This window comes from Callorhinchus milii, unplaced genomic scaffold, assembly GCF_018977255.1.
Source record: "Callorhinchus milii isolate IMCB2004 unplaced genomic scaffold, IMCB_Cmil_1.0 Scaffold15, whole genome shotgun sequence".
Lineage (NCBI taxonomy): Eukaryota > Metazoa > Chordata > Chondrichthyes > Chimaeriformes > Callorhinchidae > Callorhinchus > Callorhinchus milii.
Window position 1 is genome coordinate 4,428,012 of NW_024704756.1, and position 57,009 is coordinate 4,485,020.

At 44.0% G+C, this 57,009-nt stretch overlaps 3 protein-coding genes across 3 annotated transcripts in view; 1 reads left to right on the forward strand and 2 right to left on the reverse strand.

The window, feature by feature from the left end:
* si:ch211-153b23.5 (ES1 protein homolog, mitochondrial-like) overlaps positions 1–353 on the reverse strand; it is a 4,287-nt gene extending 3,934 nt beyond the window's left edge. Inside the window, 1 exon segment of the mRNA NM_001292959.1 lies at positions 185–353. Within this exon segment, the coding sequence (NP_001279888.1) occupies positions 185–295 (111 nt within the window). The 5' untranslated portion in view covers positions 296–353.
* Positions 354–5,985: 5,632 nt separating this feature from the next.
* On the forward strand, positions 5,986–14,462 carry si:ch211-153b23.4 (Grp1_Fun34_YaaH and SUA5 domain-containing protein). The gene is made up of 9 exons (XM_042340816.1): positions 5,986–6,113; positions 6,395–6,496; positions 8,599–10,284; positions 11,260–11,359; positions 11,840–11,988; positions 12,226–12,338; positions 13,079–13,168; positions 13,277–13,399; positions 13,754–14,462. The coding sequence occupies exons 1-9, from the start codon at positions 6,047–6,049 to the stop codon at positions 13,931–13,933; spliced, it is 2,610 nt and encodes an 869-aa protein (XP_042196750.1). The 5' UTR covers positions 5,986–6,046; the 3' UTR covers positions 13,934–14,462.
* A 1,976-nt stretch (positions 14,463–16,438) lies between these two features.
* srpx2 (sushi-repeat containing protein X-linked 2) lies at positions 16,439–48,048 on the reverse strand. The gene is made up of 11 exons (XM_007891611.2): positions 47,985–48,048; positions 47,523–47,688; positions 41,253–41,336; positions 39,889–40,080; positions 30,588–30,764; positions 28,605–28,731; positions 22,554–22,675; positions 22,010–22,189; positions 19,973–20,106; positions 18,695–18,816; positions 16,439–18,045 (listed from the first exon to the last, which is right to left on the reverse strand). The coding sequence occupies exons 2-11, from the start codon at positions 47,617–47,619 to the stop codon at positions 17,865–17,867; spliced, it is 1,416 nt and encodes a 471-aa protein (XP_007889802.2). The 5' UTR covers positions 47,620–47,688; positions 47,985–48,048; the 3' UTR covers positions 16,439–17,864.
* Between the last annotated feature and the right edge of the window lie 8,961 nt (positions 48,049–57,009).

Sequence of the window (57,009 nt, forward strand, 5' to 3'; positions counted from 1 at the left end):
TGGTGGTGTGGTGGTGGGGTGGTGGGGGTGGTGTGGAGGGGGTGGTGGTGGTGGTGGGGGTGGTGGTGGGGTGGAGGGGGTGGTGGTGGGGGGTGGTGGGGGGTGGTGGGGTGGTGGGGGGTGGGGGTGGTGGTGTGGGGGTGGGGGGGGGGTCCAAGGTTAAGCTCAGGCTGTGAAGGGTTACCTCTGCTCCAGCTCTGCTCAGATGGACCATCACCGCTGAGCACTCGTGTACTTCACTGCCATCGTACACCCCACAGCCGGACAGGATAACAGCCACTCGCTTCTTCACCATGACTCACACTGCCAGAGAGAGAGAGGGAGAGAGAGGACTACTGCTGTACACTGTCAAACCTGTGGGTGCTCACACCCTCGCGCCTTTGCTATTTATATGGTCAGGAAGAGGAGGGACAGGAGGAGGAGGAGGAGGGAGTAGCTACTGAAACTGACATCGCCTCCTCCCAAACCCCCCAAAGCAACCCTCCCCTGGACAGGCGCCAGGGACTTTCCAGCCTCTCAAGGTCACGTCTTACACTCAGGTGTTTACTGGCAATGAAGTGATAAATATTAATTCGTTTCATCTCCCCCCCCACTCCCAAACTCCTTCCCAACAAAATCCCCCCCCCCCCCACCCTTCGAAAACACTTGGCGGTATATTCCGTTGAAGCGCTTTGAGATGTCTCGACGACGTGATAAGGCGCGACATCAAACGCAAGGATTGTCGCTGTCAGATTTTTAGCGTTAGATAAAAAAGTCGTTTAATGGTCTGTCACTGAGAGGAAGTAGTAAAGAGCCCATGAGACAAATCCGTCTGTTTTTACTGCCTCTATGGCAACTCTGGTGCACATGTTCAGGAACAATGATTTGCTTTATTCGATGCTTTGCGTATTTGAAGAAATTGCTTAGTCATTATGAGTTTTGCTGCTGCTACATGTACATGAGTTATATGTTGGTCAGCCGGGTGCCTGACACGTGTAGAAATTCATCACATTTCCTATTATTAATAATAATCCTTACATTTTTGATATAGCGCCTTACCACATCGACAAGACATCTCAAATGTGCTTTTTAACGACTGTTTAAATGTATGTCCTGGTATGGTTTTTACATTAATTAGGGTGCCATACAACAGTTTCCAATGTCTCTGCTGTGAATTATTGAACATGTTTGCATCAATCATTTACTTGCATCAAAGGAACATTAACTTCTCAAGAAAATCCCTTGAGCATTTTTTTTGTCAAAATTGCACAATAATGAAACGTGTTAGAAGGCAGCTTTGTTCATTTGACTGCCCCTCCTAACAGAGGGTGGAAATTCAACTCAGGTTTCTATTTACTCTATAATTGCTGCGTTTCACAAGAACCAGAATTCATCAAATTCTTAAACCTGTTTTTAATTCTGAAGCTGATTTTCTTTAAGTGTATTTTCGAGGAAAAAAAGCACGACAAAAGAACTTGACTAATTGTGGCATCCAGAAGTTGCTACGTTCATAGAGTAGATTTAGATTGAAGCGCTCTGGGATGCTACCCTGTGTGAAGGGCATAATATAAGTGCAAGTTGTTGGTGGTGGTGGTGAAAATCCAGGTGGAATTGACAGATATGTTTTCCTCTGAACAGTTTTGGGTTGAAACATATCAAAGTTAAATAGCACCTACAGAGAGTATTTCAAGAACATCAATGTGGTGACAGCACTTTTTCCTATTGACGATGTTACATTCCAGTGTCATTGTGGTTTTTCCATCACCTGAAGACCATTAAACAGGTACAAAGATTGCTCAATCAAAATGTTTTGAAATACCACAATCCTCTCAACAAGGCAATCAGGGGTAAAACTTCAGTCTTTCCCTTTTATGGTTGTGGATTGAGTTACCAAATTATTATTATTTTAATTGAAGAATTGCCCGGAAAGCGATCCACCAATCAGCTAACTACCAGTTTCCTACTTATCTCTAGTAAACTGAGGCATGTGGAGTTAGGAAACTTGTTGAATAGTTCACCCTGCCCAGGAATTGAACCAAGGTCCTCTCGCTTGCGAGGCAGGACTCCACTCAAGGATCTCATCATCAAATCCAAACATTTCAGCGTTTGGACGAGCTGAGTTGTGGCTGCTCTTCATCTTTTCTTCAATTAAATAAAGGAAAAAGAAATGGTTAGAGTGACCAACAATGGCAAAATATCTCAAATGGTGGAAATTATTGTCTCACATAGTGGCTACTTTTAGAGGCAAACCAAGTGACCATTTTTCAGGCCCACAAAAGGGAAAGAACAATTTATCTGGAGGACCATTAACCAGAGCAGTAAGAGATACTCCCACCTTAAGATAAGTTGAATTTTCAACCGAAGGCATAGTTGAAGATGAAGGTCCTCAGATGGGACTTGAAGGAGGCAAGAGGTGAGGCGGAGGGATTGTGGGAGCAGAGATGCTGAATGCCCAACTGCCAATGGTGGTGCAGGAAGTGCGTGGGATCTGAAGAAAGCCAGTGTCCACCAAGGAAATGGAGAGGACACGCTGATATGGGATTATGAGGTTGGAGAGGTAGGGGGCAGCAAGACCGTGGAGAGCCTTGAAGGTGAGAATGAGGGTTTTGTACTCGATTCTCTGAGGAATGGGGAGCCAGTGAAGCCGGGCAAGAAAGGGGGTGATAGGTTCTCAGAGCCTGGTGCGGGAGAGTACATGAGCTGCAGAGTTCTAAATAATCTGCAACTTGTGGAGGGAAGAGTCGGGAAGTCCAGTGAGCAGGCATTTGGCGTAGTCAAGCAAGGATGTATTGAAAGCGTGGATCAGTGTCTCAGCGGCCTGCAGTGAGAGGCAGCAGTGATGGCGGGCAATGTTGTGGAGGTGTAGAAAGGCGGAACGGGTCACAACACGAATGTGGGGTTTGAAGGATAGCTGAGAGTCGAAAAGGACACAGGTTTCCGATTGGTGAGGTGAATAGTGCAGCCATGAACGGTTATTGCGTCAGCAGCTGAGGTGTGGAGGCGCTGCCGGGATGCAAGCAGAATGCGCTATGTCTTGCCAAAATTGAGCTGGAGGAAGTCGGCCCTTATCCCGGATTTGGTGTCAGTCCTGCATCACATCATGGAACAAAAAACAATGGACATGTGGTAATGTAATCAAATTACACCTTCTATCAGGACACATGCATGTCAGTGGGGCTGGGAAGGCTAACTGGAAGTGGTATAATAATAATAATCCTTGCATTTGATATAGCACGTCGGGAGGACGTCCCAAAGCGCTTCACAGAATATACTGTAAGGTGAATTGACTGTATATTTGTGGGCGAACGCGGCAGCCAATTGCGCACAGCAATGTCCCACAAACAGTCATGGATTGAAAATGACCAATTTATTGTTTTGTTTTTTTTGGAGGGATTATTATTAGGCGTGTGGACTAAGGAAACTTGCCCAAGGTTTCGCACTGCCTGCAATTGACCTCCGATTAATAATAATAATCCTTGCATTTGATATAGCGCTCTTCACGTCGGGAGGACGTCCCAAAGCGCTTCACAGAACACACTGTAAAGTGAATTGACTGTATATTTGTGGGATCCGAAACTGTAAAGCGCTCTGAGACGCCGTCCAGCGTGGAGGGCGCTATAAATCCAAGTTGTTGTTGTTGATACAGTCATACACAATAAAGATCAAACAACAAACAATTTGCCAGGCATAGAAAGTTGCACGTATAGCTTTAAACTATAGTTAAAATATTAAAGTACAAGTTATGTGGTACATTAAGTACCACTTAAGAATGTTAATTTTGTTGAGAAGTGCTTATGATCTGATAATAGTGTTATTCTGATAATTTGCTATTTCTTCATGTCGCCCACAAAATATAGTCAATTCACTTTACAGTATATTCTGTGAGGCACTTTGAAACGTTTAAAAAGATGTGACAAAACGCTATAACAAATGTAAGGATTATTATTATGTCCTGTTAGTGAGATTGACTGTTTCACCCTCTCCTGATGTATGTTATTTATATGTTATTGAGAGGCCAGTGGCGATCAGAAACAAAAGAAAAAACATAGAGGGATATAAGGCCAACTGATCACTCCGCCAGACAATACAAACAGAAACCCCCATCCAATCCTGCTTTCACCATCTCTTACCCACTCGATCCACCACCCTGTCCTGCCATTCACCTATCCACTCATTTCCCACTCCATCCTTTTGTTCCCTCACCCACTTTATCTACTCAAGGAAAGCTCTTCACTGATCTCCAAACATAATGGAGTATTGTATTGCCCCCTTCTCTGCCATATCAATTGAGCTTGTTTTTCTGGATATGGGACAAAGGCGGGTAATGGGAGTTGAGGTAGCCATGATCTTATAGAATGCCGAGACAGGCGCGAAGGGTTGAATTACAAGCGCCTGTTCGTATGTTCCTATGCACCAATTAAACTCTGCAGCAGTCAAATTATTCATATTAATAACAAAATGCAAGGAAATGTGAAATGCAAGGATTATTAAAAGTATGAATGCAGACAAGCCACCCAACAGGGAATGCTTAGACACTGAATGCATTCATTCATCTTTTATTATGGGATGAATTACGAATGAGTCACCCCGACAGTAAATGCCAAAGACTCTGCTCTTATTCCTGCAAAAGACACCACCGTGTGGATTCTACTGGGAAGCGACGCTACACTTCACTCCACTTGCTTACAGGCTGCTCTGTGCCTGTCTGGCTCTCCCCCGAGACCGGTGACAGATGAGGGGTTCCTTTTGTGTAAGCCCCCAAGACGAATGATGTGAAAGATGCTTCAGGCCCGTTTCTGGGGTATCAGTTTAATAACCTGTTCTGTCTGGTTGCAGCTTTGAGATACTGATCTTTTGGAGTCCAGTGCCTCTGAATAACATTACCCACTGGCTGGCACGTCGAGCCCATCCGTTTGTTATTTCATTTGCAGCCTGTAATGGGAGAAGTGAAATGTATCCTGTGTTTTTTGGTGTTGAGCCCGTGCAACGAAAATAGTATTACTTTCCACCCCTGGCTTCGCCGGGTTTGGAAAAGCTTTGTCTCTGCCAAAGAAAGCGTGTCTTAAGAGAAATAGCTGCACTGTCTGATCTGCCCAACTCAAATCTAATACAGCAGTAACTTTACCCTTCCGTCATCGCTGGTCCTCACAAGTAATCACTGTTACGCCAAATTTCCTGTCACTTAAACGATCTTTCTGCCCCGATAGCCTGGCCTAATTCGGGAACAAAAAAATTGTCTCCCGATTTCTCTAATGTTGGGGCTTTTGTTTTCGTTAATAACCGTTAATGAGAGGTTCCCAGGAAAACCGCAGCTCCAGGAATACCGCACCAGCCCAGCGGTCTCCAACAAACCCTCGTGTGTTATCTATCCTCTCGGGTTACAATCAATAGATTGTAACGCAGGATTTGTTTGGCGTTTATCAATCGTCAGATTGCCGGGGAGCTTCCGAACGCCTTGATACAAAAATATACAATAATAATAATAATAATAATATAACAGGTATATGACAATAAAGGTAATATGCTTTTAAACACTTTAAACGTTTGGAAAAAAAATGAAACACACAGCAACACGATGTGATCGCTGGTTACATCACGATTGGGGCGTAGAAAGCAAACTATTTACTGCTTTCTCAATCGATTCGGATTTGCATAGTTATGAGGAGGAAACGATTTCCTGATTGGGCGATCTTTAATATATATATACAGTGCAGTCAGGAGACGGACACTCTGAGCTGCTGTGAAGTTACAGTGGTGATACATTTCTGGTGGTGGGAACTCTCTCGTTTGCCCTAAAACTTCACTCCCAAAAAAAGTTTCTGCTTTGCGTTTGCAAAACTTTGGGAGGTGGTCTCCCTTTTTTTTTCTGAGAAGGTTTTTGTCTTCCTTTCCTTTCGAAAAAAAAAAGTTTAGGAAAAAGGAAGGAAAAGGGGGGGAAAAAAAAGGGATTTTTGTGGTTTAGAGGGGAAAAAAAAGTTCGTTCTTTTAAAGGGTGGGGGTTGGGTTGAGGGGGGGGGTGGGGGGTTGTTTTTAATAAAGGGGGGAAATAAATTTGTAAGACGCAGAGATGTTGGGGGGTCGCGAAGTGACTGAGACCTTACACTACTCAGTGGGGCTCCTTGGAATCTCTGCAGGTGAGAGGCATACGATCACCGATGGCTTATTTTAAGACGGAAAATTATTTTTATATCTGTGGAAAATATATATGCATATATATATATATGTATATATATATATGTATATATATATATATATATATATATATATATATGTATATATATATATATATATGTATATATATATATATGCATATATATTTTCCACAGATATAAAAATAATTTTCCGTGTATTTATATATATATATGTGTGTGTGTGTGTGTGTATGTATTTCAATCGTCACTTTGCTTTATTTCAGGGTCCCTGTTGTTGGCTGTGCAGCATTACAGCACTGCCCTGATCTCCAGCTCCAGTCTGGGCATTTTACTGCTCATCACAGCGGCTCTGTTGGCTTATGTCGGTCAGTACACCATCGGCTCAGAATGGGGAGACAGAGAGAGAGAGAGAGAGAGAAAGGGGGGAATTGTTTTAAATGCTTTTTCTTTTTTTTAAAATTTTTTTCAAATTTTTTTTAAAAAAAATTTTTTTAATTTTTTAAAATTTTTTTTTACAAATTTTTAAAAAAAAAAGAAATCTCAATAGTCCGCGGGATTGTGCTGTTGTGTCGCTGAGCAAAGCCGCACTGATCGACGTGGTTTTTTTTTTCTTTTTTTTGCTGCGTTTTTTTTTGTTTCCCTGCTCAGGACAGGGGTAAACACACCCCAGGACGAGCACAGTTTAACGTTGCAGATAAATAAACAAGTAATAATGATAATTATTAATTATTGTTGTGAACAAGTCCGCGTGAAACGCAACGCGCGATCGCGTTAAAGCGTGAAAACGTTTCGAAAACGGTGATAGAAAATGAGCGTTGAGCGCGTTTTACTTGTGTGGGTATTGAATAATAATAATGATAATAATAATAATCCTTGCATTTGATATAGCGCTTTTCACGTCGGGAGGACGTCCCGAAGCGCTTCACAGAACACACTGTAAAGTGAATTGCAGGAGTCCTGTAGCTCAGTGGTTAGAGCACTCGCTTTGCAAGCGAGAGACCTGAGTTCAATTCCAGGCAGAGGGCGAAACCTTGGGCAAGTTTCCTTACTCCACACAGAGCCTAATAATAATCCCTCCAAAACAAAACAATAATAAATTGGTCATTTTCAATCTACGATTGTGTGTGGGACATTGCTGTGCGCAATTGGCTGCCGCGTTCGCCCACAAATATAGTCAATTCACTTTACAGTATATTCTGTGAAGCGCTTTGGGACGTCCTCCCGACGTGAAAAGCGCTATATCAAATGCAAGGATTATTAATATTATTGACTGTATATTTGTGGGCGAACGCGGCAGCCAATTGCGCACAGCAATGAAGGCAGAGACAGACACAGACAGACAGGGTGTGTGTGTGTGACACGTTATGTGTTGCTGGGAAAGCTGGTGATAAGGTTGTTTGTACAGGTTTGGTACAAGTGAAAGTAACTGCACTCACCAGCAATTACCGACAGACAGACTGAACACAGCCCTATAATCTCCAATGTAAACAGGTGGCTGTGGTCTGTTGCCAAGTTTGTTGCCACACTTTTCCTGGATAGCTGGCGGGTTGACTGAAGTATGAAGCGCAGATATGATCAGTGTGTGTGTGTGAGTGCAATGTGGCCCGGATTTGTTTCTCTTTTGCTGCGCACCCGCGAAACATAGTCAAAACCACTTTGCGGTGTGGTTTACCGTGTGAAGCCCGTTGGGCTGACTTGGCGCTACGTCAAATGCGAGGATTATTACCGTTGTAGCAGATCCGTTTAAGGTTCAGTGGGCGATGTAATGAGACCTGTTTAATGCCCAGGCGGTGAAGTGCCCATCCGCAACCATTATTATTATTATTATTAAAACATGGTCAGAACCGTTTGGCCGTGTATCCCGTGAAGCGCTTTGAGACGTCTCGATGACGCGATGAGGCGCTCCCTTTATATATATATATAAAAACACAAGGATTACTATTAAATTTGCTGACAACACTGGTTGCGGGTGCGGTACGCGTCGGGCGTGAAACTCCTTCCCTCGTTTGTTGCCGCTATGGACGACAGTAAACAATAAATCCTTTCGTAAAGGGCGACACAGCGCCCCGTCGCGTCTTCCGAGGCGTCTCAAGAGCGCTTCGCCGAACCTTATAACGTGACGGATAGTAACCCTGGCATCCGCCGCGGCGCTTTTCACGTCTTCTCGACGTCTCAGAGTGCTTGGCGGAACAGACCGCAAAGCGGACCGATCGTCTATTTCTTTTTGGTGGGGGGGGGGTGCGAAACGCGGGAGCCGAGCCGATCGCGCGCCGGCGGCGTCCCGTCCCCCCCAACCCCCCCCACCCCCCGCGCAAAACCGTCGTGGATTGAAGCGGATTACTGCTGGGTCTTGGGGGGGGGGTTATTACTGTCAAAAGTGAGGTGTAGTGACTGTGTTTTGTGCTCTCTCTCTCTCCCTCCCTCCCTCCCTCCCTCCCTCCTCTCCCTCTCTCTCTCTCCTCTGCAGGCGTCAGGAAGAGCCGAGCCTCGCTCTTCGCCAACCTGTGCCTGACGCTGTCGGCGCTGTGGTGCGGCTCCGGCCTCGTCCACCTCCTGGTCGGGCAGCGGGTGGTGGCGGGCGAGGCCGCGGTCCGGGATGCGCTGGTGCCGGGCCTGCTGGCCAGCGCGCTCGGGCTGCTGCTGCTGGCGGCGGCCTCGCTGCTGGCGGGCCGGGCCGTGCTGTCCGGCCTGTGCCTGGCCCTGGCCCTGGCCCTGGCCCACCGCGTCGCCTCGCTCTACCGCCCGGCCTTCGGGGGCTCGGCGGCGGCCGCCTGCTACCTGATCGCCGCCTGCCTGGGCCTGTACGCCGCGCTGAGCCGGGGCCTCAAGCCGAGGCCGGGCGGCGGCGGGGGCGGCGGCGGGGTGAAGCCGGAGAGCGGCGAGTCCCCGGCGCTGGCCTCGGGCCACCTGCTGAACGTGCTGTCGGCCGCCGTGTTCGGCTGCCGGGTGCTGGGCATCACCTCGGCCCTGTCTGTCGGGCAGGTGCCGTGGCTGTGGACCGCGGCCGCCCTGCAGCTCGGCCTCTGCGTCATGGCGTTCCGGGCCGCCGACCCGCTGTGGGCCGCGGTGCTCGGGCTGACGGCGACCCTCAAGGCGGCGGAGGGCTACTCGCTGCTGCTGCCCGCGGTCTGGCCCGAGGCGGCGGCGGCGGCCTCGGCCTCGGGCACGGGGCTCCTCACCTCCCCGGCCTCCGCCCTCGCCCTCCTGGCCGCCCTCTTCCTGGCCCTGGCCCTGCTCACCGCCGCCCTCCGCGGCCCGCTCCAGGCCGCCGGCCCGCTCTCCTTCGTGGCCTACAGCCTGGCGGTGGCCGCGGCCCGGCCGGCCAGCGGCTTCCTGCACGGCGGGCCTCAGGGCACCAGCCTGGCCGTGCTGCTGGTGGCCGCCTGCCTGGCCCTCGTCCACCTGTGGCCCGGCGGCTTCCCCGCCCGCCTGACCGGGGCCCGGGCCTCGGGCCGGCTGGTGGCCGCCCTGAGCGGCCTGAAGCTCCGGCGGCCAGAGGACTCGCGCGCCCCGCGCCTGGGCTACGCCCGCTACTCGGAGGCCGAGAGCCTGGCCCACGCCTGCAGCGCCCTGGCCGCCTTTGCCCTGGTCTCGCCCGGCATCGTCGGCGTCTCGGCCGCGGGGCCCCTGACTCTGCCCTGGGTGGTCGTGCCCGGAGGTGCGGTCCAGCTCCTGTGCGGCTCCATCGCCTTCTCCCGGGGCAAGACCCTGGAGAGCTCGGCCTTCGTCCTGTACGGCGCCATGTGGGTCGTGTGGGGTCTGACCAGGTTCGGGGGTCTGTACGGCACGGCCCGAGGCTTCCGGGTCTCGCTGGGCATCGTCTGCTTCCTGCTGTCCAACTGCTTCGTGGTGGTGGGCGCCGTCTTCCTCAACAAGATGTGGTTGGCCTTCTCGCTCGCCTTCCAGTTGGTGCTGATCAGCTTCCTCCTGGACGCCGTGGGCGCCAACCCGTACGGGTACGACGTGGGCGTCGGGGTCGTCTTCGGGCTGGTCAGCTTCTACTGCTTCCTCGCCACGCTCTTCAACCAGAGCTTCGAGAGCCCCCGGATGCCGGTGGGCAGCCCCCTGGTCAAGCTGAGCGGCTACCGGCAGCCCGGCTCCGAGTGCCCCCACCTGCAGTCGAGAAAGGCCTCTTCGGTGGCACAAATCGCGGGTGAGACGACGATGATGACGATGATAGAAATAAGAATAATAATCCTTGCGTTCGATGTAGCGCCGTCTCACGTCTTTCTCGACGTCTCGAAGCGCCTTTCGCAGAACGCGCCGCGAAGCGAATCGACTGTACGTCTGCGGGCGAAACGCGGCAGCCAACTCGAAGGTAGGGAGTCGAAGAGGGGAAGAAGAAGAAAGAAAAAAGAGCGCGTGCGCTACCGTCAGCGCCCGCAAAATACACGCAGTCCGGGGCGGGCTGGCTGATTTGATGGGAAATTGGGAAATTTCCCGAGCAAGCGCACCCGCGATTCGCTCCAGAAGTTCTCTTTTTAAAGCCCCGACAAAAGTTTTTGAACACGCAGAGGTTTTATGCAGAATTGGCACCACACACGGACGACGGTGCCCTTATTTTAGCTGACAATCCTGAGCCCTTTTGGGATCACCGCTGCCTGACACCACTTTACAGTAAATCCTGTCAAAATCAAGCGGTGTGGGATGTCTGAAAAGTGTGCAAAGACACAATCTCGGATGCAAGGATTAGTATTATTTACCTTGGTAAATAAATAAACCTTGCATTTGATATTGCTTCTTAAGCCGTCGTCAAAATGCCTCAAAGCACTTGGCAGGATTGTACCATAAAGTAAGAGTGAGCTACCTTCTGTATGCATCGAATAATAATAACAATAATGCTTACATTTGATTTAACGCCGTTTTTGTCAGGAGGACGTCTCAAAGTGCTTTACGGGATATATTGTAAGGGTAGTGACTACTGTATATTTTTTTTGTGGCGGACATGACAGCCAATTTTGCACAAGCAAATACCTCACAAATAGCCGTAAAGCACATGACCAATTTTTGTTTATTTATCTCCTTTACTACACGCCCTTAAATTGGAAGTGGAGATTTATTATTCATCATGAAAACGTGGCCGTGACTTGTAACTCATTTTAATGTTACCATTGATGTTTCTTTGCAGAAATCATGAAGAACGGAGGTGCCTGTGGTATACCAACAGACACTGTGTACGTGCTGGTAGCAGCCTGCAACCGACCAGATGCTGTGGAAAAGGCTTACAAGTAGGTGCTGTTTTATTGTAACTTTATATTGTTATGACCAATCTATAGGTTTACCACCAGATTACTTTTTATTAGATTATTTCTTAGATATATACCACTGTTTTGGTAAACAAGAAAAGTCCTCCTTAACTAATCAGTTCTAAAACTACTCCTTACTACTTTAAAATAATAATATTCCTTGCATTTGATATAGCGCTTTATCACATCTTCAAGACGTCTCAAAGTGCTTCACAGTATATACTATAAAGTGTAGACTGTATATTTTTTGGGCAAAATGAAAGTGCAGATTCTCAATCACTCAGAGGATGGACCATTCTCATCAAACCCACTTCAACATCATGTTGCCACCTAGTGACAAGTGAAATGAAAGCCCTTATGCTAAGCTTTTCTATTTGGATGTTCTGATATTCCTTAAAAAAATCTGAATTGGCCAAAAGACTGCAGCAATTAAATAGTAACTTTTTTCTTCTATTTGTTCAGCACAAAGAAGCAAGCCAAAGAAAGACCAATGTCCTTATGGATCTCCAACTTATCACAGCTGGAACCAGCAAAACATCTGTTCAGCCCACTACTGTGGGACTTCATGCATACAGTCTGGCCGTCTTCAATCAGTTTGGTTATCCCAAGAGGTAAAGTGCCTTCAGTTTCTTTTTCATATCCCAACACTGTACATTGGTCTTTTTTTTATTTTAAAAAAAGTTACCAAATATCCTCTTCTCTTTCTATTACTATTATTTTATTATCATTTTAAAAAATTATCAATGAGTGGATAAGGCAAACAATACTCTGTTAAGAATTACAGTCATTGACAAGTTTTAATTCAATAAATCGATAGACAATTTAACAAATTCTCTTTTGTTTGAAAGGTCAATGGCTGGACTGCTTTGGACTGAAAAATGCTGCTAAATATATAGGAACGCCTCAAAGTATTGCCATTAGGATTCCGGACTGTGCTGTTACCACCCACCTCATTGACCAGGTCAGAGCTTCTCTCATTCTTTCCAAACACTGCTCCCATAAATGATGTCAGAAAATGCTTCAGAGAGAGCCTATTGTCAGTGACCTAAACCTCCACTTGATTCAGTGAGAAACTCCTGTTCTGCAATTTCAAGGTCAATTTGCGATCTCATTTTGTTGGCAATTTTTACAAATATTTTGCAGTCAGGTCTGATTGGATTTAAATAAGATTTAAACTGCAGTGATTCGGGTAATTATGTTACAAAAGAAATATTATTCAGAGGATGGGGCAAAGTATTAATTCAATATAAGACTTGTCTGTTAAATAACTAAAGGTTATTGAGTTGTAGAACATCTAATACTTCATTACGAAATGTCCCTGTGGGTCTGTTTCTACCTCTGTCTATATCCCATGTTATTTGTCATCGCTGGCCAAAAGCCAAGAGTGCTCCCATTGCTTCTACCATTGACAGAGAGGGAGCAACAGAGGCTCAGCGTAATACAACTTGCACTCTCTCCCTCCCTACCTGTGGGCTTCCGTTCATGGACAGAAACCTCTGCCCTTGCATTCTGTGACATAAGAGTAAAAGGCATTAACATTAGATGTTGCATCTCTACCTATTATTGGAGATCCATTGCACAGTTTGCTCAACATCGAAACCACCTTTAGTTGTTCAGAGAAATGGAATGGGGGATTAGTTTGGTGAACATCGCTGTAAGCGTCTGGTGTGTACTAACCAAGCTTGTTCTGGGCACATGCAGGTAGGGCCCATAGCAGTGACGTCAGCGAACCCGACAGGAGAAGCCGACACCACTCACCACAACCAAGTGTACTCCAAACTCGGAAACAAGGTAATGCACAGCCACTGACTCACACGTACCATTTCACTAAATTCTAACTACTTTCTTATGGGTTAGGGTGAGGGAGAAATTCATCTGAATTGTCTATTTATGGTGCAGGTGGATGGAGTACTGTGCGATGGCCCTTCACCTGAGAACATCGCCTCCACAGTGGTGGACTGCACCAAGATGGAATCCGGCACGCTAGGATTCTTTAGGGTTGGTCTTGTACCCAAGTCGGAGGTGAGTTTTATAATCAGGCTGCCGAGTCCCATTCAGTTTCTTACCAAAAGCTACTTAGATTTCTTTGCACTAGTCATATTTTATAAAGTAAATCATCTCCTAATTTGTACATTAAACTACTTTCTGAATGAAGTGTGCATTTATCTACTTACTGAGAAATCACTATTTTCTCTAAACAGGTCATAAAAAAAAATTAAGTTTCTTAATTCGTGGTCTTTTCATTGAAGTGAGAAATACTTTCCATCTTGTGTTTTAAATACTTTTGTGGGTAAAGATGCCACATCAGTCCTTGAGGGCTAAAGGCACAGTGTTTGATACTCGGAATTTACTGAGCATTTTACATCTCAACTCCAGGTCTTGCAGCTGTTTGAAAAAGTGCAGAAGAGGCATATGAATGGTCTCTCTAATGGCAGCTTCAGCCATCAACAGCCTGATCTTGACACCACCCCGCAACAACCACACAAACGCCACAGCCCCAACGCCACATATGAAAACCAAGCCTTCGCTGTAGAGGAATATGATGAAAAAATTTAATCGAGAGGCATTTATTTATTATATGTTTACAAATTGTCCGTTCTGTGTTGAACTCCATAGCTGTTGTGGGACATTGCTGTGCACAACTGGTTGCCCTGTTTCACCCACAATACACAGTCACTCCGCTTTACAGTATATCCTGAGAAGCACTTAGTGATGTCTCAATGACAACAATCAGGTAAAATGGAGATTTCTTCAGCCTTTGGTCGCATTCACCACACTGACCCAAATGGTATTCAATATTAAATTAGGCTGTGATAGTCACTGCATTTCACCTATTACGAAAAAGTGAAAGCTAGTGTGTGGTCTGACATTTTCTCATTATTGGAGATGAGATGTTGATTTGTGGGAAGAATTCTTTGCTCTGAACTCCTGGATCGCAAGCGGAGGAATAAGTCTTAGAGAATGAAGCCATGAACATGGTACGGAAACCAAAGTAAAATTGAACAAATGAAAGGTTCTAACTTGTCATATTTCATCATAGAGTGTAAATAATAATATGTTTTGTAATAAATAATATATGCACTTTTCTAGTCACAATAAATTGCTTTTTTTTAATTTACTTTGACTTAACTTTGATATGTATCTACTTGGACACCACCTGGAATGAGGATAATCCCCATTGTTAAAAGTAGTGAGCTATCAGCAATGATTAGACAAGATGGGGCTCTTCAGTCTTGAGAAAAGACATCTCAGAGGGGATATTGTATAATACAATACAAAATTATAGAGGCATATTGATGGAGTCCTGTAGCTCAGTGATTAGAGCACTTGCCTCGCAAGCAAGAGACCTGAGTTCGATTCCCAGCAGGGGAAACCTTGGGCAAGTTTCCTTACTCCACACGCCTGATAATAATCCCTCAAGAAAAAAATCAATAATAAGAAAATTGGTCATTTCAATTCACGACTATGGGACACTGCTGTGCGCAATTGGCTGCCACATTTCGCCCACAAATATACAGTCAATTCACTTTACAGTATATTCTGTGAAGCGCTTTGAGCTGTCTAGAAGACGTGAAAAGCCCTATATCAAAATGCAAGGATTATTATTATAAGATTATATATTATAGAAGTATATAACATTTTAAATGAGATTGAAAAGCAGACAAACTCAGAACGATACTTTTAAGATTCACCAAGATAGTAGGACAAGAAAGGGAAGCAAAGGACAATTTCAGGACAGACACGAGGAAGTTTTTGTCTACCCAGAGGATAATTGATGAGTGGAACAGGTTATCGGGAAGGGTGGTTGAGGCCACCATACTGGACCAATTTAAAAACACCCCTTGATGCTGTGATGGGAAGATGGTAAGATGGGTATTCTAGAAGTTCAAGATCAGATGGACCGAAAAGCCTTCTTCATCCAAACCAATCTTGTGATATATGTGGTTTGACGAAAGCCTGAATTTAATCAGCAACTAGAGAAACACTTGCAGAATAAAGATAATAAATAATAAAATGAATAATTCTTGCATTTGATGTAATGCATTCCCCGTGGGGGGAGGATGTCACAAAGTGCTTCTTAGGATTTATCATAAAATGTAATGACCTTTACAAAGCAAACGCTTTGAGATGTCTGGAGGTGAGATAAGGCATTATATCAAATGCAAGGATAATTATTAAATAGTTATGATCGAATGGTGATGACCTTGTTTCTCACTAAATCAGTTGCACTTTCTGTTTGTTCCTACCCTGACATTATAACAATTCATGCAACAAAATCTTGTAGTTCATTTGGCCGATCAAGTTCTACAGATCTATCAATCACAAAGGAACCACTTTAGGTTAAGTGGTGGATGCTCCCAAACATGATAGATGGTGCTCAAACACTGGTGCCGTCTCCTGGCCAATGTGGACTATTGTAGCCTTCCGTTTAAATAAAAAATGAAGAATAAAATCTTAAGCAAGTAAAGCGGCTATTCAGAATGCTACTGCTTCTTTCCTGGAGGATTGTTCCCATTTCAGATGAGACATTGAACCCAAGCCGCCATCTGCTTGTTCAAGTGGATGCTAAAGACCCCTTGGCTCTTACCTGATAAGTGGAGAGTTCGGACGAAGGGTCGTGGACCCCAAATGTTACTTTTCCCATAGATGTTGCCTGACTTGCTGAGTGTTCCCAGCGACTTCTGTTTTTGTTTTCAGATTTTCAGCATCTGCAGTATTTTGCATTTTATTAGCAATCCTTGTCTTTGATTCAGTGTCACGAGATTTTTAATGTCTGAGGAACCTCAGTTTAATACAATAATAATCCTTGCATTTAATATAGCGCCTTATCACATCTTCAAGACGCCTCAAAGTGCTTCACAGAATATACTGTAAAGTGAATTGACTGTATATTTTGTGGCCGATCTCAGCAACTCTGACAATGCAGTAATAAGACTGTCCTATGTGCCAATGTAGCTGGTAATATTTCTATTGAAGGGAACAACAACAAAATTACATTTGTCCAGCGCCTTTCACGTCGGGAAGACACTCCAAAACAGAGTAACACCTAGTTTGCTCTAGTTGCATATGTACATTTTTTTTATTTGTTAACATGATAAATTTGTTACACCCTATGAACATGCTGGACAAAATAAAACTTGCAATTAATTTTGTAAATTAAATAGGTGCATTTTTGCAAGTTGAAAATGAACACAAGGATCTCATTACAATACATTATTTGCCACCTGAACATGGTAACATCCTATCTCCACAAAATTAACATTATAAACAAAATTGCAAGTTGCATTTAATAAGGCAGTATGATTTTAAAATATACAAAAAATTAAATGTTACAATGACAGAAGATAACTAATATTAGGGGGGAATAAAAAGGTGAATTGTATAAAGAAGGATCGACATAGGTTTGTCAGAGGGCAGATAGTCTTTGAATGGAATGATTAAAGTAGAAATATTTTGGGTAATGGGGTTTTGCTAATTTGCAGGTTGTGCTAATCATGGGTAAACATGCAAAGAGAGAATTACATGTGTAGCATTTGAGGAAGCAGAACACAAAATTAGAAAACCTTGAATCAAACCATAGATTACATGGAATGAGATATACTTGAAAGCACGGAAATAGGACATTTGGCACAACTAGCCCGTGCCAGTGCACATGAGCCTCTACCCATCCTTCTCCCACACCTCCTCTATTCCCTTTTCCCTCATATATGCATCGAGTTTCTTTTTAAATGCATTCATGCTTTTTTCTTTGACCACGGTTTCTGGCAGTGAGGTCCACAGTCTCACCACAATTTCAAAAGATATTTCTCACCAATGTAGCCGATGTGTGAAATGAACTGCTTGCAATAGTAGTGAATTACTTCACTTTTTTTTTAAACAAAAATAAATTGCTGGAATATACGGTTACAACATGTATTGAAGGATATGAGATTAAGACAAGTAGAGGTGATCAAATCATCTACAGAACACAATCCAAGTGATCATCTTCATCTGTGGAATCCAACCATTCAAGACTGAGCAATGGAGGAAATGAGGGGTTGATAACTTGGAGCTTGTACTTAATGACAATTGCAGGAGGAAAGGAGAAAAATGCTACAGTTTTCTTTGAGGTTTCCCACGTGGTTATTCACTGCGATGAAAGACTGAAAACTGCACAGATGAAGCAGGTGTAATAGGCCAAATGGTCTGGTTTCGATCTGCAACCATTTCCTATTCATTGGGCTGATGTACCTTTCTGTAACTGGTCTTCGTTAAGGTCAACTTTGTGCAGTTTCGTTCACCAAAAAACAATTTTGGGGTCTTATTTGAATAATCAGAAAGCTTCTAAAGGCATTCAGGGCTTGAGAGAGTCATTAAAGTTGCACTTTGGGAAGTTAATAAAATAATTGATCTGTATTGATCAGTTTGTGGATTGAAACAAGCAGAACATAATGGACTGAGGAGGATCGAGGCAGTCAGAGTGCTGAAGGCTGGAGGCACAGCAGCCTCAATCACATTGTTCTGTCTTTTGCTGTTGAAGGGCTCTTTCCTCCTTGTGCAACAGGTATTCATCAACGAAGGAGAACAGCTCACCGGACGAGGCGGGCTGGATATACCGCTCCCTGTCTATGCCGTATTTGTCAATGAGGACCATGTTGAAGTACATGCTGGATAAGTAATGCACTTGCCTGCAAAGGCAACCAGAAAAGAGAATGGTTAGTGAGGTGGCAAAGCAACCTTTAGCACAGCGAATCAGTCCAGCCAGTTTTGTTAACGTAAAGAGCGGCGGAGGAAACAACTGACATGAAAAATTTGTATATTTTGTACAACAATGTATATTTATATAGGGCCCTGCACTAGGGGTAGCTCTCAGAGCTGAATGTAGTGATTGCTTTCCACTTTCTTCTCCACCGACCATTTGTTAGAACGCAATCCCACGAGCATTGTGAATCCTCCGTTCTCTCACCCAAGTGGCCATTCTTCATGTGCAAGTTTAGACAGCGAGTGAGAACACAGCCAAATCCAAACTTGACCCGGCATCATGCCTATGCCCACATAGTGATAACAGATTTTCTTTTTGTCTTGGTCAGCTGGGTGTCTGACACAAGCGGAAACCCATCACCATGCTTAAGGCCACCAGAGGCTTGAAATTCCACCCGGTCTTAGCCTGGGAGATCATTTGGTCTTTCAACCTAAGATTGTGCAAAACTAAGGAAATTCCTTAAGTTCAGTCTTAATTCTCAAAGTGCAAGACTGTAGGAAGTTTGAAACCCTGACAGGTTTCAATCCAGATGCCTTTAAAAGCCAGTGTGAACGCAGGGCCGCTCAGCCGCTTACCTGAGTTGATCAATAACATCTGAGGAGAGCTCCTGGTCATTCAGACGCCCCACGACTCGTGGTGGAGATCCCACCAATTCTATCAGTATTATATGTCTCAAGTCCAGACCACAGGTGGCTTGCTGCACAGACAGAAAAAACAGTGAAAGAGCGTTCCTTTTGTCACTGCACTTTATGATATATCATGTGAAGTGCTTTCAGCGCTGTATCGAATGCAAGGATTATTATTAAAGAAAAGTCATCCTGGGTTCCCAAGCCTGATCACTGTGTAGTGAGGCCTGCAGTGCAGGCGTGCCAGCTTTGTGGTTAAGGATAGGTCCCTGTGAGGCTTGGCTGTGATTTTTATCCTCCACCCAACTCTAGCCAAGGGTGGATACCGACTGAAATTCATCGAGGACTATTCCAGGCGGCTTGCTAAATAAAGCAATTGTTTCACTATAATTTTAAGGTTCACGTTATAAATAAGCTACAAATTTGCTGATGTTGAGCATAAAATAGACTCTGCTGATTCAAGTCACAAACAAACAATGGTTGAGATACAAAGGCCAAGGGTGCAGGGGAAAAATTAGAGTCAATTGCTTTCCGGAGATGTCAGTAAAAGCCTGTGCATTACTCATTCAGCACTGACTTTGTGTTTATTATTGCTAAGGACATTTTCTTGGCTTTGCTGCTGCCTGGAATACATCTAACCCCTTATTTATCCTAAAGCACTTGGCTGTGTGGGATCGAGAGTATAAAAGTGTCTGGCAAAACAGGGTGGGTGTTTGCAGAGACAGAGAGAGTGAAGAGCAAGAGAGAGAGAGCGAGAGAGAGAGTCATGCACTACATTGTGAAGAGTCTGTCCAGAGGGGATGCGACGACTGAATTTGATGTGATTTCCATTGTTTCAATGCCTGCAGTGAAAAAGCTCATCGAACACCATTCTTGCAGATACACCTCCTTTAATATGAAGTACAGAATCAACTGTCCTTCGCACCCAACAAGGATGCCATGACCATCCTTATTTGGGAGAATTGTCCTGGTCAACAATCCCCCAAATAAAATTGATTACTCGTTTCATGGCTGTTTGTGGGACATTGCTCTGCGCAATTATGCTGCCCCATTTTCCTATAAATACAGTCACTCCATTCCACAGTAAATCCTGTGAGGAGCTTTGAGACATCCTTCCAATATGATAAGGCGCTAAAACAAATGCAAGGATTATTATTATTAAAGGGACTTTCCCCTGGCAGCAACGCAGTGTGAAAGAGCCTGACTCACCCTTGTCGTATCACTGACCTGCAACATGTTGATTTGCAATCTGTAGTAGACATCTGATGGACTGGGAGAGGATATGATCAGGAGACGCTGTTTTTCATAGAACTGGTCCAAGAGAGCAGTCGCTGACGTCACTTCCGTGTTGATTTGAATGGCTGTCGTATCATACAAAACCCCAAGACATTAAGATGCAGGCTGGGTCCGGGGATTCTCAAGGAACCACAAAGCATGCAAAGGATGGCTGTTGGGTGACCCTTTGCTGTGTCGGAAATGTCACCTCACTGGCAGAACAGATGATCCACACCTTTAGACCTTCCCGCACCCGCTACTCAGACAACTCCAATGGGGCTCTGCAGTTCACACACACCCTCTCCCCACCTCCCCACCCCACTACCAAAAAAACAAGGGTCAATTTTGCAGTATTTCTTAATTAAGAAAACCCGAGCGGGGAATCCTTTCAATAAGGGGTAAGTGGAAGTACATCACCCACAATAGCCCCTGACTTGAGGGTGCAGAGTTCCCATTGACTGATGTAAACGATTAAGAAATCAATTCGAAAATTTCTCAGTATCAGCTCCAATTATTCACTGTGTGTTGTGCAACCCCACGCACATGTGTGTGTGTGTGTGTGTGCATGTGTGTGAAGTACATCACACACTGTACACTAACAAGAACAATCTTTATGTCACATCTTGGACTGATGGGCTGGAAACCTGACATCCTAGTGTCCACATAATCTGCACCAGTCAATTCAATGCCCCTTCACAGTTTGCACTAACCCTTGTATGTGCAATACCTAAATTTGAAGAGCCGTAGTGTAGTGGACAACACACATTTCCCACTAAGTAATGGGCGGCAACCATGGGCAGCATTCTCATGAGCTTCTTATTAAAGAGCAAAGGTGATTGAAGGAGAAATCCTCAGTTGCCGGATATAGTCAGCTATAGGATGTGATAATGCTCTGTGCTTTAGGCACCTGAAGTCTCCATTGGTCTTAGCCTTAAAGTTTAAGATAATGCAGAACTTTGAAAATTCTCCAATTCACTCATTGTCAAAGTTATCCATGAAGGTCACGTGAATAAGCAGGATATAGGATTCAAAAATGTCTTTCCAGAGAGAAGGAGTCCTTGAATCCTACATCCTGTAGTTCAGCAGTTAGAGCAGTGGTGGAATCCTGTAGCTCAGTGGTTAGAGCACTCGCCTTGCAAGTGAGAGACTTGGGTTCGATTCCCGGCAGGGTGAAACCTTGGCAAGTTTCCTTACTCCACATGGCTGATAATAATCCCTCAAAAAAAACAATAATAAATTGGTCACTTCAATCCATAACTGTTTGTGGGACACTGCTGTGCGCAATTGGCTGCCGCGTTCGCCCACAAAACATACAGTCAACTCACTTTACAGTATATTCTGTGAAGCGCTTTGAGACATCTAGAAGATGTGAAAAGCACTATATCAAATGCAAGGATTATAAGAACAGTGGTGAGGAAAAGGGTAGCATTGGATTATAGCAGTTGAAGTGCTGTGACATATTGAGTCACACTGGCTCATTTCCATTTGCCACCCAACCAAGGAATTTTGATGGGAGTGAACAGGAATAACAATTTCCACTGGTCAATGAGGTGATAAACCAGAGGAAGTCGATTTAAGATGATCATCAAAAATAGCAACAGGAGAGATTGGTTTTCATATACACGCAACAACAACAACTTGCATTTATATAGAACCCTCCATGCTGGGCGCACATACACACACACACACACACACATTCACTTGCATAGGGTTATTAGGAAGCAAAATCCATTGTAAAAGAGAATTGCACAATTTGAAAAATAATCTAAAAGGATATGAGGGAAAGGGCAGGGGAGTTGTAATCGATGGACAGCTCTTTGAGAAAGCCACACACGGGCACAGGGCACAACGAGTGAATGTCCTTCTTCTAATGTTGTGCGATTCTCTGATTACTGGAGCTTCAGAAACGTCTCGTAGTTTATTAAATCCAGGGAGCAAGCAGGTAGTGCCATGCTCCCAGGTTGCCTGGGTCTAATTAAATCCACTTACACACGCAGGACGGTCTGACTCCTGACCAGCTTCGATTAAACAGACACACCCGTTTAGGGACGCCTTGACGCTCATAGCCTCCGTCGCACAAGTACGAGCAAGTGGCGCCGTAGTTATTTCCATCAGAGGTGCACGTGATATAGCCGTGGAGAAGGGGCTTCAGGGTGGGACATCGCTTGACTGCAAAACAGGCAGAAACACAGAATCCAATTACACACCTTGGAGGGAAGGGGTTTACAGGGGAGCAGAGGCAACGCACACTGCAGATGCTGCACAGCAGGGAGGCAGAGTTATTACATGTATTAGACAGCCTATACAGATTTTTTNCCCCATAATCTATTCATCAGACACACTCCTTAAACTCAGAAACACTTTCAATTCAGAAGTCTCCAGTGCCCGAGGCTCCTTCCCACACTCGAGTCCACCTCATTCCAGTAATTATGGGTTCAGCAGGTCCCAAACCAACTTCTCCCTTATTGCCCCGTATTTAGGGGGTTAAAAAGGTGAAGAGAAGCCATTCAGTCTCTGTTCTCCGATGACCTACCATGAACTCTGATGGTGAACTTGCAGGAGGCCTTGTTCCTCTCTCTGTCGTAGGCCACGTACCGGATCAGGTGCTCGCCCTCCGTAAACTCAGACCCCGACCGCAGGCCCTTCAGAATCAACCTGGTTCAAGGAACAGCAGAGATCTGAGGCCAGGTTCATTGCATGTCAAGTAATAATAAATATAATAACAGTAATAATAAATAATATAATAATAAATAACTATAATAATCCTTGCATTTGATATCGGGCTTTATTGTGCCGTCAAAATGTCAGTGCAGACATCTGGTCTCTCGTCATGAAGGAAAATAATGACAATCATAATTGTCAGCGGGAGAATCCGGGTTTGATTCCCGGGCGGGTCAGGGAGAAACCTTAGGCAAATTTCCTTACCCCACATACCTCTGTTTACCTAGCAGTAAGTAGGAAGCTTGCTGTTAGACAATTGACAGATCGCTTTCCGGGGGTAATAATCCCTCCAAAAAATAAATAAAATAATAATAATTTGGTCATTCAATCCACAACTGTTTGTGGGACACTGCTGTGCGAAATTGGCCTAACCACAAAATATACAGTGAAATTCACTTGACAGTATATTCTGTGAAGCACTTTGAGACGTCTGAACAACGTTGGAACTTAAAAGAGTTAAATGTCCCATTCTGGGGCTTGAACTCACAACCTTCCAGCTCAGAGGCCAGAGTGCTACTAACTGACACCTCAATCTCATTTCAACAGCAAACGTGCATCAGAAATGAGTGGCAACTTTCTCCTTGTGATTAATGGTTACTCACGAGCAACTAGAAAACCAAATGAAAGGGGAGGAAGTGCTTGAACGTTTCTAACGCCCTGTTACATTCCAAACATCTTGAAGCACTTGAAAAGTAATTACAGGCAAGTGAAAGGCTGTGGAATATCTGAAACCAGTGGGTGGTGTACATTCTTGTGCTGGTAATGTTACTCCTTATGCTTATATCTTAATATCATAAAACATATCACAGGCTTTAATGCAATACTTATATAAGAACCAAAATTCAGTGTTATCCATCTATAATTTGACTCAGCTGTAATAGAAACAGCCATTAACCAGGCCAGGAGGGGCTTTCTGATCGAAATGAAAGCAGAATGGTATTTGCATTCTCGAAGTCACCTTTGAAGCCAGTTTTAGCACTTCCCAGAATATTGCACTCATACTTTCTCACAAATAGCCCATAATGAGGTCAGTAGTTTGCAGGGATTTTTTTTTAAAAACGGGATTCCTTATTAAGAAATATAATAATAATAATAATAATGATGATCCTTGCATTTGATATAGCGCTTTTCACGTCGGGAGGACGTCCCAAAGCGCTTCACAGAACACACTGTAAAGTGAATTGACTGTATATTTGTGGGCGAACGCGGCAGCCAATTGCGCACAGCAATGTCCCACAAACAGTCGTAGATTGAAAATGACCAATTTATTATTGTTTTTGGTTTTGGAGGAATTATTATTAGGCTCTGTGTGGAGTAAGGAAACTTGCCCAAGGTTTCGCCCTGACCCCCCGGGGATTGAACTCAGGTCTCTCACTTGCAAAGCGAGTGCTCTAACCACTGAGCTACAGGACTCCAAATGCGAATTGCACAAATGGGGAATTCTCCCGCTATTAGGAAACGCAGACAGAAGCGCAGGAACACTTCCCTCCGGGATCATCAGTTTCTGGAGCAGAGACAGAAAATCAATGGGATTCCTTATGAAGGAGACACACTAAGAAATACTGCAAATCAGACCCCAATGTTCCTGCTGCACATGAATCCGCTGGGTTTTATGCGATACACTTCACTATGAAGCAATAATAATAATCCTAATAATAATCCTTGCATTTGATATAGTGCCTTATCACATCATTGAGACGTCTCAAAGTGTTTCATAAGATATACTGTCCAGTGGATTAACTGTATTCTGTGGGTGAAATGTGGCAACCAGTTGCACACAGCAGTGTCCCACAAACAGCCATGGAGTGATTGACCAATTTTTATTTGGTGGTAAATTGGTGGCCAGGACACCAGGAGAAAGAAACTCCCTTCTCTTTTCGAATAGTGTCGCAGGATCTTTACCATCCACCTGAACAGGCAGATGGGAAGATGTGGTTCGGCTCCAGAAAACTCTAAGGACAGAATCTCTAGTCGTTCAAAAGATAGACAGTGGTAGTAGAGGTATTAAGGCGCATAGTGAAAGGGCAGGATATTGAGATTAAACAGGCTTGATGGATTGAATGGCCTCTTCCTGCTCCTGTTTTCCTATCTTCTTAAATTGGTGCGGGAGAGGAGAAACTGCTGATCAGGGGGACAGGAGCTCTGTATAAGGCATTTGGAGACTGAGGAGCTGTGCGAAGGATAAAAACCAAAGTGCTTGCCATTTTGTGGTGATGACGTTTCAATGGAAGGACTGAGTAATTTTGTCTAAGTAAAATATCCGCTCAAAAAATAGCGTTTGATTCCCGAACCCACTGCATCAATATTATTGCTGATTTTTGCTATTTGTAGCTAAATAAAGTCTGAATTTTTCTTTAGTCTAAACTGGTCTGTGTGGTAACACCTGCTGTCCCACAGAGCTTGCTTTCATGCTTTCAATGGCAAGTGCTATCAATGGCAAGCTCTGCGATTTAACTGCTTAGACTCCAGCAGTACCCCAGCATACATTCTGGGGTCCCTAAGCCTTGGCTCCTGTCAACCTGCGCCTAAAACTTTCCGGAATTAAGTAAGCAGGATGCATCCCTCCAGGGAGAGAGTGCGGATTCCATTTTCTAATAATCTATGACTGGGATTTCCAGGTATACGTGGGATGCATGGAATTTTCAGTTTGGCTTGGATACTCTTAAGCACGGTGATGGGTTTCCATATGTGTCAGACATCCGGTTGACCAAAAAACAAATTGACAGCCCCGGGCGGGAACTTTGAACAGACTTTTTTTTGAATCAAAAATAATTGAAGAGCTGATCTCGTGACCGGCTCTGTAAAAACATGAAGCAACAGACATCTAATAATAATATAATAATCCTTGAAATTGTTATAGAGCCTTATCATATCTTCAAGACGTCTCAAAGCGCTTCATAAGTTATATTGTGAAGTGGAGTGACTATGTATTTTGTGGGCGAAAGGCACAAAATACACAGTGTGATTTCAGCACAAGGCAAGAGTCTGATGTTACCCGAGGACGGCAGCTGGGAATATAAAACCAGACCTCTCGTTCCGCACCACTGAACCGCCAGGAGCAAAGCAACTTTGATCATGAACCCAGCATTGAAGGCAAACTAGTTTTCGAATCAAGTTGCTGTTTCTAACCTGCAGGAATTCCTTAGATGCTCTCTTCCCCACCCACCCCACCCCCTCTCCCCCCACCACCGCCTCTGCCCCCACCCCCGCCTTCAAATAGTTCCAGGCTGTTCCTGAACCCCAGTGTTACTGAAATGCTGGCAGCCAGGTTCACCATCAACAAGTGGCACGAGATTGCAAACCTGACTGAAACATACAGAGGAGAAGGAGCAGTTCACTATCAGTGGGACGAGTGTTAAATTAAGTTACTCAATCACCCTCTGTGAGCGAGCTCTGCAATAGCTGTGCGCCAAGGATATTGCCCACAGAGTAAGCGTTGCCGGACATTCACAGACAAGGGCATAGAGCTGAGGCACAGCAGTGCCCTGAAAGTTCTGCATGTCATCCATGTTCCTGACTGCATGCCGTGCACCAAAGTGTTAATGGTGGGCCTGTGGAGAGCAGCAGCTGACATCTGCCCACCTTATGTTGTGCCACCCCATAGACTACTGTGGGAAAGAAACTGTGAAACTAAGGTCCGCTATATAACCTCACCTTATCCATTTGCTCCACGCATTCTTTTGCTATCAGATTTTAAAACAAAAGCACCCTTGAAAATAATAAATCCTTAAACCTGATTTCCTATTATGATGATAATAATAATAATAATAATAATAATCCTTGCCTTATCACATCGTCGACATGTCTCAAAGCGCTTCACAGGACTTTAATGTGAAGTGCAATGACCATATATTTGTAGACAAAACACAGCAGCGAATTTGCACACAGCAGTGTCCCACAGATAACCAGGACACATTTTATTTAGGGGTTTGTTGGCCAGGACACTTGGAGAAACTCCCTTCTCTTTTTGAAATAGTGCCACCTGAACAGGCAGACGGGACCGTGGTTTAAAATCTCACCTGGACTGCAAGCTTGAAGTCCCCATGTGGGGCTTAAACCCACAAACTTCCAACCGAGAGGCGAGAGATCGTCTGACGCCTGGACCATGAGCTGTCCCAGTGCCGTTATGGACACCTACTTTGCTGCTCGTTTTTTTTTTATCCTGTCACAAAAAGATGCCTTGCAAGATCACACAGGGACGCAAATCGCTCATATCTACACTCGGTTCATAGTCTCCATTGGCACCTTCCAGCCAGACTATGGCAGATCAAGCATGTGGCTTCAGAGCTGCATGGCTGGAAGGTGGCCTGAAGGTGGCACTACGATACAGTTATAAGTACCAAAGGAGGAGACCATCCCAGTGCAGGTAACGGATTCGTGGATGAAGTCTTTATCTACTCAATTTATGTATTTATTTATACTTGTTTATACACACAGAGCAGATGCCTGGCAGTGAGGTGCAAGGCAGCAATTCGCTCCAGCAACTCTGCCAAGCAGCGCGAGAGAGAGGTGGTGGGGGGGTGGGGGGGGCTGACTGCAAAGCTATTTGTTACCGCAAAGATTGAATCAAAACAAAGTGGATTTTCAGCCCGGTGCATTTACAGATCGGGTGCGTGGAACACAGGGGGTTAAAGAGTAATATACCGGACAGGGAACTGAAGGCGAAGTACTTGCAATGGATGGATGGGATATCGGGAAAGAATGTGTTGGACCAGGAAAAGAAACATCCCCATCTGTCTGTTCAGGTGGACGTCAAAGATCCCACGGTGCTATTTGAAACAGAGAAGGGAGTTCCTCCCGGTGTCCTGGCCAACAAACCCCCAAAGGAAAAATGGTCATTCACTCCATGGCTGTTTGTGGGACACTGCTATGTGCAAACTGGCCGCCATGTTTCGCCCACAAAATACACAGTCAATCCATTTAGAGTATAGCCAGGCATGGCTGAGATCACAGAGATAGAGCTTACAGTAGCTGCAGGTTACTTTACATTATTCGACAGCACGCGTGGAACAAGCTAGTGCAGGTTTCAAAGTATTGACCTGGATTATTAAACAGTAATGATCGGAGGTATTTAAGCCAAGGCTCCTTGCTTCTGATCAGTGTGTTACCAAAATGTTCCTGTGTCACATCAAGCATCCAATTGTGCACTGTTACTGTACAGTCAAAAGGACTGTTTGTGAACACTGTAGTTGTGGTACTAATCAAGTAAGATACTAGTTAGTATTCACTGAGGAAATGTCACTCTCTTTGACCAAACACAAGCTACTGCTCTTTGCCAAGAAGTAATCACATCTGCTAGAAGGGGTAAAGATTTGACAGATGTTTTACTGGGGAATTGCAGTATACAGGAATCCTCAAGGTCTTGGCATTAGAGCCTCAGTTGAGTTCCCTCTCATTATATTAAAAAAATCAAATTAATTTATTTTAGATTGAAATAATTCAATAGGATCACACGTGGAGGAGAGGATTTGAAAAGGTCTATCACACGCTCTATCACATCAGCGCTCCATTGCAAGGTGGGTGCTAATAACATGGCACCAGAATTACTATCGGCAATATAGACGTTTGCAAGGTTGCCTGATGTGATCTGATGACTGATCAGTCACCTGAACAGGCACTTCCAACAATGTCTCAGTCCCCAGCACTGCATTGTAGTGTCAGCCTAGACTGTGAGTTCAGAGTCTCAAAATGGGTCTTGAATCCATAACCTTCTGAAGAAGAGACTAGAGTGAGCCAAGCTACAACTAAGAGACAAAGCACACTAGAAAAGCACCTGGATTAACATTCAGATTTATCTACTGTACTGAAACCACAGATATTTAAAGAGCGAATACTGAAACAGTGTCTGTTGTCCCTCACTGACTTTATGCTGTGCTTATCAGCAGGATCCTTTATCCTTGGAGGGTCCCAGTACACTCGTGTCATCATCTTGCCCGGCTCTGCCACCTTCACCCGTGACCCCGGGCATTTTATCCTGGGGGGTTCATGATCTGTTGGCATCAATAAATTGAGGGTGAAAATGGTTAAATTATAATACAATACAAAATTACATTTGTATAGGCCTTTCAGGTCAGGAGGATGTCCTAAGGTACTGGACAGTCAGGGATTTCACGGCATATTCTGTGAAGCGCTTTGAGACATCTAGAAGACGTGAAAAGCGTTATATGAAATGCAAGGATTATTATTATTATTTGGAACCGAGCTGGAGGTTGAGATCAGGGCGGGTGGGTAGGAGGGTGACCGAAGGAGCGGTTGAAGAGGAGGGTCTTGAGATGTGCCTTGAAGGAGGCAAGGGAGGGAGCGAGGCGAAGGGAATGTGGGATGGAGTTCCGAAGGTTGGGGTCAGAAAAACTGATGATTAAGTGGCAGTTAAATTTGAAACTAGAAAGCATTTAGTTATTCAGCTAGCCTCAGGGAATTCGGGAATATTGGAGAAGATTTTTTTGCACCAAATTCTCGTGAGCTTAGCTTTCGTACATCCCGTAAATGCAGAGTCAATTGAGATGTTTAAACAGCGAGACCGATAGGTACTTGTGAAGGAAGGGCAATGTAGAAAAATGGCATCAGAATATACACAGAGCTGGCACTATTAAACAGTAGAGCAGCCTGACGGGCTGAATGGGCTTCTTCCTGTTATTATCCCCACCTGTCCTCTTCCTTTGAGTCATTAGCAGTGCTGCACAGGTTAAACCTGGTCTCTCCGCATCCTTTTTCTCATTACAGCATCTCTACGCTTTGAACTAACAGTGGGAGCACTTTCACATGCCTTTCAAGCAGTGGTTCAGGATCATTAGTGGTGCAACATAGTACTTTGAGGGGATTAATATGGAAGGGCAGAGAAGGACAACTGGCAGCCCAAAGCTTTGTTCATAAACTGGCTAAGTCCACTCAACTTCACTGACAGGGAGACAAGAAAACCCACCAGTGCAAATTTCTTCAGCTTGTACGGGGTGTACTCTGAAGGTGTAATTCACTGCCATAAACTGCAGTTGAAGCAGAGTTCAACAATTCTTTTAAAAGGATTTTGAAAAAATTTCCAAAAAAAGAACATCAAAGGGTACAGGGAGCTAGCGGGAGAGCAAGATTCAGCATTAGGTGGCTCACGTAGAGAAAAGCACCAGTGCTGGTTGACCAAATGGCCTGTTTCTGAGCGGTAGTGTTCTATCTGCGTATGAATTGAGAGGAGATTTGGGTTGAAATCCCTACAATTAAATAATAATAATAATAATCCTTGCATTTGGTATAGCGCTTTTCACGTCGGGAGGACGTCCCAAAGCGCTTCACAGAACACACTGTAAAGTGAATTGACTGTATATTTGTGGGCGAACGCAGCAGCCAATTGCGCACAGCAATGTCCCACAAACAGTCGTAGATTGAAAATGACTAATTTATTATTGTTTTGTTTTGGAGGGATTATTATTAGGCTCTGTGTGGAGTAAGGAAACTTGCCCAAGGTTTCGCCCTCTGCCTGGAATTGAACTCAGGTCTTCACTTGCAAAGCGAGTGCTCTAACCACTGAGCTACAGGACTCCAGTTTCAAGGATGACTTTTTCGAATCCTTTCAAAAGCGTTCTGTCAACATCATAGAATCATAGAATTATACAGCACAGTAGGAGGCCATTCGGCCCATCTTGTTTGTGCCGGCTCTTTTAAAAGAGCTATCCAAAACAATCCCACTCCCCGAGTCACACAGTACTTCTTATCAGGTTTGGGTACTCTTTAAGCATGGCAATGGGTTTCCACATGTGTCAGATTCTCCGCTGACCACAAAAAAACTTTCTTATTATACACAAGCTGCAAGAACACGGTTCTTAAAGAATGAAGTGGAACACGAAGTATAATTTACCTACACAGAATGGTTCAGTCCCACTCCACTGGCCAGTCTGCAGACACACTCTCGTTCGGTCTCCTTCCAGCTGATATCCTTGTTCACATATGTACTCACACCGGGAATCCATGGCAGACCCCTTGGAACATATGTAGGTGCCATATGGGAAGGCTGGCAACATGTGACAACGCACCTCTGGGGATCAGAATAAACAAAGTGAGAGTTAGATTCCCCACATCCAAGACAATGGGATCTAATTTTGCCAGTTGGGTTAACAACCCACGTGCAATATCTGAAAAATGTACAAACACATACAGATGCTCTTAATTATGTAATTTACTAACGTGAAAGTTTCAGAATTACCTGGGACCCTTTTTATTGCTGTTTACTCACGTAATTAAGAGCTCCTTTAATTCCGCCCCCACAATATATGTCCTTGTACATGGTTAACCCAATCCATATATTTTGCACAAAGTTGTTAATCCAAATTGCAAATTTTGCCCTAATGTGATCCAGATTATTTTTCACACAAACATTCATTAGGCCTGCCTTGTGTATTGGATTTACGGAGCTGATCTGGTTCAGGTTGTTCATGAGTGTCTGTGGTGAGACTTGTATTAATGCACAGCACTCCTGAATGATGTGGACGTCTTTGAATTGGGATATCTTGAAAATAATTCTTGTTTTTGATATAGCGCATTATCATGTAGTTGAAACATCCCAAAGCATTTCACAGGATTTACTGTAAAGCGTAGTGACAGTGTAGGTGAACACAGCAGCCAATTTGCACACAGCAATGACCCATAAACAGCCATGGAGTGAGTGACCAATTTCATTTGGGGCTTTGTTGGCCAGGACTTCCTTCTCTTTTTGAATAGTGTCACGAGACCTTTAACATACACCTGAGCAGGCGGAAGGGAACTCAGTTTGATATCTCATCTGAAGTACAGCACTTCCAACACTGGAGATTCTGACACTGACACTGGCCGACAGTGAAATAGTTGGAACAATCTTCTGACTCAGAGTTGAGCATGCTACCAACTGAGCCAGGCTGACACTCAAAAACAGGTACATTATAGCACAATACAAAGCACAATTAGATCAGACAATGCAGAAGACAAACAGGATTATAATAATAATCCTTGCATTTGATATAGCGCCTTATCACGTAATTGAGACATCTCAAAGCACTTCACAGAATGTACTATAAAGTGAATTGACTGTATATTTTGTGGGCAAAACAATAAGCCAATTGTGCACAGCAGTGTCCCACAAACAGTTGTGGATTGAGTGACCAAATTATTATTTTTTTTGTAGGGTTTATTACTCCCGGAAACCTATCCGCCAATTGACTAACAACTGTGTTCCTACTTACTGCTGGGTAAACAGAGGCATGTGGAGTAATAAAATTTGCCTAAGGTTTCGCCCTGCCCGGGAATCGAACCTGGGTCCTCTTGCTTGCGAGGCGAGTGCTCTAACCAATACACTACAGGACTTCACAATTCTGGTTGGTGAAACTATTATTCATTCTGCAGCAAAAGGTCAACTGACTCTTTTTGGGGCAACATTATTGTTGCACAGGTCTCAGCTGAGCTGAGCGGTATATGGTGACTGAGCACTTTAGCCGTCTCCAATATCATGAAGCATAGATACCTAACACAGATCAAATACAGGCCAGCATAATTCACAGAGGTTTCTTCTTGGACCGATCCAGTATTACCCAGCCAGCACATGTTAGATATACTTGTCAACATGACAAGAGTTCAGTGGTCTGGGTTGCGAAAGACAACCTCAGCTCCAACACCAGGAAATATTTATTTCCAGAACAGGCAGCCAACAGCTGGAAATTATAATCGGGAATTACACTGCTGATATGTGACACCTCTGAGTCCTGTAGCTCAGTGGTTAGAGCACTCGCTTTGCAAGCGAGAGACCTGAGTTCAATTCCAGGCAGAGGGCGAAACATTGGGCAAGTTTCCTTACTCCACACAGAGCCTAATAATAATCCCTCCAAAAAACCAAAAACAATAATAAATTGGTCATTTTCAATCTACGACTGTTTGTGGGACATTGCTGTGCGCAATTGGCTGCCGCGTTCGCCCACAAATATACAGTCAATTCACTTTACAGTGTGTTCTGTGAAGCGCTTTGGGACGTCCTCCTGACGTGAAAAGCGCTATATCAAATGCAAGGATTATTATTATTATTATTATTAACAGGCTCCAGAAGCTGCCCGCCTCTTACACCTTACCCAACAACATCTACCAGTAATCATCAATAGGAAGTCAAAGAAATACGGAAAGATGGAAAGAGTAAGCCTAGGTTAAGCTGCGATGGAACGGAATGGATTTTCTATCAGATCGCATACATCAGCCACAGAAATGCATCAGGTTTATGAGACACATATCCTGGCTCCTGCGTTATGTAATACTGTAATTATATCATTGTCTGGCTTGGTCAATTGTTTGAGGCTTTAATAATTGCCCAATGTCCACAGGTACAATCGCGAACCCAGTTAAACCAATCTAAAGAAATCTACACGTTTGTTTTCCTAGTCTCCATTTCCATTCACAGCGGGTGCTTTAATCTGAGTATTTTCATCCACAAAATACAGTCACTTTACAGTGTATTCTGTGAAGCGCTTTGAAACGTCTCAATGACATGATAAGGCGCAATATCAAATGCAAGGATTATTTTTAATCATTATAGTGTCTCGAGATGCAAGATCCATCATTGCACTGTACTTGCATTGGTTAGTTCTCACATCTTCTGTAATTGGCATTTTGGTTCGGCTTTTAAATACAGCTTACATCTGTCGGTGTACACTTTGGCATTCATTAATTTGCTGCTATTATTTTGTAGGTTTTATTGCTTCATCAACTGTGTGGCACTATTGTATTGCACGCAGACTGCATTTACGTAAGCCGTCTGGGTAATACTGTCTCCCTCGTGAACAAATCTCTTATTTGAATTTCAATTTGCGAGGAGTTCCATGTTTCAATATCATGAGGAAACCCTGCATTCGACTTGGCAGCCGGCTCATTACAGTAAAATACAAAATTACATTTGTATAGAGCCTTTCAGGTAGGTAGAACGTTGCAAGGGGTCAGTGATTTGGAGCCGAGCAGGGGGGGTTGGGATAAGGGAGGGTGGAAGATAGGAGAGTGGCCGAAGGTACGTTCGAAGAGGAGGGTCTCATCGCCCTCAAGATAGAACCAAATCTGATAATCGGAACCAAATAAAAAAAACAATAGTAAGCATGGTAAATCATTTAACGCCTACACGTTTCCATTTTGAACACTTGAAAAAATATTGACTTGAACCGATATGGTTATTGCAATATTAGAAGCGGTGAATGTTCTGCTAAAATAACAGGAAGCAGCCTTGAAGAAACTGCAGTGAAATAAAATACAGATTGTCTTTAATGGGAAAGTGTGTTTGACTTTTGTCAGACATGCTTTCCAACTGGACGTCAGCAAGACCGAGGCCCTCCTGATTGGCGGGTGCCAGCGCTTCCGTACCTCGGGCATTGGCAGCATCAACCTCCACGGCTGCACACTCACCCTCACTAAGCCAGGTAGGAACCTGGGTGTTTTGTTTGACCCTGAATTGTCCTTTCTCCCCCACATCCGCACCATGACTGGCACTGCCTACCACCACCTCCGCAACATTGCCAGACTCCGCCACTGCCTCACCTCTCAGGCTGCCGAAACCCTCAGCCGCGCATTCGTCGCATCAAGGTTCGATTACGGGAATTCCCTCCTCATCGGCCTTCCCAACTCTTCCCTTCACAAGCTGCAGATCATCCAAAACTCTGCAGCTCGTGTACTCTCACGCACCAGGCTCCGTGACCCCATCACTCCCACCCTCGCCCGACTCCACTGGCTCCCCATCCCTCAGAGGATTAAATTCAAGATCCTCGTCCTCATTTTCAAGTCCATCCATGGACTTGCCCCCTCCTACTTCTCTGACCTGCTGACTCCCTACCAACCTGCCCGCTCCCTCCGCTCCGGCCTGCTCCATGTCTCCCACCTGACCTGCCCTACCATCGGTGGTCGGGCTTTCAGCCTCTCTGCCCCCACACTCCGGAACTCCATCCCACGGTACCTTTGCCTCGCTTCCTCCCTTGCCTCCTTCAAGGTCGGTCTCAAGAGCCTCCTCTTCAATCATGTCTTCAGTCGCCCTCCCACCTCTCTGCCTTCCCTCACCCCTACCCCACCCCTACCCCATGCTCGAGTCCTGACCCCTGACTATCCAGCACCTTGGCCGTCCTCCCAACATGAAAGGCGCTTTATAAATGTCATTTTTTTGTTGTTGCTGCTGTTCAGGAACTTTCACTTTCCCCTGAATGGATTGGATCTGTGTGAACCACTTCCAACAGCCTTGATCCCACAAATGGTCAGAAAAACACTGATTTGCTTTATTCTTCACATTCAAGGCCCTTCTCTTTGACTGCACTTTTCACCTTTCCCTTCCCCACCCACTCCAGCTCCCAACCCCTAGCTTGGGACCCCAGCCAGCAGTGCCAAGCTATTTGAGACATCCTCCCAAGGTCAAAGGTGTTATGTAAATGTAGATTGTATTGCGCAGTATTGTGTTATTGCTTGGAGATGTCCTCCTGACATGAAAGGCCCTAAATCAAAAGATTATTATTGAGATTATTATAAATGGGTAACAGTGCCCATCGTTTAGTCACAGACAAGTTGTTTTTATGTCAACTTAGAGAACAGTCTGAAGAATTAGAATGAAAGTGTTGAGTACACAAAATAAGCTTCAATGTATATAGGCTACTATTGGCTATGTATATAGACAATGTACATAAGCAATTGTCCACCGCGTTTCGCCCACAAAATATACAGTCAATTCACTTCACTGTATATTCTGTGAAGCGCTTTGAGTCGTCTTTACAATGTGATAAGGCGTTATATCAAATGCAAGGATTATTATTATTGTTATTGGACGAGCCTAGCACTTGGGGCAAGGCTTCTTGTAGGACTAGTCCAAGTTGCTTTGTAGGACTATTATCCTAACAATGCTCATTCCAACAATCTATCTCTGGGATTTCCATTTGTAGGTGGGATGCATGGAATTCTCAGTTTGGTTTGGATACTCTTAAGCATGATGGGTGGCTGATGGGTTTCCGCACGTGTCAAACACCCGCAGACCCCAAAAAAAATTCTATCAATCTTCCGGTAACCAGTTAAAAAGAATAAGCAGTGTAGCTGGATTCCTGTTGACGCGCTCGAGGTCTCAGCAGTGAGCCTCGTCTGTGGAGATGCTGCTGTGTTCAGAAGTGGCCTATTTTCTGGCTGTTCCAGACATCGCTGGGTTCCAGACAGAAGCCTTGCCAGAATGACAAAATGCCTCTGAGACCAGGCATCGAAAGGCTACAGATTCTGCCAACACTGCACCTATCCAATTGCACAGGTCTAGAGAACAATCAATTCACAGTAGTTTCCTTTCAGCTTTAGAACCTGCACTTCTGTAATGACGAGTGTCAGCCTGGCTCTGCTGTTAGCAATCTCCCCTCTTTGTCAGAAGCTTGGGTGCAAACCCTTAACTGTCCAGCGCTTTGGATCGTCCTTTCAACGTGAACGCTGCTATATAAATGTAATTTGTGGCCAAATTGAGAAACACTGTTAAATCAAGATCCTTGATCTGCCAGATCAGATGGAGGTCTAGATCTTACGTCACTCTTTCAAGAACAGAGGGGAGTCTCTCCCTCTCAGTGTCCTGGCCAAAAATCTCCCAGATAAAATTGGTCACTTGTTTCATGGCTCTTCCCGGGACATCGCTGTGCGCAAATCGGTTGCCGCACTCACCTACAAAAATACACAGTCACTACACTTCACAAAGCTAATTAATTTTGTGAAGTGCTGCCAGACATCTCAAGTACATGATAAGGCGCTATATCAAATGGAAGGATCATTATTGCACATGTGTGCATGCATGTACACATACTGTAAATACGTGCACACATTTATAAGGTAGGTGCACACATGTGTGTTTTCGTTTGTCTGAGGGAGGAGCTTTATGATCCCTCACTACAGTATTATGTTTTCTTTCTCATTCCATCTGTTCCAGCTCTCTCTCTCGCTCTCTCTCTATCCCTCCTCTCTGTCTCCGATTATCTTTTGTTCCCCAGCCCTTGGCTTGAAATCAATGACTCATCAGTCTCGAAACGCACAAAACAGGCCAAAGGGCATGAGCAAGTCAAGAGGAAACACCAGCCTGTGAGAGAGACTTTGTGAGCCAGAGACGTGACCAGTAAAAAGGGGCAAGTGTTCTCAAGGTCCTTGTGCCTGGAACATCAGGGTTCATCACATTTTTGAACATGTGTGGGTGCGTGTGTGAAATGGTAATGAATATGCACCCCCACTTCACACACACATAAGCACATTCATAAGTAATCTTAGATGTAGAATTGAACAAAAACCTTAGTGCAGCTTTGTGCTGCAAATCCATTTTTCCAGTGTCAGTCACACATACACATACCCAATACACACACACACACCCATATACACATATACCCATAAACACATACCCATACACACACACACATACACCCATATACACATACCCATATATACACACACACATATACACATGCCCATACACACATACCCATATACAAGCACACACACACCCATGTACACACACACACAAATGGAAAAGGAAAATGTACAGTTCGGGAAAATTGTTCCCTTGGAAGACAAAGAGTTAATTTCATGGTGTGTCGAGGGTGACATTCAAACAGTTGCCAAAGACGGCTGTCAAAAACCCCTCAATTGTTTCTGACTTGATGAACCACACACTGTTGTTCAAAGAGTTAACACTACGGGAATGGGCTGGGAGGAGTGGCCGAGCTTGGTAATCAGCTTGATTTGATCTCACCCCCACTGAAATTCCCTTCCAAATCCCCCTCGCTGAAAATCTTCCCTTGTGATACAGCGCCTTTCACGTCAGGAGGACATCTCAAAGCAGTTCACAGGATTTATTGTAAAGTGGAACAACTGTGTGTTCTGTTGGGAAATCCCTCCGCCTCGCACCCTCGTTCCCCATCTTCAAAAACCCTCCTTAAAAACCCACTCTTTGTAATGTGCTTCCGACCAACTTCCTCCTATCCTTTCTTCGTTCGTGATTCACACTATCCCTATAGAGCGCTTTGAGACACTTTCCGATGTGAAAAGTGCAAGGTCTCACTGCTGGGCAGCTATAGGCGAATACCTCTATGTAGAAAGTCCTGGAGATGAGATGAACATCCAAAAGCAAAAGCGTACTGGAGAGCCGACCGGCCTCAATCAATCCTTTGTTATATATTCTTAACATACAGTGTACAGTGTACAATGCAGTTACTGTTCCAAGCCAGGAACTATAGTATGATCTCTATTGTTCAGCCACACATGTGCCAAAGAGGCCTGACATCGCAATTTGCTTGGGGGAGGAAGGGGAGTGTGTGTATGTGTGTGTGTGTGTGTGTGTGTGGTTGGGGGGCAGGGGGTGGGGGAGGGAGGGGGGACATGAGTGATCCAGAAATCTGCAAATACAATTACACTGGTGAGTCATTTCCAACAACACTGAGCAAACGGAAATAGTTTCTCTTCTTAAAGCGTGCACCGATACAGTCCTTCAGGTCGGAATCTGTATCCGTCATCACCAGGTCTCTCACTGGCCATCATTAACCTGCACGGTTGTGACCTCAGGGTCACTTGCATTAAAAAAAGACACAAACAACAGCGACTCTAATCTGTGGTTGCAATGAAGCCGACAGAAGGGCATTTTACTCAGTAACAATAATCTGTTTCTGGACTGTAATCCTCTTGCTGAATAAAATCAGACAATGATTAAATTTTTGCGGTATCGTGTGTTCTCTGGTGTGCTGTTGCTTTGCCATCCTCATTATCTGTTAACACTCAGACCTCACGATAATCCCATTCCGTCAATTTGAAGTCCCCCGCTTCTCAATTCAGGGAAACGAGACAGGGTTCTGTTGCAACGTCTCAGGATCACTCATGTTTCCAACCAAATTGTCGGTAACTGGTTAATAGAATTTTAGGGGATCAGCCGGGTGTCTGATACATGTGGAAACCCATCACTGTGCTTAAGAGTATCCAAACCAAACTGAGAACTCCATGCTTCCCACCTACACATGGAATTTGTTGGAATGGAATGTGCTCTCTCTCCCCAGAGAGTATGAGGTGCAGGTTGGTAAGAGCCAAGGTTTGGGGACCCCAGAGTGTGGGTTGGGGTAACTGCTGGAGTCTAACCAGCTAAAACTATATAACTTGCAGATGAGATCAAGTGGGCCAAAGGGTCTTCTTTGCCTGACCTGCTTTGGCCAATTTGATCTCATCTGAAAGCTATCCGGTTTCACCATCTCTGCCAGAAATTCCATCCCATGCAATGAACAGGAAGAGGAAATTGTAGAAAAAAGCGAGCAGCCTCAGGCTACTTTAAATCAACTCAAGTAGTCTGTAAGGCAAACGCAGCATAAATTAGTCCAACCCACATCTGAATCCGCAGCATTTAAATAGACTTTGATAAAATCGATGGCATTTCACTATTGTTTGTGTATTTGTACCCCAGGTTCTCACCCCGACTACGATATAAGTTGAAATATATCTGAGCCTGGTGTAGTGGTAGCTCTCTCACCTCTGCATCAGAAGATTATGGGTTCAAGTGTCACCTTGGGACTTGAAATCACATAGTCTAAGATGACACTCCAATGCAGTGTTGGGAGGGTGTTGCATTGTCGGAGATGCCATCCTTCGGATGAGACTTTAAACCAAATCCCATCTGTCTGTTCAGGTGGACGTTAAAGATCCCATGGCGCTATTCAAAAAGAGTAGAGGATTTCTCTCTCCCGGTATCCTGGCCAACAAATCCCCCAAATAATAAAATTGGTCATTCATTGGTCATTCATTACATGGCTATTTGTGGAAGATTGCTGTGTGCAACTGGCAGCCATCTTTCGCCCACAAAACACAGTCAAATTCAGTTTACAGTATATCCTGTGAAGCGCTTTGTGATGTCTCGCCAACGTGATATCAAATGCAAGGATTATTAAGACTGCATTGATCGCTTGAAATAGCTCAGTTAAGCAGCCATCCAGTGACGGTAGACTAACAACAACAACAACAAGCAGGGGGGTGGAGGTGGGAGGGTGGCTGAAGGCATGGTTGAAGAGGAAGATCTTTAGGCAGGATTTGAAAAGGCTAAGAGAGGGGGTGAGGTGGAGGGATTGCGGGATAGAGTTCCAGAGCGTGGGGGCAGAGATTCTGAATGCAGCAAGAGAGTTAATATAACTGCTCAGACTCACGTTTGCACCTGCTGAAGCCAGACCAGCGCCTGCTCACTAGACACTGCACATGCCCTCGCCCCAGCAGCCTGTAGCCTCTGTCACACAGTATGGCACAGCGGGTCCCCAATGTGCTCCTGTAGTTGGGGCCCCTCGGTGAACGGCAGTCCACATAACCATCCTCGACTCTCAGGTGATTGCACCATCGGGGCTCTGAGGAGAGAACCTCATGTTAAAATAGAGCTGGGTTGACAGAGAGTTAAAATAATCCCTTAAAAAAATAATAATAATAAGTTGGTCACTCAATCCACGACTGTTTGTGGGACACAGCTGTGCGCAATTGGCTACCACGTTTCGCCCACAAAATAAACAGTTAATTCACTTTACAATATATTCTGTGAAGCGCATTGAGAGTTAACGTTTCAAGACATGATAAGGCGCTATATCAAATACATGGATTATTATTATTCCCCAACCCTCCAATTTCCTCAATGGAAGGCAGGAACTTAACGACGGAATTATGCCTCCATGTTTTAACATTAACCTTCAGTGTTCGCTTTATATATTAGAATTTTACTTCATTTTACTCTGGTAGATCCAGCTCATACAGCACACAGTAGATCATTGCTGGTGTAATTCCAGGTTTTGCTTCATCCTGCATGCCTGCGATTAGAATTGTTTTCCCATCCTGTTTATAAATTCGCAACATAATTCAAACCTCTGGAATTTCACTTACCGGTGGTCCCACACGCTTTACTATCAACTTTCAGCTTTTCCAGCTGATGACTGCAGCAAACAGATGCAGAACCTCTCCACCACTTATATAAACATTCAGTCTCCTATTCCTTTCACACATACTGTATTTCCTTTTCAACTACATTGTTTCTCCTCATTCTATAAACCCTCTAAATCTGAAAGCCTGTTCAAGAGCCTGCACAGAGATATATACCAGATGCTAAACTGAACTGGGAACGTAAACTCGGGCAATATTTTCAGAGGTACCAAGTCAGCAGGACGAGAGTGCCTTGTGAAAGGCAATTTAAGGGTAGACACCAGGCTGTATCTCTTTAGCTCTGACGAAAGATTGTCGACCTGAAACGTTAACTCATTTTCCTCTCTCCATGGATGCTGCCTGACTTGCTGCGTGTTCCCAGTGACTTCTGTTTTTATTTCAGATTGCCAGCATCTGCGGTATTTTGCCATTTGTATTTCTTCCCTTCATGTCCCCCGCCCATCCGCCCCACCATTGGCAGTCGGGCCTTCAGCTTTTCTTTCCCCACACTCTGGAACTCCATCTTGCAATCCCTCCACCCCGCCCCCACCTTTGCTTCCTTCAAGGCCCCTCTCAAGGCTTTCCTCTTCGATCGTGCATTTCCCCTCTTTACCTCTGTAATCGACGTGGTAAGCACTGCCAGTGTATTGGACACTGTAATCGGTGTCTCGGCTTTCCGGATACGAATACCCAGAACCTAGAAAACAAGGAGATTGACTGACTTGCAAAGCTCATCAAATTCCAGTGCAATCACTTCACAGAGCCCAACGCAATTCAGCAGGATCTAGCCATTTTGAGATATGTGGTTAGCAAATATGCTTCAGATTTTTATTGCAGAGCCTTCACCCGCACTATTCCCGAGGGGGGGAAGCAAAAAGAATTGGACCTGACACCCTATGTAGATTGGAGGGGTGGGAGGGTGGGGATTAAGGATTAAAGTCGAGCATACTTCTTTGTGAAAGTCTGGGGACTCTAAGCCTTGGCATCTGCCAACATGTGCCTGAACTCCCGGCGATTAAGGCAGGCACATTCATACCAAACAAACTGAACATGCACTCTCAGTCTATCAGTGGCTTGTTTGGGAGACTTAAACATGGGTGAAGCATGGGTTTCCATGTATCAGACACCTGGCGGACCAAACCAAAAAAATATAAAAAGTTATCGGCAGATACTTAAGTTTCCTGTAAACTCTCAACTTGTCGACTCTGGGCTGATGTGTTTTACGGGATGTATAAGTAATATGCCACATTTCAGTCTGGTCTGACTAAAATCAGCTGTTCTCCTGTAGTTAAAGTAAGCCTGCAGGTCCCATGGCCATTAACGTGTTGGGAGCACTTCAGCCTCTGCAGGGGATGGAATGTTTCAGGCATGCCAGAACCTTCCTTCCTTTCCGAAGTGAAATTAATCATTATAGTCAATAACAGGGGGAACACGGGTGGGTGGGGGGGGTGGGGGTTGGGGGGAGGGGTGTGTGGAGAGGGGTGTAGACAAGGAAGAGAAACAGGTATGAATGCCAGTTAAATGAGTCTGCCTTTTTTATTTTTAATAGCCCTTCATTAAGCATCCCTGCAGTCACAAGGCACATGCATCATCTCTATAGAGAAGAACGACTTTGGAAAAAGTTACTGAGCTTCCTACAGTGATGAGGAAGGCAAGTGGAACAATATTATGGAAAGTAAAATGTTGATAGAAAACCACAAAAGCTGTTGCATAACAAGAGGCAAAACTGGCACAAGACAGCAGGCACCTGAGAGTCCTCAGTGCAGAGTATGAAATAGCAGCAATGATTGCCAGGTTGTAATCTAATAAATAGGCTCAGTTGATGATAGTAATAAGACTTGCATTTGACATAGCGCCTTATCACGTCAATGAGACATCTCAGAGTGCTTCACAGGATACACTGTAAAGTGGAGTGACTGTGTATTTTGTGGGTGAAACGCAGCAGCAATTGCACACAGAAATATCACAAATAGCCATGGAGTGTGATCGATTTTATTTGGGGGATTGTTGGCCAGGACCCCGGGAGAGAGAAACTCCTTCTCTTTTCGAATAGTGCAATGGGATCTTCAACATCCACCTGAACAGGCAGACGGGACCTCGGTTTAATGTCAGGTTGCCTAGCAAAGGCACGTTAACGGTCTAAAAGTGTATGAATTTGTCCAGACTTCACCGGCAAGACAAGAGCTTTAGAAGAAAGATGGATTTTCGATGACAGAAGTGGAGGATTTTCTAACTGACCTGGTTGTGTACAGACTCAGTAGATTGGCCCATTTGCACATTGCCAACCCTAGCTTAAAGATAAATGTTTTTCATTTTGCCTTGGTACCCAGTGGAAAGAGTTGTGTGTCTGTAGTACACACAGAAGCTTTGTTCATTGTTTCACTTGGCAACTGCTACATTCACCCATTAACAGCAGCATAAATGAACAGTGATCTAGTAAGTGAATAAGACACGTTTAAGGGTTTGGGCATTGGATTTATAAGCCCCTTCTCCAGTATCTACAATCCCCTTGACTCAGTGATGAGGGTAGTCTTGCTCTCACTTCCCAGCCAATTCTGCGGGATAGTGCACAAGAGGGACTGAGGGCAACTGTTCCTTCAATCTCGAGTTGTACAGAACAATGACAAACTAAATTAGCAACACTGAGATGGCAGAACAGCTCAGCAACTGACTCAATCCCTCACATCATCAAGGCAGTTCCCTCCAGAATCGAAACCTAATTTGTCCCTACTGAAAGAAATGTCCAATCTCTACATTTATAGAACAATCACAACGTGAGGTGTCCATGCAGTTACGGTTAGACAGCGAGGTCTGTTAGCAAGTTTGAAAATTGAGACGGTCAAATATGTTTATTTGGAAATATATTTATTTGGAAAAACAAATATCTTTTGCCATTGGAAGGCGCCACAAACTATCTGAGATACTTTAGTCACATTCCCACATCGTGCGACTCTACTCCTGTCTCTCAGAGACATTAGCAGATAACCCAGCTACATGGTGGTGCACATTTTCTTTACACAAATTGCAGCTGCCTTTGAGAGAGAGAGTCCATTCAGCCTTTGATGAATATCTAACAATAATAATAATAATCCTTGCATTTGATATAGCACCTTATCACATCGTCAAGACATCTCAAAGCGCTTCACAAAATATGCTGTAAAGTGAGTTGACTGTAAATGTTTTGTGGGCGAATCACGGCAGCCAATTACGCCCAGCAGTGTGCCACAAACAGTCATGGATTAATTATTATTTTTGAAAAGAAAATTACCTCCGGAAAAGCGATCCGCCAATCAACTAACAACCAAGTTCCTATTTACTACTAGGTATACAGAGGCCTGTGGAGCAAGGAAACTTGCCGAAGATTTCGCCCTGCCCGGTAATCATACTTAGGCCCTCTCACTTGCAAGGTGAGGGGAGGGAAAGGCAGGTCAATGGGAATGAATGGATTGAGCCAGCTTGGTCACAGTGGGTTGAATGGCCTTCTTCTGCGCTGTAAATTTCTATGGTTCTATTCCCATCATGAAAGATACCCAGTGAGTTCATTCTGAACCAGGTGCATCTTTTATTTAATTTTTTTCGTCACCATGATGCTGAGTAATGGATAATCCAAAGTCAACGCTATTCATTTAAGAGTGCTTTGGGATAGAGTCATAAACTGCAGGATTTACAGCATGTGTAAATGGTGGGAGGAGGAAGGTGGGGGGGGGAGTGAAAGTACTGGAGGGCAATCAGCATTTGTAGAACCGTAACCCAGTATAAGGGAAAAACCAAACTCCCTCGTATGTCAAAGCTGGCAAGATGTAATTAAAGGGCAAAGTAATGACAAGTTGCCAGTACAGGAAGCTCCTGTCACAATTGACACAACGTCTAATAAAATAACTTTCATTTTGGTAGTAACGTTTTTACAGCACATCCTGAGCGGAATTCTCCCCCATTGATTTTATAATAAGTGAAGAATTTCACCAACAGTCCCCGCCCCCACCTCTTCTATTCACATTGCCCTCATTTTTGCCCCCCATAGAGCATTCGCTTCACAATAGAGGATCAGGTTTGATTCCAGACTGGACTACATCTTAGGCAACTTGCCTTACTCCACAACCTCTGTTTACCTAGCGGTAAGAAGGAACCCAGTTGTTAGCCAATTGGCGGATCACTTTCCAGGAGTAATAATCCCTTCAGAAAAAATAATAATTTAGTCACTCAGTCCACGACTATTTGTGGGACACTGCTGTGCACAATTGGCTGCCGCATTTCGACCACAAAACATTACAGTCAAAAAACAAACATTCACTTTACGATATATTCTGTGAAGCGCTTTGAGACGTCTCAACGACGATGTGATAAGGCACTATTTCAAATACAAGGATTATAGGATTATTAGAAATTATTTTCCGGGTAGGACGAATATCAATTTTATCATTTTTATTGGCTGGGTAGTTAAGTCACGAAGGGGAGATCACTTTCTCTTGTGCTGGAAACAATGGGAATGCTGGTGAAAGTTGTGTCGGCTGGAGTGGGTTATATTTTTCCAAACTCACACATATTATTAATCAATGTAAACACATGTTCTCAAGTCCATTACTCCTGGTCAATCAGCAGGTTTTACTTTGCTTTTTTCCCTGCAGTTCAGAACCTCCTGTTGCCGCTTGAATCTATTAGGACCATCATAGCTTTAAACCCCTCAATAAATCTCGGCTGTGTTCAATCAAAAAATATTTTACAGCTCAACCCGTCAGCTAATCAGCCTTTGGCCTCTCACCAAGTCGAAGCAGAATACGTACAAAAAAAACTCAAAAGCAGTCCGGCACAAAGCCAAAGGCTAGCATTTGCAATGGTTAAATTGCCTCAAGTTGTTGCTTTATTAAATGCAATTCTGTGCTGGGGAAATGTGGTCTTCAAATATTGGCCTATGGGTCATCGAATATATGAGCTGGACAGACAGGAAACAATTTCTTAATTGTTAAACATGGCTTAATTTTGCTGTGGAACTGCCCAGTGTTGCCTGTGGAGTCCTGTAGCATAGTGCTTAGAATACTCGCCTCACATGCGAGAGGACCTGGGTTTGATTCGCGGGCAGGGCAAACCCGTAGGCAATGTTCCTCACACCTCTGTTACCCAGCAGTAAATAGGAACCTGGTTTTTAGTCGATTGTTGGATCCCTCAAAAAAATATAATAATAATCTGGTCAATCAATCCACAATTGTTCATTTGTGGGACAATGCTGCCTTTTACCACAAAATATATAGTCAACAGTATATTCTGTGAAACGCTTTCAGACGTCTCCATGACCCAATAAGGCTCGATATCAAATGCAAAGATTATAATTACTGCTCATTGCATCTCACCCCCCCCGCCCCAGAGATTTCCCCGCCCACTGCACCTGGTGTGTAGTGGTTAGGGGTTGCGGTGTTACTGCAAAATCAAGTTGTCACAGCATATGAATGTCTCCCTAATTTCTCTAAGCCATTAGTTTCAGACACTGGGCCAAGAAGCAGCAAGCAACCTGCAAACAAGACAGCCCTGGGACAGGAATTTGATGAGGTTGCGATCTTCTGCACAATTAACTATTGCTGGGATGGCTCGTGGGGAACAGCGGTTGGCCTGCAAGTATTACAAACTGCAGCGCATCAGAACAGATCCCTGTAATGTCAGAAAGCCCGAGATTAACATTACGAGTCTGTAACTCACAGGCTATTTTATATGGCACGTGCAAACCATATAATTTTTGTACGCAAGTGCTTGTTATAAGGCTGATCTGCCTGATCTGTCCACTCCTGCAAATCATTATATCAGAAGACAAGAAAGGGGAGGTTGAGAGGCGATAATGTTGAAATCCTTTTGTTACATTTTACCAGTGACTAATCGCCGCAGATGGTACAGCTGTTTTTAGGATATAATTGTTTAATAGATGTTGGTTTATAACTGATCCCAGTTGTTTATTTCTCAATGAACTTGCAGCAATTACAGTACCTACCAATCATTAACCCTGTGGAGCAATTCTCATTCTGCGTTAACACAAAGAGATTTTTAAGTCGCTCCCCCACATGCAGATTTTTTTCAAAAAAGTTGTTGTGCAATTTAAATCACATTTTAGCCCCCAAAATGACGTGCCATTAAAATGATATCTTGGGTGTGATTTGTGGCATTTTGTAATGCATTCCTTTCGAATTGTCTTGTAGGCTTTTGGCTATAAAATAAAGCAGTCACTACACTTGATGGTATGTGCTGTGAAGCACTTTGAAATGTCCTCCCATCGTAAAAAACATTACATCAAATGTAAGGATTTTGTTTGTTTATTTTTATGCGATTTTCAAATTGAGACTGAATGTAAGGATTTTCTGCACAATCTTACACTTTAAGACATTGGCCTTAATGCAAATTTTTTGAATTTCATAGGTTTCTGAAGCCCCTTTCAGTCCCAGATACCCATTATTCTATACTTGGCTGATTAACTTCACAGCATGAATTAAGAAACTCCCTTGAAGACGTTTGCACGGTAAATTTTTAAGTACTGATCCACGCATATTCCTTAAATTAGCACTGGAGTATCGCTGCTAAAGGAATAACGCAAATTTTACCACTACACTTCTCTACATCTGCATTGTAACTTTCAGTGTTGGAAGCCCTCAGCACATCATCGCTCAAGTTCACAAATACACCGTTTAACGCCTGACAGAATGCTCATTACTCGAAGTGTTCAAGCTGGATTTCCCCATTAGAGCATTCACATTCAGAAACAACTTTTACACGGAACTAGTTAAACAAACTCAGACTAGAAAAACGGCATTTACAATGGCATTTTAATATTTTATAATATACTGCATATAAAATTACAAATGCTCTATCATGCATTCGCTACAATAGGCAGAGATCAGACACTTACCTTCATACCCATATCCATACCCATATCTGTATCCGTATCCATTGACAGCAGCCATCCTCACAGAGACAGACAGGAACAGAAGTAGGTTTCTTAACATGACTGCTTGTTGTTCAGGTCTAACTCAGTCTGAAACTTCTGGACGTGGCTCATGCATGCAGCACTGGATCTATGAATGAAATCGAGAGAGGAATTCAACTGTGTCAAAGGCGCCGTTGCTGTGGCAATAAATCACTCCCGTGAGCATTGAGACAGAGCATAATATACAAACCATATGCCAGACAATCACCACGAGTAAAGTGACTCATTCCCTGGTAGGACGGGTCACTGAAGAGCTCACCAGCAATAAACGTCACTCATAAAAGATCTTAGAACACATAGCAGCGGATAAAAGGGAGAGAATGATAGATTTGGATGGACAATGTTAGATTTCCTCAGAGGAGCAGATAGAGGATAAATCACTACCTTTGGATTCTATTTCCACGCTACTGTTCAGTACATGTTCCAACCCTGGACTTTGCTGCATGTGAGATGTGAGTGTGCTGGCGAGGGGTGCTAATGGCATCACTCCACTCCATCAAGGAAAGGGCTTCAAGAAGTCTCTTAAAGCTGTTCTGTCCATCCTTAAGACATCACTGTCAACTTAAACATGTTGCATTGAGGAGCTGGGCGCTAAGCAACAATAATAATCGTTGCATTTGATATAAAGCGTCTTATTATGCCGTTGAGACGTCTCAAAGAGCTTCGCAGAATAAACTGTATGGCGAATTGACTGTATATTGCGTGGTTGAAATGTGGCAGCCGATTGTGCACAGTAGTGTTCCACAAACAGTAAGTGGAACCTTTCTAAAACATATCGCTTTAAGAGTTTAATTCAGGGGTTAAAACTAAGCTAATAAGAAACAGCTTTTGCTTAAGACGTCAGATAGAATTTTGCAGTGCTGCCTTAAAGGGTCAGACTGGGAATGGACAATCTGTGTTTGCTGTGCAATGTATCTCAATCCAACTGGATCAAATTGTGAACTTCGTCGTGAAATATCATACGTGCTATCAACAATGAGAGGTATTTACTAAGCGGGGTTTGCAATGGTGGCAATTTTCCCTGCAAAATGTTTTCTCACATTTTCACACATGGTACCCGTTACCCCCTACGATCCTGTAACCCCGTGAGCACTGGGCAGCATCTGATTCTGGACAGCGCTTGTCTTGTCATTAATTGCCGACCACCCAAAAAGCCACCAGACAGACTCGTTCTCTCCAAGACTGAATGGTGTTTTGCAGAACAGACAATTATTTTGTGGCCCAGTCACTAAATAACGTATTTCACAGTTCAGCTAAATTGCGGGTCTGTTGGGGGTGGGACCAGGAATCTCGGACTCCACACAAGATCACTAGGTCGGTTTGGATGAAGAAGACCCTTTGGCCCATCTGATCTCACCTTTCCAGAATACACACCCTCGTCCTATCACAACATTGAGCTGCTTTTCAAATGAGTCCCAGTGTCCTGGCCCCCACCATTCTCTAAGACTCCCTAACATCTCAGGATTCACTATTGAATTTGTAACCTCTTAAAAAAGACTTGGCGTCTCTTTACATAATGATATTTTCCGATGTTGCAATTTGCCTTTCCGCAAAGGAAATGGTGCTACATCAAGAGTACTATGCGACGCAAGTTTAAGTTCATCAAAGTTCATCATCATTTTGACATTGGTCTATAAAGAGCAAATTTAGTGATGACAACAACAACAACTTGCATTTATATCATATTAATAATCCTTGCCTTTGATATAGCACTGCATTGGATTGTCAGCTTAGACAATGTGATTCCAAATCCTAATGTGGGACTTGAACCCACAACCTTCTGACGCAGAGGCGAGAGTGCTACCACTGTGTCCTTTATGCAGGATAACATCTCAGAGCACTCCAAACCAAGCTCGGAATGGTGGCACAGAGTTGACTTGATGTGGATGGTTGTGAAGAGATAGAAAAAGAGTCTGTAAAACCAATTCCTATTATAATATTCACATTGAGTGATGGATCTCACCATTCTTCAATATTGGAAGTTGTACAAAGAATTCCTGTACTTTGTTTTGCTGCTAATAGAATATCATTTTAATAATATAACCCTTGCCTTTGATGTAGCGCCTTATCACATATTTGAGATGTCTCAAAGCGCTTCACAGAATATACTATAAAGCAAATTGACTGGAGGCAAGGGAGTAAAAGTGTTTAACCGCAGGGTTTATGGTTTTATTTCAATTTGCAAATTCAGACACATTTTATTTCTGAATAATGCTTCAGAGATTTGAACTGTGGAATAAAACTATGGAGTTATCCTTTGTGCCATAGGTTGTGGTTTCTCTTGGATTGTGATATTTTCCCAGCATAAAGCACGACCGCATAATTCAATACAGATCTGGAAAGAGAGTAATAATGCATTGCACGAATGTCTCTCCTACTAGAGTTTAATTGCCCTTCAAGTAATGATGACAGCTGAAGAGGCCAAGTAGACGCCCGATTTTACAATGAAATGTCAGAGCACGAGTGTCTTGTGCGGTGAGGATATCCAAAGGAGCTGTGATTTGAAAGATATTTTCTGCTAAACATGCTCAAAGGCTCAGAAACGTGCAACAAACAAATGAGATTCGGCACGAAAAATTGCAAATGCTTGGCTGAGACTTAATGTTAGTGACAAGTCTCTGAACAGATCGATGCTGGTGACACCATTTACACAGAGCAGATGTTCAGTAAGGAAATCATCAGCTTCAAGTCAGACTGGCACAACTACTCCTTAAAATGAATGGATTCCGTGTTTGGATTACAATAGGGATCAAGTGATTATTAATTCTTAAATTAATGGCACTTACCTGGCAAATACAGGGTGACCGAAAAGTCATGATACCATTACAATATCTTAAAGTCTTAAAGAAGTTATGATTTCGTTTAGATAATAGGGTAGCTGAAAAATAAGACTTTTTGGTCACCCTCTCTACTTGCGATTCCTGCAACTTACAGCTATATTATCCTTTCCCAGTGAATCTTTAATGCGCTCTAATTCAAGTGAGTGTACTTGCCTCATGAATGACAGTCCATCAATCCATCCATCAATCCAATCCATCAATCCTCCGCTCAATGATCACTTCATTAGTTCGCAAGTTTATCTAGTCCCACACAGATCAGGAAGGTTGAATCTTTTGGTTTGTGTTGAGTCAGCTGATTTCAGATGGGACTGACCTCAGTCACTGGGTAAGTGATAGCCAACTGTCAATTTCTATGGTTAACTCTTCCCACTTCACAGACAACAATAAATTGCATTTACATATAGCGCCTTTTACATCAGGAGGACAATTAAGGGTTTGCAACCGAGCTGGGGGTTGAAATCAAGAGAGCCGGAGGGTGAGGGTTGGAAGGGGGCCGAAAGCACGATCAAAGAGGAAAGTCTTGAGACGGGCCTTGAAGGCGGCAAGGGAGTAAAACGCCAGTAAAAGTGTTTATCAGCAGGGTTTATGGTTTTATTTGTATTTGTTTTAAAAATTGCTTCCAACCAAACAACTCATTATGGAAGTGTTCCAAGTGGTTCAGACTCTGTCTGTAGCAGGTGGCTCACAGCAGCGCTTGACAAGTGTGTTACTCATACGGCTGCTCTACTCATCTGCATGTGTGGTCTGCAGACACACACAGGAAGAAAGCAAAAAACTGTCTGTGTCGTGCCATCATTCAAACCTCGCTCCCCCCACTCTCACGCTCCCGCTCCTCACATGATTAAGAAAAAAAAGTGTTTTAATTTATGGCTGAAACAAAATGTCATGTAGTTGATTAAATGTGACGGGTTTTGGGAACGGTTTCCACAACAGTCAGTGAGCGATTTAAAACGGTTTGGAAATGAAAACCAGCCCCCAGCATCACGGTGAGAAACACCTCTCTGCATTTCTCAGTGGTGTGGGAATGGCCACCTGCTTTTGTAATATGATTCAGCTTGACAAGCACCTTCTCCTGGGAATCCTCCTGACCTGATTCGAATATTTTGCCTGCTGTACTCTCATACCGCAAGATGTCCCCCTCCATTTGCCACATTCAAAGATTCCCCCAAATATAAATGCGTTACCCAAAGATATTGTTCCGAGTTCCCATAGCATAGTGCTTAGCGTGCTCACCTCGCAAGCGAGAGGACCCGGGTTCGATTCCCGGGTATGGCAAACCTTAGGCAAGTTTCCTTACTCCACACACCTCTGTTTACCTAGAAGTAAGTAGGAACCCGGGTGTTAGTAGATTGGCGGAATGCTTTCTTGGGTAATAATCCCTCAAAAAAAATTTGGTCACTCAATCCATGACTGTTTATGGGGCATTGACGTGTGTAAGCTGCCACATTTCACCTACAAAAACACACAGTCAATCCACTTTACAATATATTCTATGAAGGGTTTTGAGAAGTCTCAACGACGTGATAAGGCACTCTATCAAATGCATGGATTATGATTATATATATTTTTATTAAGATAAGGGCAGAATATCCTTGCAAAGGGTTAGATTCACTGACGATAGACTACTTTGAAACTTTGACATGTACACTGTCTCTCTCAAGAGCAGCCAAGATCTGTATCTGTCTCTGGTCTCAGCATGCCTCTGCATTATCTGCCATCAGTCTTTCACTGGATGCCCAAGCCATCAAATTTCCTGTGTGCAGAAATATTGATATACTTCTCTCCTTGTAGTTCCATTCCTTCCTCTCTGACCCCATTAAGGACTTACCTCAGTCTCTTCAATATCGATATGCTCCCTCTTGGTGACATCATCCGCAGACATGGGATCAACTTCCACATCTATGCAGATGACACCCAACTGTACCTCTCTGCCTCCACGCTTGACTCCAGGACCACTGCTGTCCTGACAGAATGTCTGTCGGACATCAAGTCCTGGATGAGAGCTAACTTTCTTCAGTTGAACATCAACCAGACCGAGGCTCTCCTGATTGGCTCCAGTCAGCGCCTCCTCACCTCAGGCGCTGACAGCATCACCATCCATGGTTGCACACTCCACCTTACTAAGCCAGTCCGGAATCTTGGGGTCTTCTTTGACCCTCCTTTCTACCCCACATCTGTGATATGACCCTCTCTGTCTTCCCCCACCTCCACAACATCACCCAGCTCTACCAATGGCTCACTCCACAGGCTGCCAAAACCCTCATACACGCCTTCATTACATCGAGGCTCGATTATGCAAACTCACTGCTTGTCGGTCTCCCCAACTCCTCCCTCCTAAGGCTACAGATCATCCAGAACTCTGCAGCCCGTGTCCTCTCCCGCACCAGGCTCCGTGGACCCTATCACCCCCATCTTCGCCCAACTCCACTGGCTTCCCATCATACAGTTCAAGATCCTGGTCCTCACCTTCAAAGCACTCCATGGTCTTGCTCCCCCTACCTCTGCAACCTCCTAATCCCCTACCATCCTGCTCGCTCCCTCCGCTCAGTGGGCTCTGGCCTGCTTCACGACCCGCCTCACTCGCCCCACTATTGGCAGGCCTTCTGCCACTCTGACCCCACCCTCTGGAACTCCATCCTGCAATCCCTCCACCCAGCACGCTCCCTTGCCTCCTTCAAGACCCATCTCTTTGACCGTACTTTCGATCTCCCTGCTTCCATGGCCTCCACTCTCCCTGATCCCGACCCCCAGCTCGGGTCCGAAACTTTGTCTGTCCAGCACCTTGTGTCGTCCTCCCGACGTGAAAGGCGTTCTAGAAATGTAATTTTATTGTTGTTGTTGTTGTTGTCCCTGACCATCCAGCTGCTCAGTCAAAACCCCATTCAAAAAAAACAGCATCTCCCTTGAAAACCCGCAAAGCCCCAATGGGAAGCCTTGTAAAACACTTCAGAAGCTGAACATATTCCGAAAGGTTGCCTCTAAAAATCAATGCCTCACATCAGGAAAATTAAAGATGCACAGCTTGCTACTAGGCTCATTAAGCTTAAATTGCCAAGAGCCCCTGCTGGCACTAAGAACACTAAAATAGTTGGGCCAAGTCTGCTAACCTGGGGTTATTTTGTCGATCAGTAGGTAGCTGGTAATGTTCCCACTTGACTGTGCTATTTAAATCCCCTCCCTCCGCCCCAGGCCAATGCAAATGTGAAAAGCTCGATCTGGCTTTTCAGCAATCACCATCAAATTAGCTCAAGCTTTTCGGTCTTCAATTCTCTGTATTATAAATGGCAGTATTTCCGTGGACCCTCAGTCTGCCACAGGTACTGCTCTGGGCACACCCTAGGATGCTCAAGGAAATGTGTGAGGAAATAGATCAGGATTTGCTTAATATTTTTTAACAGCTCTAGACACTGGAGCTACACATAAAGGTTGGAGAAAAGCAAGTAAATATTAGCCCCTTTGTTCAAAATAAAAGGAGCAAGACATGGGCCTGGATATCAAAGTACGGTTAGCCTTATCATACTCTAGTTAGTCTGTAGTGAGGCAGAAATGGTTGAGAACATTATATGGAATGCTTATGTAAAGAGAATATATTGTATCATAATAATATGGATGCTTGCATTTGATATAGTGCCTTATCATGTCGTTGAGTTGTCTCAAAGCACTTCGCAGAGTATATTGTAAAGTGGATTAACTGTTTTTTGTGGGTGAAACACAGCAGCCAATTGCACACAGCAATGTTCACAGACAGTCATGGATTGAGTGACCAAATTGTTTTGTTTGTTTTTTGGAGGGATTATTATTCCCGGAAAAGTGATCCACCAATCGACTAACAACTGGGTTCTTACTTACTGCTAGGTAAACAGAGGGGTGTAATAAGGAAACTTACAGCTGGATAGAATTTCATTTGATTTACACAAAACAGTTAATAAGGTTTCACATGTAAGACTTCTGAAGACAGTTAAAGATCATGGAATTAATGGCAAATTAGTTGGTTGGTTTAAACACTGTTAGCAATAAGAAATCAATAAAGATGTGGTGTGGATGGGAGAATGGCCTTCTTCTGTGTTGAACGTTTCTTAAGTCTTTATGCTTCTACCTAACTGCCCCACATCCATTTATATTGAAGGAGTGGTAATCCTATCCTATTCTAACTACTCTGTGCAAAACTACTCTGATTACAGGATACCACAAGAGTCTGTTCTGGGTCCTTTGACGTGGAAGAGAGCACTTCTTGTAATATTATTTAAATTGCCGATGAACAAATTGCTGTGAATAATATGAGGAGGATAAAAAACATTCAGGAAAACTTGAGTCAATGAACCAGATGCGCAAAGAAGTGACAGATGGATTTTAAAGTAGATAAAAGCAAATCCGTGCTTTCACTGAATAAAGAAACATCAAACAGAGGTGGAGAAATGGAAAGGATCTGATTAGAGTTTAAAGTTGCAAAGAGCAATTTCAGGGCAGGCACCAGGAAATCTTTCTTTACCCAGAGGGTAATTAATGAGTTACCAGGAAGGGTGCTTGAGGCCAAGACAATGGATTTATTAAAGAAACAGCTTGACAATGCATTGGGAGGAGAGTTGGCCAGGTACCCTGAGAGAATGAAACCAAACGGACAAATATTCTTCAAGGTTTCCTGGGCATGCGGAGCTGTTAATAAATCAGACAAATACTAAGTTGTACTTTGGATGAATTTGATTTGCCTCGCCTGAATTGATGTGGCAGCATTCTTTTGTGCTACACAATTTTGGAGTAAAATCGATTAGAGCAATTTTACACCGGAAATTGTTCCGTGTGGACATCAATATTCCACAGTTCTTGCAGGAAGACACACTGTGTTGTGGAAATGCACATGGCCCAGCCAAGCAAGCAGAGTGCTGTGACCAGCAGAATAATAAACAGCAGGAAGCACTCGCTCATTAAATGCAGCAGAAGTGTAAGCAATTCAATGAGAAAATAATTATTTCACTTGGATTTTTACCCCTTTGGCTTCTGTTCTCAACTCCCCGCCAGATCAGTGTTAACCCCAACAAGATGTATAAATGCACTCAAATGAATTGCCTCTATAATTAATAATAATCCTTGCATTTGATATGGCACCTTGTCACGTTGTTGAGACGTCTCGAAGCGCTTCACAGAATATATTGCGAATTGGATTGACTGTATATTTTGTGGGCGAAATGTGGCAGTCAATTACGCACAGCGGTGTCCCACAAACAGTCCTGGATTGAGTGATCGATTTTTTTTTGAGGGATTATTACCCTCGGAAAGTGATCCGTCAATCGACTGACAACCAGATTCCTACTTACTGCTGGGTAAGGAAACTTGCCTAATGTTTCGCCCTGCCTGGAAATCGAACCCGAGTTCTCTCGCTTGCGAGATGAGTGCAATAACCACTACAGACTCTATCAATTGCCTTATCCAGGATCATTGGTTAACACGTATTCTCTAAAGCACATAGATTTTGTACAAAAACAAAAATATTGTTTTATTTGTGAAACTTGACAACAGAACAACTGGAAGTACAGAGCTCTACATATATGGTCAGGGGTGTGACTTCATTTAGAATTAACTGGTGCTTCCAGTGTACATGATATGTTTGTGGATTTCTGCTGTGTGCAAATTCGCAGTCACTACACTTGAGATCAACTTTGTGAAAAGCTTTGAAACATTTTCAGTTATAGTTACTTTACCAAATGTAAGGGTTATTTTTGTCAGTCAGAGGCAGTCTAACTTCCTTTCCTTATACATTTGCTTGATAACAGAGAAGTTCAAAGCGTGTCACTGGACAGGTCAGTTAACATGAAAGTCACAGGGTCAAATACTTTTTGGACTACATTTTCGTTTAATAATAATCCTTGCATTTGATATACACCTCATCACGTCATTGAGACGTCTCAACTTGATATGTACGACTATCCTAGTTTGGGAATTATATTTCCCTGAGGGCAGCTTTAAATGTTTTTTTTATTAGCGAGTGTTTATGTAATCGAGGGTTTTACCATAAATCCTGTTAAATATTGGAACATCATCACAAGCTTTGTGTAAGCTCTTATGCCATCAATCATATATTAGATAATTTGCAAAGCCATTCCACTTGGTATGCTCAGCCAGCTCCATCTATCAACACAGTGCTCATGACAGATGAGCTTTTTAGAAGGAAAATTGGTAGGTTCAAAAATAATGTGTCAGATGGTATGAACACTAAGCAGTCACTTGTGCAACGATTTGAATCAGAAAACCAGTGGCATGTTGGACTTCTGCCAGCACCAATGACTGATGGTCATATTAGCAGTATGTGTTTATCCACCAAACTCTGGGGGGAAAAAAAGGATCTGACTGTGCGGAGCTGCTCCTTGTGTTCAATCCACCTAACGCTAAATGAAAATAGCTGACCTCAGGCTGCATTATCTTTCAATACACTCTGTAACAGATCAGCGTCAGAAATATAATCAGTAACTCCTTCAACTCTTCACAATTCACCACTATTGCTAACGGCACTCTGCGGGATCAGAGGTACTATCCTCCAGGTGCGATGTTCAGCCGACTGCCTGGTCTAGGCGGAA

Bases quoted from the DNA above. Each gene is read 5' to 3' on its own strand.
- si:ch211-153b23.4 (XM_042340816.1), top strand. From the start codon at position 6,047: ATGTTGGGGGGTCGCGAAGTGACTGAGACCTTACACTACTCAGTGGGG. The intron at 11,989-12,225 runs GTAAAGTGCCTT...TTTGTTTGAAAG, and splicing joins CAGTTTGGTTATCCCAAGAG to GTCAATGGCTGGACTGCTTT. The intron at 12,339-13,078 runs GTCAGAGCTTCT...GGGCACATGCAG, and splicing joins CCACCCACCTCATTGACCAG to GTAGGGCCCATAGCAGTGAC.
- srpx2 (XM_007891611.2), bottom strand. From the start codon at position 47,619: ATGTTAAGAAACCTACTTCTGTTCCTGTCTGTCTCTGTGAGGATGGCT. The intron at 40,081-41,252 runs GTAAAGAGGGGA...TTCTCTCCTCAG, and splicing joins TTACCACGTCGATTACAGAG to AGCCCCGATGGTGCAATCAC. The intron at 18,046-18,694 runs GTAAGCGGCTGA...TTGCCTTTGCAG, and splicing joins GATGTTATTGATCAACTCAG to GCAAGTGCATTACTTATCCA.